The 71,092-nt window shown below is 45.4% G+C and overlaps 2 protein-coding genes and 1 gene segment (V, D, J or C); 2 read left to right on the top strand and 1 right to left on the bottom strand.

Annotated features, from left to right (window-relative positions):
- Positions 1-17,139: 17,139 nt before the first annotated feature.
- On the bottom strand, positions 17,140-32,952 carry SLC2A10 (solute carrier family 2 member 10). 3 transcript variants are annotated; one of them, XM_088674598.1, is made up of 6 exons: positions 31,789-32,952; positions 27,917-28,002; positions 22,126-23,505; positions 19,307-19,429; positions 17,903-18,038; positions 17,140-17,521 (listed from the first exon to the last, which is right to left on the bottom strand). In XM_088674598.1, exons 2-6 carry the CDS (start codon positions 27,963-27,965, stop codon positions 17,422-17,424), a joined length of 1,788 nt encoding a protein of 595 aa, XP_088530724.1. In that variant the 5' UTR covers positions 27,966-28,002; positions 31,789-32,952; the 3' UTR covers positions 17,140-17,421. The 3 variants fall into 3 exon arrangements, with proteins under 3 accessions (XP_088530724.1, XP_034980130.2, XP_088530723.1); XM_035124239.3 differs by lacking the exon at positions 27,917-28,002; XM_088674597.1 differs by lacking the exons at positions 27,917-28,002; positions 31,789-32,952 and adding an exon at positions 24,758-24,884.
- A 13,716-nt stretch (positions 32,953-46,668) lies between these two features.
- Positions 46,669-50,380, top strand: TP53RK (TP53 regulating kinase). The gene is made up of 2 exons (XM_035124329.3): positions 46,669-46,953; positions 49,819-50,380. The coding sequence occupies exons 1-2, from the start codon at positions 46,698-46,700 to the stop codon at positions 50,298-50,300; spliced, it is 738 nt and encodes a 245-aa protein (XP_034980220.2). The 5' UTR covers positions 46,669-46,697; the 3' UTR covers positions 50,301-50,380.
- Positions 50,381-53,714: 3,334 nt separating this feature from the next.
- LOC118089505 (immunoglobulin heavy constant gamma 4-like) lies at positions 53,715-66,041 on the top strand. The segment is given in 7 exon segments: positions 53,715-55,218; positions 56,424-56,768; positions 57,663-57,992; positions 60,109-60,474; positions 61,598-61,906; positions 62,183-62,497; positions 64,119-66,041. Coding segments are annotated over 7 exon segments (1,710 nt in total).
- Positions 66,042-71,092: the final 5,051 nt, after the last annotated feature.

Here is a 71,092-nt window from a genome sequence, read left to right as displayed (position 1 = left end):
CAACTGCCTGGAACCCCTGGAATCTTGCACCGTTTGGAGATTGGGGTGCCATGTGACTTATTAACTTTTCCAAAACCTTAACAAACAAATATAGTGAGGTGTAACTTGGCAGTTGTCCCACTAAGAAAATACCAGAGTCTGTGCCACAATTTCCACACCTATAATGTGAGGGTGTAAAACCACCTACCTCAGAGAACTGCTGAGAGGCCTAAATAAGCTTTTGTGAAATAAGCTTTTCTACCAAGATACAGAAAGGCCAAATACTTTATGTCCAATATTTACTGCTGATATGCTTAAAGGGGGAGAACACTCCCACCCCAGCACTAATAGCCTTAATGGAATAAATGCCCATCTCTTAACATTATATTTAAGGACTCTTCTCGTAAGCATGCAGGAGTGACCATAAAAGTATGTGAGAACCTAGATACTTCTGAAAACAAAATATTTATCCTCCAAAAAGACCTGGCCGCTTATCATGTAACTACATGGTGTACTTAGGGCAGTTTTAATTGAGTATTAAAACTCTTTTTGACACATGCTTTATTCCCTCACAGTAAGCCCTAATAACTCCTCTGGGTCTCCCTTCAACCCTACATGCGAAATAGTGGCGAGGATTGTTTAAAGACAGGAATTTGACCTGAGAGAGTCACGAGTACTTGGGGACTCTTTATTACTCTCTATTACTCAGGGGCTCTTCTGTCAATGGGGCATTTTATTGCTTATTAATGCTCAAGAGGGACGTGATGTTCTCATTACTGCTCATTACTGGCCTGGCCTGGCCTGCTTCGTTGGAAAACACCATCTTGCGGCACGAGCAGATGGATAGGTTGCCAGTCTTTCCAGCCTAACTCGAAACAGCCAAGTTTGGGATTAATGGAGAGCACCAGGTTCTTTACTGGGGTATTTGAATTCTTCTTTCAAAAGCCTCAAGGGTTTTGTAGCTGCGCAGATCAAATATGTTACACATCTGGGGATTTTTTCTTTTCTTTCTGGGGCAGGGCACTTTCTGTTAAAGTCGCTCATAAATACCATACACAGGAGAAAATGGTGACATCACATAAGCGAAAGTTAATTACACCAGTAAGAACAATTTTCTGACATTGCCCTAGTTCAGAGACCATGGAGGAAATGTGGGTGATTGATCACACTTTTGCAGACAATGTACTTTATGAAGGTTTTAGGGCTGCTTCTTTGGCCAGTGACTCCCTTCACATGAACAACATAAGATAATAAGATAAGATAAGATAAGATATCTTTATTGTCATTGTCCCCTTGCGGGAACAACGAAATTATTCGGTTGCTACATCCACTCAGATAAAGCATTCCACATAATCCAAAATTACAAAACCTAATTAAAAACAGTAAATATAATACAAATAACAAGTAAAATAAGATGACTTCAAAGTCCAGGCTTTCCATTTAAGGCCAAAATCGCTCTAGAGAAGAAACTGTTCCTGAGACGGCTCGTTCTTGCCTGCATAGTTCTATATCTCTATCCCGATGGCAGGAGCTCAAAGAAATGGTGACCAGGGTGCGTTGGATCTCTTGATATATCTAGTGCTTTTCCATGGCACCTGGTGGTATAGATTTGTTCTAAGGTGGAGAGTGAGCAGCCAATAATGCTCTCTGCTGTTTTAATAATTCTACACAGCCCTGCTGTACCACACACATAAACCGTACGTGAGCACGCTCTGTATGGCACAGTGATAGAAGGCAAGCAGCAGCTTTTGTGGAAGATGGTTTTTCCTTAAAATTCTCAAAAAATACAGTCTCTGCTGCGCCTTCTTCACAAGCCCCCTTGAATTAACACTCCAGGACAGATCCTCCTGTAACTCAATGCCTAGAAATCTAAACGTTGTTACCCTCTCCACACAAATTCCATTAATCAAAAGTGGCTGGACCTCGTTCTTCTGTCTCCTAAAGTCCACCACAAGCTCCTTTGTTTTCTTTGTATTTATGAGCAAGTTATTAACTCTGCACCACTCTGTCAGCCACTCCACCTCATCTCTATAGTCCGTTTCACCCTCCTTATCAGAGATGAGCCCGATCACGGTTGTGACATCTGCAAATTTGACAACCCTATTTCTAGGGTGGGCAGCGAAACAATCATAGGTATAAAGAGTATAAGATGAAAGCTATGATGTTCACTCGATCTTCTCGGCTTCTGCAACCTAGAAGGGATATTTCAGTGCTTTGTAGTCAATATGGTGGGAATTGCTGAGCTCATGTTACCTTGCTCACGAGAACAGAGACTATACATTTTATTTTTTAAAGGTTATCTAAGTGCTCAGTAAGTCACTCAAGCACCTCCCAAACAAGAGGTGGAGCCAATGACAGATAGAGCCAGCTGATTCTAGCTTTGTTCCCATCCACCTCTCTGCTGAGTTCTACAAGAGCAGCATTGAAAATAAGAAAGGAAGAAGAAGAAAGCTAACAGCCAGGGGCACCTCCTGCTTGGAACAGATGAGAGAGAGTAAGAAGACAAACAGATGGGGGGCTAACAGACTGAGATGGGTGGTAGCGCCCCATTTGCTCCACCTTTGCTTCTGACTGCAAATGTACAGAGTGTTTCTTTCCTTTTTTGTAGCTGGGTTATCAAATTGTTTTTCTGCCTTACAGCAAAAACCAAACATATCAGGAATGTTGGAACAGTTTAATAATAGTAGTAATAGTAGTAGTAGTAATGATGATGATGATGATGATGATGATGATGATACAGGTAGGTAGCCGTGTTGGTCTGACGCAGTCAAAACAAAATAAAAAAATCCTTCCAGTAGCACCTTAGAGACCAACTAAGCTCATACCTATGACAAACTTAGTTGGTCTCTAAGGTGCTACTGGAAGGAATTTTTTTTTTATGATGATGATGATGATGATGATGATGATGATGATGATGATAATTTATTTATACCCTGCCCATCTGGGCGGCTTCCAACAAAATATTAAAAATACAATAAAACATCAAACATTAAAAACTTCCCTAAACAGTGCTGCCTTCAGATGTCTTCTAAAAGTCAGATAGTTGCTTATTTCCTTGACATCTGGTGGGAGGGCGGGTGCAACTATCAAGAAGGCCCTCTGCCTGGTTCCCTGTAACTTCGCTTCTCACAGTGAAGGAACCCCCAGAAGGCCCTTGGAGCTGGACCTAAAGTATGGAAGGACAGTTGCAATGAAGATAAATGTCACGGTAATTGTGTTCTCCACAACTCCACATAGACATCTAAATGGAAGCCTCCCTAAGCTCTGAGGTCTAAACTCACCTCATTCCACCACTGTTTGTTTTTGTGCCAAGCGCTCCTCAGTTTTGCAGTGTGCCTAAAGTATTCCCAGACTCTTGAGACCGAAGTGAATCATTTCCCCCTCGCTTCAAGGACAGATCTTTCTCTAGAGCTGGAACAGAGTGTGAGGATACCAAGGATCAGGAGAGAGTGAGAGTGAGAGAGAGAGAATAACTCATGGAATAGGGCTGATGTGTCCTTTTGTATTTTCCATCCAGATTTTGCCACAGGGAACCACAGGAGGAATGACAACATTCAGTATGGAAAACAAAATAGACAAGTCTCAAAAGACATGGGGATAAAAGATTCCAAATGCTGGAAAGGAAAGGAGTAGAAGAAGAAGTGCATGGAAATCTTAGGAGACTCTGCGGAAGAAATGGTTCCACTCTTATCTTTTTCATTTATATATGGCAGTTGGGTTAGCAAGGGGCCTTTGTCTTCCTTCAAAAGCATAGACACATAGAATTGTAGAGTCGGAAGGGACCATAAGAGTCGTCTAGCCCAATCCCCTTGAGACTTTGGGGAAGGAGTGTTGCTTGTTTGAATAAGCACTTATGGGAAAAGGGGGAAAAGAAAAGGGGGGGAAAGGATCACTGTTCACAGAAATTGACATGGCATGGCAATTTAGCCCTTTTCCTGATGTGCTAGTTTTCTGCATGCATGCAACACTGAAGTGTTGCAGTCCATGAAGAGCTTTATTTCTAGATACCACTGACCATATCTACTCTTAAGAATTTAGCATCCAGCAGCGACCACATTCCCTTTTGACCAGTAGGTGGCAAGGCAGAGGCTTCGGTTTAACAGCTCCACAAGCATAACAGTAAACAGCCATGAAATGTAATGTGTAAACACCTAGAGAAAATCTCAGTGATCTCCATTACAATCTTAACATGTGACAAAGGCCAGAGACAGAGGGGCAACATTTAATTTTTAGACTTGGCTTTCAAAGAGTGCTGGAGCTCCCCCTAATGGCACCATGAAAGTAGTTGAGCTCACACATTAATAAATAAACGAAATGAATTCTGTATTATTTAATGTGGTTGCTTGCTTTCACTTTGAGCTCTTATCCTGATTACATATTTTATTACAATGATTATGATCATTAACAACAACTATTACAATTATTTTGTTTCAGTTTTTGTTTGCATGTACTATAATACTATTGTCTTTCATCTTTCGTCCCTTCGTGTACTGCTGTGCTTGACATGCAGTTTCTTTTTTACACCATCTGCACAGTATAAATGGGTTGTCTCTCCAGATATACATACCTGTCACACTCCAAGGCCAATTAAATAATGTTTAACTGATTACTCAACTGCCATTTAGTTGCATAACTAGTAGATTTAGTAGATTAACAACACCCTGCCATTGAATGTTCCATTACCCAAAACTTGGGACTAAGCTGAGCTGAAACTTATGTCTGTTCCATTGATTTTCTTCAGCAATGTCTTTAAAAATGTTGACATATTATATATATTGTCTGCTTCTGCTCTCTCTCTCTCTCGTTTGGCTTAGCCTCAGTTATGTAATCAAATCTGTCTAGCTATGCAGCATGATATCAATCATCACATTCAATGCACCATCCATGATTTGGCGAAACCGTCTCTGTGGCTGCTTCAGGAAACCTTCCCCTTACTCCTGATTGACTTCATTTGCCCCCAATGACACATGGAATCACAGAGCCAGCCAAGAGAGGTGGACAGTTTTTCTAGGCAGTCGGAATCTGCACGTTCAAGCACACACCAGCCAGATCACTGGGCTTGTCTTGGACTTCCTCAAGTGGGAATGGACCTCCTGTAGTTTATAGAGCGGGGCATGGACAAGTTGCTGATCAACGGTGCCTGGGTGGGCTACCTGGAGTACAAATATATATCATATACTATTACTTTTGATGTAATTGGGATGTTTAGCTTTTTTTTTAGTGCTGTTTGTTAGCAGTGTTTCATAGATTGGAATTGTTTTACTCAGTGCTATTTTTCTAGAAAATGGGACCCAGGTGGCGCTGTGGTTAAACCACTGAGCCTAGGGCTTGCTGATCAGAAGGTTGGCGGTTCGAATCCCTGTGACGGGGTGAGCTCCCGTTGCTTGGTCCCAGCTCCTGCCAACCTAGCAGTTCGAAAGCACGTCAAAATGCAAGTAGATAAATAGGAAGCGGGAAGGTAAATGGTGTTTCTGTGTGCTGCTCTGGTTTGCCAGAAGCGGCTTTGTCATGACCTGGAAGCTATACGCCGGCTCCCTCGGCCAATAATGCGAGATGAGCGCCGTAACCCCAGAGTCGGTCACGACTGGACCTAATGGTCAGGGGTCCCTTTACCTTTACCTATTTTTCTAGAAAAAGAGGTGCTGTAACTCACCATGAATACCTCCTTTGTTCTCATATAATGGGAATGATACCCACCTGAGAGGTGCCAGAAATGAGTTCCGGTGAGTTCCGGCTGAAAAAAGCCCTGTTTTTACTGTTTTTTTGTTAATTATCTTATATGATTTATGCTGTAAAATGGTGTTCTATTATGCTCTACTGTGTTATTGTTTGTAAGCTGCTTTGAGATGGCACAGAAATACAACCAACCAATCAATCAATCAATCAAGAACTGCTACTTAAAGAACTTGTACCTGAGCTTGCTTTCCCCTCATCTCTCCCATTCCTTTTTTCCTTGTGTGTCATGTCTTTTTAGATTGCGAGCCTGAGGGCAGTGGCCTTCTTAGTACTGATCTTTGGTAAACCGCTCTGAGTGCCTTTTTGGCTAAAGGATGGGGGTACAGCTGTCTTTTTTAAAAAAAACAAAGGAGAAGGCAAAACAAACAAACATATTATTTCTACCTCCGACGAGTTAAAAGTGGAGACCTATTCAATACAGCCATACAAAAACTTCCGTACAGATACCTGCCTGGGTGTTCCAAATTAAAGGCGTATTTAGGCATGCCTCCAGATGTAATGAACAATTACGTAAGATGAAAAGCAAAGCTCACCACCCCCACACGTTGGCAGTTTATGCACTGAGGGGCATATCTGTAGAAGGGAGCATGTTCTGTCCACATCACGCATAACAGTGTTTTATGTCGGTGTATGTGTGTGTGTGCATGCGCAGAAGTCTCTCCTCAGACGTTCCCTCCAAATGCATGGTGGGGGTTGCAGTCGCTGTCTCCCTCAAGCATTTGTTCACTACATGCCCAATGGCAACTTTAACTGGATATTTAATTTAAGAAGCCTCCACCCATTATTAGAAGGAAAGGGTCACATTGAAAGCAACATCTCCTCCTGGGACACATAATTATGCTTTGTAGGGGTGGACTGGTTCAGCTCTTAACTCTGAGTTCAGGGGATCTCTTGCTCCCACACATCTGGACGGACACCAAGATTGTTTCAGCAGTTTTAGACCATGTCGGAAGATCTGTCTCATGCCTGGAATTACACACCTCATTGTAATACTCGTAATAGAGCTAGCCCAAGGTCTAAGCCTTCGTGGACCGATGTGTGTTATATCCTGTCTCCATAATGTGCAAAATAGCATACTTGGAGGCAGTGGGAGAAAAGAGGGGAGGTAGGAATGTCTGTTTGAAGTCGGGGGGTGGATGAATGGCTAGCGCTTCATATATTGTTCCCTGGTGAGAATTTGGACCTGACATCAAACCCCCATTACTGCAGCCCCCTGATACGGACAGATGTTGAACTGCAGCTCAAAGGAAGTCCAAAATCCTTCCTTAGGAAATATTTGGCTGGGAAACTAAAGAAAACATTGTGGAAGAAAAGGAAATAAAAAGTCCACTAAAGAAGATTTATCTGTATTGCAAAACGCTCGTGTAGCCCACCCCCTTCCTAGCTTCCCAACCCAACTGTAATAAGGTCTTTGCCATAGCAGAGAGAACAAGAACAACCCATGCCTGTGTTAATTGGCAGTAAAGTGGAAGCCGTTTTCCTGGTTAGATTATGCAGGGATCTAATTTGGCATAAAAATATATAAAGGACACACACACACAAAAATCCTGCTGAATCAAACTAATGGTTCATTTTGTCCATCTTCCCACTTGGCTAAGCACATGCCGCTGGAAAGCCCACAAAAAGGACAGAAATCCCTTATAGGAACCCAAATTTCATAGAATCATAGAATCATAGAGTTGGAAGAGACCACAAGGGCCATCCAGTCCAACCCCCTGCCAAGCAGGAAACACCATCAAAGGATTCTTGACATATGCCTGTCATGCCTCTGCTTAAAGACCTCCAAAGAAGGAGACTCCACCACACTCCTTGGTAGCAAATTCCACTGCCAAACAGCTCTTACTGTCAGGAAGTTATTCCTAATGTTTAGGTGGAATCTTCTTTCTTGTAGTTTGAATCCATTGCTCAGTGTCCGCTTCTCTGGAGCAGCAGAAAACAACCTTTCTCCCTCCTCCATATGACATCCTTTCATATATTTGAACATGGCTATCATATCACCCCTTAACCTTCTCTTCTCCAGGCTAAACATACCCAGCTCCCTAAGCCGTTCCTCATAAGGCATCGTTTCCAGGCCTTTGACCATTTTGGTTGCCCTCTTCTGGACACGTTCCAGCTTGTCAGTATCCTTCTTGAACTGTGGTGCCCAGAACTGGACACAGTACTCCAGGTGAGGTCTGACCAGAGCAGAATACAGTGGTACTATTACTTCCCTAGATCTAGATGCTATACTCCTATTATCTTCTCAACAACACTGTGACATGTCCCACAAGCATCCCAGAAAAAACAGACATCCCATTTTCTTGTGTGAGAGCACAGCGCCATTTTGGGTGCCATGATCTCGGAGAATTTCGCATCATGATCTCACCCCAGGAAACCCCCCCCCCAAAAAAGAGCACTTTTCTTGGGGTCGTGATCTCATGAGAGAACACAGGTGGGAAGGCGTGCATCCCAGTTTGGGGACTCAACATGTTGGAGGGTATGCTGTGAAGTAGGTTAGGTTGAGAGTTGACTGAATCAAGGTTATCTAGTGAGCTACATAGCTGAGTGGAGATAAAACAAGTCTTTCCAGTCCATTACTCTAACCACTATACCACAACTGGCAACAGGCCTCCTTCACTGATCAAGAGTTAGGAGTAAGTCATGTGGTGGTCAAAACTGCTGATGATATGAAATATGTTCTGGGTTGTTAGAATGAAATGTGATTGCAAAGAAATCCGAAAGGACTTCTTCAACTTGAGTGAAGTTGGACGGTAAAACAGCAAATGCAATTCAACATAAACAGGTGTAAAGTGTTGCATGTCGGTGCAAAAAAATAAAAAAAATTCCCATGTATGCCCAAAGATTCTGGACTGGTGGCGACTTACCAGGAGCGAGACTTTGAGGTCATAGTAGATAACTTGATTAAGATGTCAACCTGGTGGTGTATGGCAGCTGTGAAAAAGGTAAATTCCATGCGAGGGATCCTTAGGAAGAGAACTGGGGGGGGGGACACCTGCTGAATGTTGGAAAATTAAGGACAGAAAAAGGAAAGCAATTATTCGAGCAGCACATCATTAAACTATGGAATTCTCTCCCCAGTTCCTGGAGGAGAAGGCTACACTATTGTGCCACAGTTGGGAACAGCAATGCTTCCGAAGACCAGTTGCTGCCAACTGCAGGGGTTGAGGATGCTCTTGTGCTAGGGACCTGCTTACAGCTTTCCCACAAATATCTGGTTGAGCATTGTGTAGACAGGATGCTGACTAGATGGGCCATTGGCTTGATCCAGGAAGCTCTTCTAATATTCACTGTTGCCACCCAACAACTAATATTCAGTGGCCTACCGGTATCTAGTGAAGCTGAATGCTGGAGGAATCGGGACAGAAAGGAAAGTGCGCTGTTGCTGGCATCTGTCTGTCTCAGGGGACAATGGAGTGCACCTCTGGGGGTGAGGTCAAATTCCTAATGCCATGGGAGACGCTCAGGTCCTGCTTGGGAGCTTATGGACGTCTGGTTGGCCGCTGTGAGAACATGATGCTGGACTAAATGGGCACTGCCCTGATCGAGCAGGTCTCTTCTTAAGTTCTTATGGTGCCGAAAAGAAGCAACAAGAAACAATGATGCTCTGTTCCTGTTGATGTCCTATGGTGTTATACCGGGCTAGTTTGCACGGTGTGGGTGGTGCTGTGGTCTAAACCACTGAGCCTCGTGGGTTTGCTGATCAGAAGGTCAGTGGTTCAAATCCCTGTGACGGGATGAGCTCCCGTTGCTCTGTTCCAGCTCCTGCCAATCTAGCAATTCAAAAGCATGCCAGTGCAAGTAGATAAATAGGTACCGCTGTGGCGGGAAGGTAAATGGCATTTCCGTGCGCTCTGATTTCCGTCACAGTGTTCCGTTGTGCCAGAAGCGGTTTAGTCATGCTGGCCACATGACCAAGAAAGCTGTCTGTGGACAAACACCGGCTCCCTCGGCCTGAAAGCGAGATGAGCGCTGCAACCCCATAGCCCCTTTGACTGGACTTAACAGTCCAGGGGTCCTTTACCTTTACCACTTTTTTTACACTCTGTCCTATGGTGCTATACACTTCAGAACTAGCTTCTAACAAATTCCTTTGTCCATTTTACAATAGCAGAGTCAGGCAGCAGAGAGACATACAACTTCAATTTGTCCATTGAACAACAATATTGCAGGACTCTAAGCCAAATTAAGAAACCCTAAAGCTGAATTTCACACCTTTTGCACAGTGTCTGCCTTGGCTATAGTGAATGTCAGACATAAAGTCTGAATCCAGTCAGACTTTTTTATTTTTTTGCTAATGCTTGTCTGTTTATAACATAAAGGAAAATATAATTCAAAGTGGATCGTTCCTTAAACAAAAACTGGAGTCTTTAAGGGTCTTGTCCCAAGTGGTCAATAACTTGTTTTTATTTAAAAAATCATTGCAACAAGTCTTTCAACAAAAATAAGTCAGACAGTTGGAACAGTGCAAGCTTCGCCAGGGTTCGTTAATGAAACTGGTGTAGAATATAGTTCATAATTGCCATGTAATGCTATTTCTTTCATTTTTGGACAGTATTTCATAGGTAACATGCAATAGTTTTAAACTGATAGTGAACAACTTTTGTATTTGATGCCTACCAAAATCAGAACTATCAACTGGTGTCAACAGAGCTAAAGCATTTTAATTCAAATATCAAGGCTAACACTCTTGAATCAGAAATGCAAGCTCTAACTTTACATTGAAAGTTTCTCATTCAGAACTTGCATATTCCATATATTTGTGAATATTCATTTCGATTCTAGTTACATGAATTAGAGATAGGCCCAGCAACTCATGTTTGCAATTGTTCTAAATTAGGCATCCCCAAACTTCGGCCCTCCAGATGTTTTGGCCTACAACTCCCATGATCCCTAGCTAACAGGACCAGCGGTCAGGGATGATGGGAATTGTAGTCCAAAATATCTGGAGGGCCGAAGTTTGGGGATGCCTGTTCTAAATGCTCCCTCCAGCCATTAAAGTGGTGTGAAGCCCAATTCACATGGTTGCTCCCATACTGCTTGTGTAACATTTGAAGGAAGTGGAGTGTGTGTGTGTGTGTGTGTGTGTGTCTGTGTCTGTAAGTTCAGTTAGCTCTCTGTGGACGAACAATGCTGTCACGTATTTATTTCAACACATTTTTACCTCACTCTTCAGCAAAGGAAGAGTCCAAGTAGCTTATATGAGATCTAAGAAGCAAGGTTGTCCCTTCCTGGAGGCTGAGTCCTTTAGACATGATACAAAAGGGGGAAGAGAAAAACAAGCAAATTCAGGCACCAATTCCTAAAGTTACATAGTAGTTCTCATGGCCAGCCATGGCAAGTAACCGGCTTGGCTTCCTCACTCACATGATCCACTTCATTTAAACATCACTGGAGTGATGTTCACGGCAACAGCGATGCTGGCAGCAGCTCCCATGTTGTGTAACCGAAACCTCCCATTGCACTTCCTGTCCGTCACCAGGGGGCATGACAATATTCTGCACTGTGGCATTTACATCACCTCTTTATAGCCCAATGGGCTTGCCTTTCATTTACCAACCAATCTGGGTCTCGGGCACAACAGCACAGGGAATTTTTCGCTGGGCTTTCTTACTTAGGCAAACAGATGTCTGGTGAGAATTTATATTTTCTTGCATCAGAGTTTATGGTTTTCCTGCCCCAAAGGGTCTCCATGGACCCCAATGTGAAAACCACTTTCGGAGGGAGCGGAAACTGGAGGAAAACTCAGCCAGAGTTATTACTTACCTCTGCCTATTATTAAATTACCACTTTTGCTTACTGTTAGGAAACTGCTGGCTTGGATCCAAAGAATCATGTAGTTGGCCCAAGGGAGCCGTGGGCTTGTTTTTCTCACACAGCAGCAGCCCTGCTCTGCACCCATCTGCACAGCAAAATGGTTTCTGAAACATATCGCAAAAACAGCTTTTGGTATGCCAGGAAGGTCAGCCATCGAAAAAAGGCTCAAGTATCTTGACTGGGGATTGCTCAGCCTTGGCTCTATGGATGTTATGCAGTGGGGTGTTTATGCATCGCCCCAAAAGAGGACCCCAATTTGCATTATATTTGCATGTGCTAATTGATTTGCATAGTTGCAAGTTTGGAAATAGCTATTGCGGAAATAAAATATATGGTACCTCACCATAGCGCACAGGAACATCGGAAGCTGACATGTTTGCAAGCCACTTTGAGATTCATTTGAATGAAAAGCAGCATAGAAATCTATTCAAACAATCCACTGAGTCAGACCATTGCTCCATCTAGCTCAGTATTGCCTACACTGACTGGCAGAGGCTCCCCATGGTTTCAGGAAGGGGTCCCTCTCAGCTCTATCTGCAGCAGCAAGTCCCTTTCTGTTGGTCTGCCACTGCCACCAAGCCAAATGACAGTGACTTATCTCACAGGGCTGTTGCAAGTATTACAGCTAGATCATGCTCATAAACCACTCTGAACATTTGAAATTGTCATAGGCTACTGCTATAAAGAAGGCTGGACCATAAAGAAGGCTGATCGCCGAAGAATTGATGCTTTTGAATTATGGTGCTGGAGGAGACTCTTGAGAGTCCCATGGACTGCAAGAAGATCAAACCTATCCATTCTTAAGGAAATCAGCCCTGAGTGCTCCCTGGAAGGACAGATCGTGAAGCTGAGGCTCCAATACTTTGGCCACCTCATGAGAAGAGAAGAATCCTTGGAAAAGACCCTGATGTTGGGAAAGATTGAGGGCACTAGGAGAAGGGGACGACAGAGGACAAGATGGTTGGACAGTGTTCTCGAAGCTACGAACATGAGTTTGACCAAACTGCGGGAGGCAGTGCAAGACAGGAGTGCCTGGCGTGCTATGGTCCATGGGGTCACGAAGAGTCGGACACGACTAAACGACTAAACAACAACACTGCTACTATTGCTGCCCATTGTTTTGTTTTTTGTTCGCAAAGAAAGGTAGGATGTAAATATAACTACTAACTAAAATAAAGTGGTTTTTTCACCATTTATATCTGAATGCATGCAAAAGCAACCCCTACCCCAACACAGCCCAGCCCCAAATATCTTGCCTTCCCTGCTGACATATGAAAGGAGACAGTTGACAGCCTGATGGAACAATCAGCACTTGCTTTTCTAAGCCTTAGGAACCCCTGAGAAGCCAGCTACTCAAAATTTGGAGAGACACAATGCTCACTCCCTGCTAGATGACTCCGCACTGCTGCTAACTAAACTGACAAAGCAAGCCTGTCTGTAAAGGTGACCAGCAAAAGGCCCAATTCTTTAATCCCAAAGAGCCACCTAGTGGCAGAATTTAAAATGATGTGTCTTGCTTGTCCTGAAGAGCTGACCAGTTGAGTGCTGTCAAGTTTTCAGAACGATAGGCTATGTTAAACAATGGTGCTGCAAATGGAAACCACCCACTTAAACCCCACCCACAATGTTTAATGTCCATAATACTTGGGACTAAGAGGAGTTGTAGACAAAACACCTGCAGGGTGGACAAAACTTGGTGTAGGAACTGTGATTGCAGGAGGTCCCTGTGTAACCATTATCTGGCAACCTGCTTGCAGCAACTGGGGGGGGGAATCAGAGCTAAATTTTCATTAGTTGGGAGTTTCTCACTCTGGGGTGACTTAGGGTGCCTTTCTGTTCTTTTAATAAAGTATTGTATACAGGCTGGGTTTTCCTTAAAATCCTATCTGTATGCACACTCCCAACCCAAAACTTACCTACTCAATGCAGTTATTGACAAACAGGAACTCCTGTTACTGCCTGGACCAATAAAAGTGACTTCAGCCCCTCCAAGTGTCCCTGTTTTCAAGGGACAGTCCCTGATTTAGAGAATAGAATAGAATAGTAATTTATTCGCCAAGTACTTACATACTTGGAATTTGCTTTGGCTAATTTTACAATGTAAACGTACTTTATACAAAATATCTTCTTCTGTTTGTCCCCGTGTCAGTTTCAGCTTACTGGTTAGTTTTTCTAGTAGGGCCGTTTCCCGTACAACTTGATACCATTGGTCCATGCTTACCCCTGACAGGTCCCTCCAGTGCCTGGCTACGATGTTTCTTGTTGCTGACAATAGGTGCTGACAATAGGTGTTGCTGTTAAATATCTCTGTGAGGATCAGAGTGTGCAAAACACTATTTCAAGCAAAGAGGAGCCATTCTGACTGCGCCTGGAGCTTTTGCCTTCTGTCCCTGTAGTGACTTCAGAACAGGTTGAGGTGGTTGTTGGTGCCTCTGGCGCCGAGTGAATTGCTCTAGTTGATAATGCTTGACTTTGCTATAAAACTGATTCAGGTCGTTTGCCAATTTTTGACTACGGAGCAGAAGAAAATGTTCTCTTATATTCAGTAAAAGATGTTCTCTTATATTCAGAAATGTTCTGTAAATTCTTCCAAAGAGTAGCCGAGAGATGTTTGAGAATTGAGTCCGAGAAGATGTCTCAGTTCCTGATTTGATCCCAGAATGTCCTGCTTTTCCTTAGGACACCCCTATTTTCATTGGAGAAATGTTGGAGGTTATGGAGTTATCCGACCCCCGACCAGTCTGAAGGCAGTCCTGTATAGGGAAGGGTTTTTAATGTTTTATTATGTATTTATATATGTTGGAAGCCACCCAGAGTGGCTGGGGCAACCCAGTAAGATGTGTGGGGTATATTATCATTCTGGAAGAGGACAGCCCTATTTTCATTGGAGAATTGTTGGAGGGCGTGTGACTTTGAACAACACAAAAATTAAAAGCACGGATTCTGAGACATTCTTGTAAAAAGTAGCTAATTTGCAGCCCCTTTGTCAGTAATTGTCCTCAATTGCACCTTCAGTATGGTAAATTCTATCTTGTTAAATTAAAAATCCATTATGAAATACATAGCTGCCAAGTTTTCCCTTTTCTTGCGAGGAAGCCTATTCAGCATAATGGAAAATCCCTGAAAAAAAGGGATAATTTGGCAGCTATGATGAAATATATTATAAGACAGTTTGTGGATCACCCTTTAAAAAACACATTTACATGGAAGCAACCCTGGTCAGATTCAGAGAGTACAAAGAAGTCTCTGTCTGAATGCCCTTGCAAATAAGCCACAGATTTAACCATCAGGTGCTCCTTTTGCAGATTGCTTGTTGTTAACTCAAAACCAAAAGTTAAGCACTTATAATCAACTGGTAAGAGACCAAATGAATGCAGGAACCAGCCCTTGGTTTCTTTTTTTCTTTAAGGAAGTCCACATCTAGTTAGGCTACTGAGCAGCAAGATACTGAGATGGTAGAGCAAGAAGCAAGTTAGGGGATGAAAACAAAATTGTGACATATTATAGGTGATCTATAGACCATCAAATAAGATCACCTATGTTGTTGTTTAGTCGTTTAGTTGTGTCCGACTCATGGGGTCACAAAGAGTCGGACACGACTAAACGACTAAACAACAACATAGGTGATCTTCTTTGATGGTCTACTCAGCTGTATGCTGTAAGATTTACTCAGGGACCTGCATTACACAGAGTTTGTGTCACAAGGTGAACAAGGGCCAGAGCTCCATGTTTGCCTCTCTTATTATGCCATTCCACCCTGGAAGCAGGGGGTAAGGAACCTTTGGCCCAGTGAATTTGGCCCAAATTCAGGCCTCTCCATTTGACCCTCAGGACCCTCTCCAGGACACAAAAAGTCACATAGGTCACACCTTCCATGAGTGCTTATGCCTGGATGGAATGAGAATGCATCTTGCTTGCCTGGAAGGACCAATAGAGAGATGTGATATGTTTGAAACTTGATTTTTCACATGACTGGTATGTAGCCTACTGTACAATGATTACAAGCAGGGCTTTTTTAAAATAAAAATAAAAAAGCTGGAACTCAGTTGGATACCATTGCCATTATAAGAGAACAAGGGAGGGGTTCATGGCAAGTTGTGGCACCTCTTTTTCTAGAAGCCACATCCACTTTTGCGTCTGGCACCACCAAACACTACTACTACTACTACTACTAATAATAATAATAATAATAATAATTTATTATTTATTCCCCTACTCATCTGGCTGGGTTTCCCCAGTCACTCTGGGCAGCTTCCAATAGAATATTAAAATACAATAAACTATTAAACATTTATAGCTTCCCTAAACAGGGCTGCCTTCAGATGTCTTCTAAAAGTCTGGTAGTTGTTTTTCTTTGACATCGGGTGGGAGGGCGTTCCACAGGGCGGGTGCCACTACCGATAAGGCCCTCTGCCTGGTTCCCTGTAACTTGGCTTCTCGCAACAAGGGAACCACCAGAAGGCCCTTGGCGCTGGACCTCAGTGTCCGAGCAGAACGATGGGGGTCTCCTGAGAATGTGGAATGTGCTTATTCAGGCTGAACATTTTTACTTTTCCCTGTCTTAAAGAACCAGGCCTCTTTCTCAGACTTGGATGGGGTGAGCAGCTATCAAGCACCTGCAATTCAATGTGGTCTCAGTCAAAGGACACTCCGTTCCGACCCTATTCAAGTGTTCAGTTCCTGCAGTACTGCACCCATGAAGGGTTTCAGAGAACACACCTGGCTATATTTATTCATTTACTTTATTAATTGCTTCAGGGTGTTTCATGGGAAACAATTTGCTGGGGGGGGGAATCAACACAACACAAAAACATGCTTTCTAGTCCAAATGCAGAAAAAACCTGAGACAAACAAAAAAATCCACTTGAAGCTGGAAGAGGAAGGTCTTCAACAGGCTCTGCAAAGATGATAAAGACTGCATTTGTCTCATATGTGATGAGAGGAAGCTCCACAAAGAAGGTGCACCACTGTGATAAAGGTTTGGTTCCTACATACTCTGGAATGAAATGGTGTTTGTAGAAAGCCCTTGCCCACAGTGTGTGTGTGTGTGTGTGTGTGTGTGTGTGTGTGTGTGTGTGTGTGTACACATAGCCAGTATGCACGGCACCAACAACCCCCCATGGCCATCTGAGTATGTGTGTATGAAGGGCTCCCTCTGCAAGGACACAAACCCTGATTGACACCTGGACCTGCTTAATGCCAATCACATGTTTTGCAAGGAGGTGTTCCCGGAACACCTGCTGAATCAAGAAGGGAGGTTTCAGTGGGCATGTTCTTGGGTACAGAGTGCCTGACTAGGGCTTTGCTAGAGGATGAGTAGACATAAGCATGCTTCAACATCAATAACCTTACAAGGTCTTTGCAACAGCTCCCATCTAAATCGTAAATTGTAAAGGCTGGAGAAAAATTTAAATTCTCTCTCTCTCTCTCTCTCCCTCTCTCTCTCTCTCTCTCTCTCTCTCTCTCTCTCTCTCTCTCTCTCTCTCTCTCTCTCTCTCTTACAAAGGCACTAGAAGTCAAATTGGTGTTAATTTCTATCAAGGCTAAATACAAACCCACATATTTCAGTATAAATGCATCAGTCATTCCACAGTGAGACACAGCAAGAGCCCTGTTATCCCAATTTATGCTTTATTTATCAGTGTTTTAAAAAAAAAGTATTTTCAAACTGCTGGGGGAACATCAGCTATGGTTCCTCCAGGATACCAAGGGATGAACATTTCTAGGTTCTATGCACAACAAAGCACACAAAACAGCAGCCCTGTGCTGTCACCCAAATGAATCGCAGAACCTTCAAGGAATGATCCAGGACCCTTGGCCTTTGGGCAAGTCCTCATAACACTTCCAACAGTGTAGAAAGTTGCACAAGTGGCAACATGCCTGGCTTGTCTCTCAAGAGGCGCTAGGATGGTCCACTCTTTGGTAATGAGCACGCAGTCGGATTTCTCCTCTGTTCCACATTTTTTGCCCAAATGTGCCCCTTTGCAGGAACCTGCAAAACAACGAGAGAGATCAGTGCAGATGCTTCATGTGCGTATCCCCCAGATGTCCCCAGCAACACGATTCCAAAGAGTCTTGCAATGATTGTAAGAGCATAAGGGCCCAATGGCACATTTAGTTCAGCACTTGGGTTTTCAAAATGCTCAACCAGATGCCCACAAGCAGGACCTCACTGCAACTGGACTCTTCCCACTCATGGTGCCCAGCAAATGGGATCCAAACAGCCTCCATCAATGGAGTTAGAACACGGCCATCAAGACTAGAAGCCACAACCACTGATAGCCTAGTCTTGCATACATATGTCTAAACGAGTGTTGGCATTGACTGCTATTGTGGACCAAGCTGTGCAACAAGCAAACACACCAGGACTTACCGTTTCTTTGAGAACTGCTGGTCTATCTCTTCTAGAGTCTGTCCTTTGGTTTCGGGCACAAAAAGGTAAACAAACAGAACAGCCACTGCTCCCACCAGTCCATAGAGAAGGAACATCCATGATAAGCCTATGGCATCTGCAAGCAGTAGAAAAACACGATTAACATGTGGCAAGACAGAACTTTTGCTTGGATATAATGAAGGGTGGTATGTTCTCAGAACAGTGGTGTGCATGGCCTTATTAATATGCAGTTGGGCCAAGACAAAGCACAGTGACGTAGGCAGGAATTTGGTCCAGTAGGTAAATAATGTTCATCTTTCACAGCATTCGGCAGGGATTGCCGGTGCAGTGCCTGTGGGCCCAATGGTGTTCCCACGGTGCCCATGAAATCTTTGAGCCCATTCACTGCCCCCTTGGCTGTGCGGCAAAATGGGTAGTTACTTTTAATCTTCCTTGAAAAGTACTTAAGAGCTGAAGCAGGAAGTTCGAAGACTGAAACTCTTTCCCGCTTCCTCTTTCAGCTCTAAGTGCTTCTCAGTGCTCAGATTAACTCCACCAGATCCAACTTTTACCTACGTATCTTGGAAAAGGGAACTGATTGTGTATGCTATGCATTTTCCCTCTTGCTGTCTCTCTGTGTGGGGAGCAATGGGGGAGACAAGTGACCTGGAGGGGTAGTGCCCACAGCATTTGCTCATAAATCCCATGGGCCTACAAAGGTTGGCAACTCTTGGCATAGATGTTTTGGTCATTCAGAATTGCAAGCTGGCTGTAAAGTTAGACAGTCCCTGTCAGATAGGGGTGCTGCTAGGCCACTCGCTGCCACCAAGGCCACTTAGGCCTCAAGCAACAATACTGGATCCAAAAGTACCCTCGAGCTATGTATCTGCTCCTTCAGGGAGTGTGTGACCTCATCCAGAGCAGGCCGCATCCCATCCACCTGGTTCAAAATTCAAGGTGGGTTCTCTCCCTTCACAGCAGTTCAGCAGACAGAAAGTTGCCATTGTTACAGTGGAACCTCAGAACTCGAACATAATCCGTTCCGGAAGACCATTCGACTTCCAAAACGTTCGAGTTCCAAGACGCGGCTTCCGACTGGCCGACATTCGTGTTCCGGGGACTGTTTGAAAACTGGAGCACTTACTTCTGGGTTTTTGGTGTTTGGGAGCCGAAACGTTTGAGAACAGAGTCATTCTAGTTCAGAGGTTCTGCTGTATTATTATAGTTTCTTTTATATTTAGCTTCGCTCCCTCCAAGGAGCATATGGTTCCTTCCCCCTAGTAATGTATTCTGGAGAAACTGAGGGTGGAGCTGGATACAAGCCTAACTACATACCTGTAATCAGCCCTGCTCTGAAGCAAATTGCTGTGGAGAATATCAAACACAAGCAATGGCCATACATACCAATGAGGTCAAGGAATGTGAGACTGATCAGCAGATTGGCAGCCCAGTTGAAACTGTTGCAGAAGGCAAAGGCTCTCCCTCGTATGTTGCAAGGGTAGATCTCACTGAGAACAAGCCACGTCACTGTGGCAGGAGAAAGGAAAGCAGAGGAACACGGTGAGGATGGAGGGAAACCAAAGAGAAAATGCCAAGCCATGGTTTTGTACAAATGGAGCAGAGAACTAACTTGGGAAAAGCTTTGGATATAGATATAAAGTTAGGATTTGCTGGGCTGGGCGGCAAAGACACACAGGAGATTCAAACGAACCATAATGAAGACAATGACTACGTTTAAATGTCACAAGAAACTGTGGTTAAAATTAATTTTGGTCTGAGTTTGGGTTGTTTCATATAAACCAGTTAAAATTAACCATGGTTTGTCGGGTTCAGATGATACACTAAACTTGGCTAAGTGAAATCTTAAGTGAAAGCTTCTGATGTCTTCCTCACAGCTCTCCCCCTAGGGAGAGGGGACATCACATAAGGCCAAAGCTCATTGTGGTTCATTCTCAACATACTAAGCATTAACAGGAGACATATGGTGGTTCCACGCAGTTTGAAAGAGGGATTGTTGCTTTGGGGACATACAGCCAGTGCTTTTTTTTCAAGGGGTACTCAGGGTTACGCAGTACTGGCACCTGTTTTTCATTGTTGTTAAAAAAATGTGGCACTTCCTGGAACAACTTCATGGCAAGTACTGGCACCTATTTTTCTAGGGGGGGAAAGCACTGAGAAATCCATTTTTTAACAAGACAAAGAAAAGTATGTATATACACCACACAAAAGGAAGTCATACTTCTTCCAAACCACTTTCTGACCTTACTAGGTTTCCTGAAGTTTCATATGTCTAAATCAGATTGGTCCACTATTAGGCAAGTTCGTGATTAGTGGGAAAAATAAACAAATCAGTCCGTTAAACAAATGTGGAATTGGAGGACAAAGACGAATTCCAATCCAGTCTCTGGGTTGTATCTAGTTTTGCCCCTCATGTCTTATATTGGGGCAGGCTACGAAAAAGCATATGGATTGCATAAGCACCTGTAGTAGTAGTAGTAATTCTATTATTTGTACCCTGCCCATCTGACTGGGTTGCCCCAATGGTGTATTTCTAGATCCAAATAATGAAAAACAGCCAATCTCAACTTCCACCTTTCTTGAAATAACTCTTTTATATACAGTGATAAATGAAAACCATGTCAATTTAGATCCACCTTTTCTAGGGCTGCTAAATGACCAACATGGGTACCAGTTTGTTGAAGATATGGTGAATGTGCTTGGAGCAACCACACAAAATGCATTCAGGTCACCTTGCGAGTTACAGCAGCCTACCACCACTGAAAACTGCCTAAAGCTTTACTTGCTAACGTGTGCATTATAATCAACGCCTGCCAAACTCTTGCATATATATTTGGAAGGATTATTTCCAGGTGTTTGCCTAACTAGGTATGTAAATAAGATTCTACAGGAACTGCTACTTCCTGGAACGTCATAGGTGAAGGAAATATTTCAGAAACAAGGGGGAGAAGTCCTAGGTACCACAACCGTTGTAGGAAACAAATGGCTCCATATATCAAATGTAGAGCATGTACTCTGGATGCAGAAGATTCAGAGTTCAATCCCCAGCTGCTCCAGTTGAAAGATCTGCCCAAGATACTCCATGTAAAGCAGGGAATGTCATCTGCCCAAGGTCTAGGAGTAGACAATGCAGGCTAAATGGAACCATGGTCCAAGGGAGCGTCACATGCTCAAAAGGAGCAATGGACATCTCCAATGACCACCCATAGAGGGGCTAGATGTAAGTTCTACTATTTTCCCTGAGCCACTTCTAGTATTTATCCCTCAAGACTGCAGCAAGCTGCCAGGGGTAACCTTTTTGTTTAAATTCCCTCTTCCTGGACTGCCCTTCATCCTGGGAGTGAGAATGGGAGGACACCACTAAAATTACACACAGCGTGGCGTTTGATTACATTAGTTTCCACCTACAACAGTCTTGTCTTTAACCATTTTCCTGGTTGCCATTGGTACCCAGGGATTTCACACAGGTGAGTGCAGCATGAAATTCCCTCTAAGGGAGCTACTGGGATTCATGAAACAGGGACTGAGCACTCTGCTTTGCCAGGCCAATCGACTTCTATACTAGCCAGAGAGGAACTTAAGCCACTTACTCCACAGCTAGCCAGGAGGCTGACTGAGCTGTCAAAGAAGGGACAAAGTTCTCCACTTCGCCAGCCCAACAGCCAATCAGATTGCAGAGTGCTCTATACCTGCTTCACCTGATCAGCTTCCATGAAGTGCCTCATGAACCAGCTCTAGCCATGTTTGGCATCTTTCAGCTTTACCTATGTGGGTAAATGAAGATGAGGAGTAATGGTTAGAGTCAGCTTAGGTGTTCATTCCCAGTCAAACATTCCCAGCTGGCAAATGTTTTTAAAAGCAGAGGAGGAAGAAGACCTAGTAAGAGTACGGGAGATGGGCAATGGAGTGACGAGGGTAGCAGGGGAGAAGAAAGCAGAAGGAAGAAGGAAAAGCTTCTAGCTTGCAATTTTTTTCTCCCTAGTTTGCTGTTAACTCATAGGAGGGAGTCCTCTTATGAGCAAATATCAGGAGGCAAGTAAAAAAATCAGGGGGTGCTTAGTAACAAGACATTTTTATGGGAGCCTTATATTTTATTTCTACCGTACTCATTCAGTTTTGGTGCCCACAGCTGCTTGGCGAACAGGTCCATGCAGACGGGTGGGCAGAATTAGGTAGGAATGTGAAAGCAGAGGAAATTCACTTACTTGGTCCAAATCCAATGGAGAATGCACTCACAAAAGCCATCAAACTTAGCAGTGTGATCCAGTTTAGAAGTAGGTGCTCCTTGGAAGGAGCATCGCCCAAAGATGAGCTGGTATCTTGTCCCTTTCCTTTATCGGACTGATTGAGAAAATGGGTCTGTCCGGTGTGTGGAGTGTTTGTCATCCTCTCCCCTTTTCTGTCGGTGGCAAGTGTCCTGGCCAAGCCCACAGGCCTCGTGATGACTGAAGTAGATTCCATTTGCATTTCACTGCCACCAGATGCCAGCAGGGAGTAAGACCCAGCTGGATGGGAGGACAATGACTTTCCAGGGAGATGAGCCGAGCTGAACGAAGTGGCATTTGAACCTGGGAGCGTTTCGCAGTCTTTGGCCATCTCTAATGAAACAGAGCAGCTGGTCAGGCCAATAGCAGTCACCGAAAAGGCCATCACTATGCAGCCAGCCATCAGCAGCACTCTTCTGCCAGCCTTATCTGCAAACGCCATTGCAAAAACAGTCGCAATGACCTTCATCACCCCCAGGCCGATGGAAGCCAGGACAGCAGAGGAATCGCTCTGAAAGCCCACCGAGCGGAAGATGGTGGAAGCGTAGCCAAGGATGTTGGGCTGCCCTGTGAACTGCTGAAAGAGCACCAATCCTAGGCCAACCAGAGTTCGGCTTCTCATGTTATCCTTTGAGCGGAAAAGGTCCATGAAAGAATAACTCTTCTCCCTAGGGCCTGGTGGCAGCATTACATCTTCATTCTTTTGCTGCTGAATGAGGCTTTTGCTAGTCTCGCTGTAGCAAACGTTTAACTTCACAGAGTTCTTTGGGAGAAACAGGATAGTGAGGAACTGAATGACTGCTGGGCCAATGGCCAAGCCAAACATGTATCGCCAGCCCTCGGCAGTGTCCGCAAAGATGTAATTCAGTGCATAGGAAAGTAAGATGCCCACGGTGATGCCAACTTCGTAGAGGGAAACCAGCACCCCTCGTTGATGGGCAGCCACCATTTCCGAGACATATATGCAGCATGCCATAGAGGACAAAGAGATGGCGAAGCCTACGGTCATGCGTCCACACACCAGCCAAACAAGCGACCCGGAGAGCGTAAGGATGAGACTGCTGCACAACAGAAGGGCATTGCTGACCAGTATTGCTTTGCGTCTTCCCTGGTGGTCAATGAAGATCCCGCCAACTAGAGAAGCCAAGAGAGCCCCAATGAGCAAGGAACTCACAAGGACTTCCTGTTCGAAACAGCTAAGATGGAACTCCACTTGTAGCTGCAGCAAGGCCCCTGAGATAATTCCAAGTTCATAACCAAAAATCAGCCCACCAAGGAGTGAGACAGTTGAGGATAACAGGAGAACCAGCAGTGCATGTCCTGCAAAGATAGAAGAGCACTCATGAGGTTTTAGGGCATTTCTCATCCACCTTTACAGGAAATAGGAATCTCTCTCTCTTTTAAGATCTGCATGTGCAAACAAATGTGCGGACCTGTTCCTTAAGCAAACAATATGCTAAAGCCTAGCAATATATAGCTTCAGTGACTCTCTGCACAAATAAAATTAGTATCTCAAGCACTTTATGAGCGTGTGCCCTGTTCTTTTAGCAAACAAGATGCTATCTTCCTTAATAACTCAACAGAGTGATTGTTTAGTCACAGTTAGTCCGTTTGAACTTGTAATCTGTAACTAGCAGCATGCTTTGCTGACCCGTGGAAGGATATTTTTTCTGCTTTTAAAATTAGCACAGCACCAATAAAGCCATCACATTAAAAATGGAATATTGGTCCAATTGTTTTTCATAAAAGTAAACATGGGATTCCCAGGCATCAATCCACACCAGTCCCATTGTTTCCAATCAAGTCGTAGTAAACTTTAGCTGGATTGGGACCAGCTAAGAAAATGAAACTGAATATTGAACTTCAACACACAGTAATTGTATTACTAATTTAACACAAATCTAATTTGGCTAACTAATCCAGACAGAAGCATCCTTGCCCAAAGCAGGTGCAGGAGGCAGGAATCTCTTAATAGGGAAAAATTCAGTACACATCAGAGGTAGCATAGACAGATATAGCTGTAAATCAGGAAGTCCAGATTCAAATATTTTCTCTGCCACTGATTGGTCTAAGCTGAGCTCCCTCCTTTCAGCCCACATATGACATATGGACTTCCTCGCAGGGTTATTGTAGGAGTTGCAGAGATTAACTTACACAAAGTGCTATGTAAATGCAATGTCATTATCTAAAGCACTACAGAAATGCTAAGCATTAGCATTCCTAAATACTATTATTAGCACCAACAAGCTTTTAAAATAATAAGACTACGGGTGTCACATATTAGGAACATCTTGTCTGAAAAGCCCCCGCCATACAGTGAACAGCCTTTCCCTCTTTCCTAAAAGCCTGAATTCATAAAATGAGTGATGTGCGGAAGCCACCTTGGGCTTGCTGTCTGTGGATTCTGCCTCCATGTAGCAAACTGTGGGTGTTCAGCAGCTCACCGCATGGACTGGGAGAAAATCCCTAGAACACACAGCGGGACACCCAATGAATGTTTAACATGTGGCGATGTGGCTGCGCAGGGAGACATTTTGAAGTCATCTCCATGTGGCAAGTGTTTCTGACTCACCCAAATGACTCTCCGAGCCATGGAGTCTTTCTCTTCTTCCCTGCCACAAACTTGCACAGTACTTAAGAAATGCTGGGAATAACATGAGACTATTTTTGCAAATGCAAAACCTTCTGGGTGACAGTGATGAAGGGCAGACCAGCCAGTCCTATTCCCCTGTAGGGTGTTTCAGTTCTGCTGCCTCACTTTCAGCTGTCAACAGCTTGCCAGCCAGGAGAGTCCTAAATATGTCTTCGTGGGTATGTGTTACCATTACAGCTTTCAGTACTGTACACAGAACAGCAAACATCTGTGTCACTTCCTCCTACCTGCTAGGAATTGTTTTCAGGTAAACAAAATGACTGGTGCTTTGTCTAATACATGGGTAGGCAAACTAAGGCCCGGGGGCCGGATCCGGCCCATTCGTCTTCTAAATCCGGCACAAGGACGGTCTGGGAATCAGCGTGTTTTTACATGAGTAGAATGTGTCCTTTTATTTAAAATGCATCTCTGGGTTATTTGTGGGGCATAGGAATTCATTCATCCCCCCCCAAAAAAAATATAGTTCAGCCCCCCCCCCCCCCAAGGTCTGAGGGACAGTGAACCAGCCCCCTGCTGAAAAAATTTGCCATGTTTTCTCTCATGGCACTTTGCCATGTTTTCTCTCCTGCATCAACTCATCTCATTGCCAGGCTTTGTTCCAGCACACAGTGTCAATTCTATGATCCCATGTCTAATCCTGCCCAAATGCACAGGAGCCTCATTAATGGCTACGTTTCATTAGGGACATTTCAAAACGTTTTCCCTGACGAAAAGACAAGAGTCCTGCTCACCACAGGCCTCTGTTTGGAGAAGGGCTATAGCCAGCGGCACGCAGTAGGTTTTTTTTGTATGGGAACAGTGAGGGCCGTTGCTTGCGAAGGGGGCAATGGGGATGGGGAGGGGCTGACATTGCGAGCATGAGCATCATGGCTCCCTCCCTAAGCTGGGCAAAAGCTTCCTGGGCTTTGGAAAGGAGGTACCAGGTCTTATTACTTCAATACTCTAATTTATCAGGAACATTTAGGGGACTAGCCTAGTCCCACTAGTCCACTGACCACAAGCCACTGGCTGTAGCATCTGATTGGCATGCAGAAGGTCCCAGGCAGAGCTGGCAAAGACTCTTGAGCTTGCTGATCGGAAGGTCACCGGTTCGAATCCCCACGACAGAGTGAGCTCCCGTTGTTCTGGCCCAGCTCCTGCCAACCTAGCAGTTTAAAAGCACGCCAGCATGGTCTTACGACAGCATGCAGAATGCACCCCTATACCACACTATATATATATAGCAGCAGCTTATGTCAAGGTGGGCTACACTGCCAACCGTTACCTGCGCCATTAAAAGAGATTATTACTGCACCATCACTGATGACACTATAATGGCTGAAGCACTTTTGGCACATTGCTCCAACCAAGTAATTGCCAGCGTTATGTGGACCGCTGTGCACTTTTGAGACAGCAGGTATACCACAGTACCTGGTGCCAGCTCTTTTGTTTGTTGAGCTACTACTCTTGAGCAGTATCCAACAGTGTCAGTCTGCTGGTGTCCTCTAACCCTCTGGAGCAGATGGGGGCATTCAGGAGAATGCAGAACAAAGGGTGAATCACCAAATATTGCCTCCTTCTCCTATTCCATGGTAGGATTCCTTTCTTCAGCAGATGCACACCATCAGATACCACTCTTTGAAAGAAGCTACAATTTCAGTGCAACATCTCAGCTGTTCGTTGGTTCCGAAGTTGCCACATGAGAAAAGTGGTGAGTGGACCAGTAACCTATATTTTAAACCTTTGAAGGTAGAATCTGTGAAACGAAGCTTTTTCTCTTTTTATGCACAACACTTAAAAGCTATGTTGTTACCTATTTGCTGATAAGTTCGTCCCATGGAACCCAGAAGGGTTCTGGTACACTGGACGGCAGGCTTACTCTCTGACGGAATGGGTTTGGGTGTTCTGAAGGAACCAGGGGTGCTCCTAGATCAGGGGTCAGCAAACTTTTCCAGCAGGGCGCCGGTCCACTGTCCCTCAGACCTTGTGGGCAACCGGACTATAGTTTGAAGGGGGGGGGGAATGGAACGAATTCCTATGCCCCACAAATAACCCAGAGATGCATTTTTAAAAAGCACACATTCTACTCATGTAAAAACACGCTGATTCCGGACTGTCTGCGGGCTGGATTTAGAAGGCGATTAGCCTTAGTTTACCTACCCATGTCCTAGCTCCATTTTTGTCACCTGAGACACAGGTAGTCGTAGTGGCTAGGACTGCCTTTTACCAGCTTCAGTTGGAAAGACAGCTATGGTCATTCCTGGGCCAAGGTAGCTTGTCCACTGTGATCTTGGCATTGGTAATCTCAAACCTGGATTACTGCAACACACTCCATGTTGGGCTTCTCTTGGGCTTAACCTGCAATCTGCAGCTGGGGTGGAATGTTGCAGCTAGATTGCTGCCTGGAATACCCTGTGGACACCATAGAAGATCTCTGCTAAAAGAGCTGCACAGGCTGCCAATATGTTACTGGGGCAGTTCAATGTTCTGCATTTAGTATTTAAAGACCTAAACCATTTAGGACTATCCCAGGATAACTAAGGGACTGCCTCATCCTCCTCAGAAGAGGCATTGCTGAGAATATCATATGCCACATACCAGGTGCACTAGAAAGTAGGCTTTTAGTGTTGCAGTTCCAGCCCTCTGGAGTTAATCACCAGGTGAAATCAGACAGGTGCCCAGCGTGATGGTGTTTAGGTGTCTACTGTAGACATATTTGTTTAGGAAGGCTTTCCCTGACATGTGACTCTGTCATTCATCTGATGAAATTGATGAGTGTTTGTGGACGGTTTTATTGTTTCAGAGCTTGTCTGAGTATCTTTACAGTTCTTAGAGCTTGTGTTTCATTCTGTGTTCACCCTTTCAATGGCTTTAGGCTGTGAAGTTTTTTTTAAATCTCTTTAAGAACAATAATACCCTTTCTCTTCAATATGCTGTCCAAGAGAGTGCAAACATTTTGGAAATAATATCGAAAACATTTCTCATGGTGGAACAATATTTACAGTCTTGAATACATTTGGCACAGTCTGTTATCTCATGTTATTTTGTTGTTGTTAAATAAGTAGATTTGCATTTATGAAGCCATTTTTAGTGCCTTACCTCTATTTGTTATTCCCCTCCTCATATAACGCTGCAAAAATTCTGCCATCTGTACAGCTGCCTATGCTGCCGCAAACATTTCTTGTCTATAGGTAGCCAATTAGAAGCAATATTCATTCAGGGAGAGTAAAAGAGCTTTGCAGAAAACTGGGACGGTTTATTAGTTCCTACCTGCAAACTGTATTAGGCACATATGGCGCTGCTGCAAATGCCGTGACTGATTCAATTAGATCCTCCTCTAATTCCCATTGCTTTCCTGGCTGCTAATGTTTGGTGAGCTTTGATTAACATGCAGCCTGTTACTCATAAGTCAGTCATTGTATTAAGAGGAAAGTGGGAGAAAGAGAAATTGGGGAGATAATTGGCGAAGCTATAGTGATGATCCCCATGAAGTCTGTGGCAGGAGTCCATAAAAACGTCAGGATCAAACCAAAGTCCTATCCAGGGGCCAGGCAGATGCCTATGGGGAAGCCCACAAACAGTGGCGAACTTTGGCCTTTAAAATTTCAGTGGTGCCCTGTGTGATGCCAAAATCCAGCACCCCCTGCTTCTCACCTTCTGTTGTTCATCATTGTTGCAGCACCCCCTACAACGCCCTCTTGACTCAGCGCCCAGTGCTGGTGCCAGGAGCGAGCCAGCAGCAAATCACATGGAGCAGGTGAAGTTAATTCTTTATTAGAAAAACAGGATTGGCTCAGGAGTGTCAGGCCGAATGAATGCAGTAGGTCTTGCCCCTATGAGGCAGTTGTGGAGACTGAGGGTCCCCACTTTCCCATAACTGCTGAAGTCTCCTCCTCTCCCAGGTCGTTCCCAAGCAATCTGAGACTGTGTCTGCATGTCTGCCTTTGCTCCTCCCACTTCATGTCTCTTCTGGTTCTGGGAGATGGGGGGGGGGATAAAAGCTTGTTGCAGCAGAAGTGTCACGGTCCGGTCGGCGGGCGTCAGGACCAGAGGCAAGATGGTGGTGAAGAAGCAGGGTCGAAGGCAGAGGTGAAGGTCCACGGGGCACGAAGCAAGGCGAAGGCAAAGCGAGGGTCCAGGAACAAGAAGCAAGGCGAAGGTCCACGGGGCAAGAGCAAGGCGAAGGCGAAGCAAGGGTCCAAGGAGCAAGGAGCAAGGCGAAGGATCCAGGAACAAGAAGCAAGGCGAAGGTCCATGGGGCAGGAGCAAGGCGAAGGCGAGGCGGGGGTCCAAGAAGCACGGCAGCAACAAGGCAAGGGTCCAAGGAACAGGAGGCCAGATGCAACCAGGCAAGGATAGCGTTGCTGTGGCAAAGAGCTGAAGGGAAATGCTGGGCTTTTATCCCTCCCAGCTCCTGCCACCAGGTGCAGTGAGATCTCAAGTGGCCTCACCTGGGTGATTACTCCTTGCTTCTCCAGCACAAGCTGAGGACTTCACCTGTGTGGCCACGCCTTGCTTCTCCAGCACAAGTTGAGGCATGCCCCAGTCCTGCAAAGCACTACAGGCCCCAGAGCCTGACTCCTGCCCATACTCCTGACAAGAAGGCTGAGATACTTGTACTTCTTCACCAACCTGGCTCCTCTCTGCCTCTTAGTTTCCTTCCTCTCTTGCTTCTGGACTTCCCTTTGACACAGACTTTTCCTGCTCACTGAGCCCTGTTGCCTCTTCAGCTTCTGACCCCTGCACCTCCTCTTCCCAGTCTTCTCCCTCTGACCACACACTGTTGTCCCACCACCAACCCCCTGGCTCTGAGAATTCTTTCCTTGGTGGTTCCCCAGCTGGTTCCATGACAGTGGGCAAACCAGCTGTGCTTCCCTAAACCTGCCTCTGCGGTAGGGTGCTGGCCTTGCTTTTCCTGGACTATAAACAGGCACATGCTTGTTTCAGAAGTTTCCATCTATTTTGGCATTTCAGAGTTGTTCTAAGGTAGTGATGGCCAAACTCGGCCCTCCAGCTGTTTTGGGACTACAATTCCCATCATCCCTGATCCTGTTGACTAGGGATGGTGGGAGCTGTAGTCCAAAACCAGCTGGAGGGCCGAGTTTGGCAATCACTGTTCTAAGGACTACTGAGATTTACAGCCAACCTACCCATAAAGCTTGGAGCGAGTGGCATGCACTTTCTCCCTCCCTGCAGAACAGAATGAAATGTTCAGAATAAAATCTCCACACAATTTCTTGATTTAGCTCTAACCTCCTAAGTCCAACCCCAATATTGCAATACTTCTGAAAGGATGTAACCCTATGCACATTCCTATTACTAAAGTATGGCAGAACAAACCAAACTCCCTTTATGCTGGGCTTGGGGTGTATGTGTGGATTGGGCAGAAGTACATCCATCCAACAGCTCTACTGACCTATGTTAGCTTTCCACATCACTGCTAGCAAGCAGCTCCTCCTCCTTCCTGCTTACGGAATGTGTGAGTGGGTGGATGTGCTGCATAAGGTAGGATCCTTATTGCTGGCAGACAGCAAAAAAAAGTCTTGAAAAAGCTGCCCTGGGATTCATTGACCCTTTAAAAGCATCGGGGGTCCAGGTAGGTGCAGCGATCTGCCTCCTCAGACCTGGCCACCAACAGCTCCCTAAGTCCCATTGAATTTTGTGAGCCTTACTTCTGAATAAACATGTTTAGGATTGCACCGTAAATTGGGAGTGAAGTATGTAACGTGCTTTGAATATTTCCTCTCCCCACTCCCCCTGAAAACAGGTGTGGATGCAGCTGGGTTTTGTTTTGGGTTTTTCCCCCACTTGAAATGCAGAATGCTGTCCTGAACATGCACACACATCTCTTTCCACCCTTCCAGTCTTCCAGAAAGACATCGCATGCCATTTTGAATTTTCCTCCCGCTATAAAAAGTAGTCATGGAGAGGGGATTCAAACTGATGTACAAACTTGAAAATAAGACTGACGCCATCAGTGCATGCACCAGAATTCATTCTGGTTTCAATGTTCCAAGGAGTTGTTGGGGTCCGCCTGTCTCAAGAGACAATGGAGTGCACTTCCAGGAGTCAAACCGCAGCACCAAAGCGCCTCCCCAGAGTAAGTCCTTGGCTGCCCAGATAACAAGACCTGCTGATGTGGTCCAAAGGAAAGCAGAGCAATACAGTTTGACACCAACTTGGCTGCAGGATTTGCCAGAAGGAGGCAGGCAAGGCACTATTCAACCTTCTTAGGGACTCCATTGCTAAACCAACATGCAAACTGAATGCTAAGTACAACAGAGGCCTCACTTGGCTTGGGCAAGTATCAGAGAGTTGTTTAATTCTGCAAAGAATGTACCATTAAATTGGCTTTCTCCTGCTTGTTCATATTTACTTGGAAGTAAATGACCTTCAGCAGGACATCTTTTCAAGTAAAAATGTTCAGGACTGCAAGCTTACTCAGAGGTTCTTCTGAATTTAACAGGGCACACTCCCAAATAAATATACATAGGTCAAACAGCTCTACTTACTCTGAAAACCCACGACTTTCAGAGCAAAGGACTACAGCCTAACTAGGAAAACTATGTCTGCTTTTTCTTTGAGCTGTGGAATTCTTGGCTACTTTCTAGCCCCTTTCACCCCTAAACCTGAAAGTCGAAGGAGGAGCACCGTTATTATTATTCAATCCTCTGCCTAGAGCATCTTTCTTTAAAGCGTTCTTGCAAACCCACTTACATACACATTGTATAGAGAGTATTAATCCACCAGGGGGGTGGAGTCGGGAGAAGATAGAACGGAAAATGAGAAGATGCTTAAGGGAGACAGCTAACTGCTAGGCCTGTTATATATCTATATTAAATTAAGCGTTCGAGTGGGAAAAGTTTGCTGTGTTCCCCCCTCCTCCATCCACGAAGCATGCTAGGAAAAAACAAAACAGTCTCCTTTGCCCTCTACTGTGTGTCCCCTTGCAGGGAGGATCCTGCACTTACCCATGGCGATGGGAGAGAGTTCAGCTCGAAAGTTTGCTTCCCGGCCTGACCAAGCAGGCGAAAAAGAAATCCCGGAGCGAAGCCCGGAGACGCGCAGCAGTTTAGCGCTTCGCTGCAGTCGGTCGCAGCCTGGAAAGGAGGCGCATTCCGCGTTCCGGCGCCAGAGGCTCCTCCGCCGGCGAGGCGGCTCTGTCGCGCTTGCAAGGAGTTGCCGGATCGGGAGCTGGCGGGTCGGACACCGGGGCAGCGACGGAAATGCCGCCCGCCGAAAAATCGCAGCTCCGGGAAGAGGGGAAGATGCAGGATCGGATCATCGGGGCTGAAGAAGCTGAAGTTCCCCTACGGGGTCTCCGGGACTCCGAAGTTTTGTTTCCCTCTCCCTCCCCGCACCTCGCTTCGCTAGTGGACGGGGCCGAACAGCGCCACGTTGCTCCAGCCCTGCCCACTGCAGCCGGGAGGGGGAACCTCTCGAGCAAACGGGGGTTTGTCCTGCAAGTGGCGAGGCTCGTCGGGGAAGGAAGCGCTCCCTCTGCCCTGTTGCTCCAGGGTCCGCCTGCAAAGAGCTTCGTCCTCTCCCACTCTCACGGCTCTTTCACGCCTAAGGAGTTTTGCATACATGTGTGAATGGGCCAAACGCATGTTAGGTTTTCAGAGAAAGCCGGTCCTTGCAGGAGTGGGAAATGCGCCATTGTGGCTTATGATGTTGCCTTACACTACTGGTGTCGTGGCTGGGGGAACCAGCTGGGGAACCAGCTAGAGAAGGAAGTGGTGGTGAGACAAGGGAGAAAACAGAGGTGTCGGAAACTGAAGAGGTAACAGGGGGTGGGGGTGGGGAGAATCTGTGAGGCAGAGATGAGTCCTGCTGGTCAAGAGTCATTGATGTCTCCCCCTCCTACTGCAACAAGTTTCCCTTCCCCTTGCACTCCCATAACCAGAAGAGGCATGCAAAGTGCAGAGTAGAGGTTGGCTTCATGCAGACAGAGTCTCAGGTTGCTTGGGAAAAGCACTGGAAAGGAGGGGACTTAAGACAGCTGTGGGGAGGTGGGGATTTTTCAGTCTCTGCAACTGATCCATGAGGCAACACCTACTGAAGAATTATTGTGCTCTTTAGGCCTGACATTCCGCCAAGACTGTGCAGATTGTGTTTTTGTTAATAAAGAGTTAGCTACAACTTGAATGGTGTGATTGATTGATTGCCAGCTCACTCCTGACAACTGGCCTGTCATGATTGGTGGTGTCTACTCACTACACTGGACAGAAGCAGTTATCCAGGATTTCTGGATTGAACCTGAGACCTTCCACATACCAAAACCATGTGCTCTTACCACTGAACCAGACAGCCCTCCACTGCATATAATTGAAACCGCGTGTATCTACACAGCTGGCTGGTTTGTGGATATGTTTATTTGCACAAGCATTAAGTTGGGACTAATCAGGTGTGTTGGGGGGGGGGTGGGGCATGCCCTGTGAACCAGCCCTTAGTTAGGTTAGTAAAGAAAGTTTCTGAGCATGGAGAAGAAGATCATTTCCCCCTTTGGGCAAAATGCAAAACCTGTTAGGTAACAGAGAAAATAAAATCCATCCCATCAGCATACAAGTAAGCAAGTGTTGCAAATCACTGTCCATTAAATCAAGTCAAGTGATGTGACACTATTGCAACAACTGGATTAAATGTATTGAACAGAAGCAAACAAGCATTGTGGTTTTGCACTGTTCTTTTGTCAGCCTTGCCGTAAGCCAAAGCAAAACACGGATACCGTTGACAGCGCATTTGGAGCACCATCAATAGCAGCAAATGAACATGTTTCAATCAGTGTGCATCTTAAAGTTCTTTTTTCACTTTTTACGGCTGGGGTGTACTTTGTATTGTCCAACTCAGGCACCAAAATGTATTGAGCCAGCCCTAGAAATGAGAAAGCCTGGCAAAGGACCTGAAAAACTGGAAACAAAACCCAGGAGCTTTTTCTATATTTCTATTTCACCTGCCCCACTTCAAACTTCAGAAGCAAATTGGGGGGAAATGGGGGTTGGGAAATGGGGTTGTCCCCATTTTATTGCCCCCCTCCACATCTCTAGACTGCCCTCTTAAAACAACAAACTACTTCTTGTGCCAATGGTCCTATTATTGCATCTCCCTTGACACTTTTTTTTAAAAAATCTGAAGTGCAGTCTGCCATGGCTCAACAGACAGCAGCAGCAAATAAAAGCTCAAAAATCTGGCACAACAACATCAAAAAATTGAAGGCCCATAACTCCATGGCCGAGCATCTGCTTTGCATGCAGAAGGTCCCAGGCATTTCTAAGTAAGGTTGGGAAAGACTCTCTGTCTGAAACTCTGGAGAGCTATTGCGCGGATGGGTCTAAACCACTGAGCCTCTTGAACTTGCCGATCAGAAGGTCAGCAGTTCGAATTCCTGTGACGGGGAGAGCTCCCGTTGCTCTGTCCCAGCTCCTGCCAACCTAGCTGTTCAAAAGCATGCCAGTGCAAGTAGATAAACAGTTACTGCTGCAGCGGGAAGGTAAATGGTGTTTCCGTGCGTTCTGGTTTCCATCACGGTGTTCTGTTGTGCCATAAGCTGTTTAGTCATGCTGGCCACATGACCCGGAAAGCTGTCTGCAGACAAACACCAGCTCCCTCAGCCTGAAAGCAAGATGTGCACCGTAACCCCAAAGTCGCCTTTGACTGGAGTTACTTAACCGTCCAGGGTTCCTTTACCTATTTACCTTAGATAGACCAATGGTGTGACCCTGTTTAAGGCAACTTCCTAGGTTCCTATTAGATATGAGTGGCACACAGGATGATGGGGGGGGGGGGGAGGTCGGCACGCATGCATCCTTAAATAGCTGTGTGGGAAAGGATTAATATTAACCAGCATGACTGAAAGAGCTGAAATTCCTTCTTCTACATCTTTTGTTAAAGACGTAGGAGCGCTGCCCTTTCTTTTTCACCTGGCCACCAGAATTGTGAGAGAGACAGTAGCTCAGTGGTACTGCATCTGTCTTGGATGCAAAAGGTCCCAGCTTCAATCCCAGGCATCTCCGGGTAGGGCTGTGAACCCTGGAGTTGCTGCCACAATTTTCATTTGAGTAATATTCTATTTTAAAAAATAAAAAATTCTGAAGCTCTCCTGTACTTTAGCCCTATAGTTTTATGTGTGCAAAATGGGACTAACCCAAGACATGAGGTTCAGAGGTGGAAACCCAAATGATCTGGCATTCACAATACTGTTGCATGCCGCCTCAATTCCTGAGCAGTGCAAGATTCCATGAATTCCAGGCACTTACCTGTTTCCTTTGAACGAGGGGCAGCAGAGACTCTGGTGTTCTTAGGATATACAGTGGTACCTCGGTTTAAGAACAGTCCTGTTTAAGAACGATTCATGTTACAGGTAGGTAGCCGTGTTGGTCTGCCGTAGTCAAAACAAAATAAAAAAATTCCTTCCAGTAGCACCTTAGAGACCAACTAAGTTTGTCATTGGTATGAGCTTTCGTATGAAGTGTGCTAGCACACGAAAGCTCATACCAATGACAAACTTATTTTTTAAAAAAGAATAATTTTTATTAATTTTACATATTAAGAAAAAAACACAAAGTATACATAACATCCCCCTTCTTCCAACCCCCCTCCACGGGCTCCCTCCTGCCACGAGAGAGTCCCATGAAAGTAGACGGTCAAAGGTGGTCCATTTTATAATTGGGTTTGTCCCCTCCCCCCTCTCCCCCATCCCAGAGCCCCCTCCTGCCACCAGGGAGCTCCAGAAAAACAAGGAAGAAAGAAGGAGGGTGTCCACCCAACTATTTATCCAAATACACTTTTAAGTCATTGAACTTAAAAAGAATAGGGGGAAAAAGACAAAAGAGAAAAAAGGAAAACCCACCCAACCCCCCAAAAAAAGAAAAAAAGAAAAAAGACAACTAATATAGCTGTTCATTTAAAAAAAAAAAACATTGTGAGGGCTTCCCCAACCTCCCCCCTACCCCGATTATCATTTCCCATTCTCTTTTAACAGATTTCTTATCATTATTCCCATTCTATTTGCCAATTTTTTACCTTCTATTATATAAATTATCTCTTTTTAAATCCTCTTATCACATTCTAAATTTAATATTCTCATTTCCAAATCCTAACATAATTCCATCTAATCAATCTTTCTTTTCTTCCCTTACCTAATTTTTATCCTCCAAGGACCTCTATTCCTTTTGAGCCATTTTTAATCATTCCAAATTTTAATTTGCTACATATCTATTTGCTAATATACCTATTCTTCCCCTGGCCCCAGCCAACCCCCTTCAGTCCAACAAGTTCCATAGTCAGCAGTCCAGTTTTCAGTCCTTTTAATCCATCCTTATAAAGAATTGTCCATTCTTCCTTCATCCCACCCCCTTTTTCCAATGTTTTACAATCCAACCTTCCTTGTAACCCCCCTGGATTTTCCCACTTCTTTGCACATCCATTTTTTTGTGGGTATTCTGAACTCCAAAAATTTCCATCACTTTGGTCAGTCCGAGAACTTCTTATCCTTCCCCCATCATTGGAGGAGTAAGTTCCAAACCTTTCCCCATCATTGGAGGAGTAAAATCCAAACCTCCTTGTTGAGCAGATTCCTCCTTTCCTTCCTCTTTCCCTTCCTGTTGAACTTCATCTTGTTTTGCAATATCACTGTCATTTGATACATTATATATTTCCTCTGCTGTTGCAGTATTGGTGTCTTCCGACTGTAAAAGTTCTCTCCATTCTCGCAATTGTACTTCCTCATGATACATTCCAAGTCTCAGTTCCCACAGGCTTTTCAAAACATTTTGCTGGAACCCAGGCGAATATCCTTTTGTTGACATTCTCAGACCCTTTCAAGGTCACTTATCTTGAGAGTCAGGCAATAGTTACTCCTTTGTTTCACCAACCACATTTTACAAAACTGGCTGCCATATTTGTCACAGTTCTATTGCCTTAAATTCTATAAAAATGTTTAACGTATAGTGTCCAAAAATCCATGCGCTCTTTTCCTTCTTTTTATTTTTAAAGATACTGTCAGCTCGCTGGTCTGACAGGGCTGCTAGCTCCAAGGAAAGAACAGACCTTTCCCAATCTAAATCTCTCACATTGCAGGGAATTTTAATCACGACTGTCCATCTCCCCTCTTACCCTGCTTCGAGGGGAGAATCTTTTTTCCAAAGTTTTTGGAGTTATCTTTTGTATAAAACAAACTTCTTGTCCCGGTTTCGGGTTCTTTAATTAACTGTTTCTTAAGTTAATCAGTGGGAGGAGATGGCTTCCGTATTTTCTCTCTCTCTCCCGTTTCCGAATTGTAATCCAATAAATCAATTTTAAATCCTACTCACTGTCCTTTTCCGAATTGTTCTTTGGAAGTATCCAGCGCTCTCTGCCTCCGGTTACGGAGCTTCTCTCCGCGAGGGTAACGATGCCGCTCAAAGGTGGCCCCCGCGACTTCTACCCTTCTCGCTCCGGCGCTCTTTCCGAGGCAGCCGGAGAGTTGGGGAGTCCGAAATGGGGGACTGCCGAGCTATCTTCATCCCCGGGACGCTCGACCCGGGGCTCTTTGGGGCTCAGCGTCGCTCTCGCTGCCCTCCCCTTCCCTCGCGAAGACGGGTTGCCTCGGAGCTCGAGGCTAACCCCACCGGACGGCGCTGGCGCTGGACCGGAAGCCATACCAATGACAAACTTAGTTCATCTCTAAGATGCTACTGGAAGGAATTTTTTTATTTTGTTTCAAGAACGATTCAGTTTACGAAGTCCGCAAAACCGGAAGTAGTGTCCCGGTTTGCGAACTTTACCTCGGTCTAAGAACAGAATTCGAACAGTGGAAGGGCACCAGCAGCAGGAGGCCTCATTAGGGAAAGCGTGCCTCGGTTTAAGAATGCTTTTGGTTTCAGAACGGACTTCTGGAACAGATTAAGTTGTAAACCGAGGTACTACTGTATTGTTTATTTACACATATACACAATCTGTGCATAAGATGGAGGGTTTCACAGGATTTACTCCCCAGAAATCTTCAGTATTTGAGCACGGAGATATATTTACCATTTACTTTTTTTCTTACCTATCTCTTAGCACTTCGATGCAGTCAAGATGCAGGCTTACTAACAGAGGGAGAACTCAGGTAGAGATGAGGAACTCCTCCAGAAATTGCTGACCATTGGCCAGTGCTGGCAGGGGCTGATGGGAGTTGGAGTCCAACAAAATCTAGAGGGCCAAAAGTTCCCCATCTGTGAACGAGGACAAACCTCAACTTGTTTCAGAAGAGTTCTCTCTCTTTCTGTCTCTCTCTTCTCAAAACGTTTGTCCTCCCGCACATTCTGTATCTCTATATCTCTCTATATGAAGTATGGGGGGATTATATGGTTACTTATGATTTATTCTCAATCTGCAATAAATTATTTGTAATCTGAACATATGTAGCTGTTTATAAAGAGCAATTATGTTTTAGGCCTTGCTCGAACTCACTTTGCAACATTATGCAACCTTTCTACATACAGTGGAACCTCGGTTTACAACTACCTCTGTTTATGAAAGCCTCTGTTTATGAATGCCGTGAACCCGGAAGTGTTTACACATCCGGGTTCCGCGGCATTGGATGTGCAGATCGGCGCTTCACGCAAAAGCGTGCCTCCGTTTACGAATGCTTCCGTGGAACAGATTGCGTTCGTAAACCGAGATTCCACTGCACATATATCCTATATCGGCTGTTTTAAGTGGAAGTTGCTAAATTGTACAGTATACTGTACTGTAAATGGGCCAGGGACCTGTGGCTCTCCAAATTCTGCAAGACTCCCAATTCCCTGTTAGTTTGCCTTTCTTAGTGCAGAAAGCATTGAGCTGATGTGTAGAGATCTTTCCTATTCTAATTAATTCAGGAGGGTTCTGGAAGCTTTTCTGTGTGAAAGAAACAAACAGAAGGTTCATGATGTTTGGGTTATTCCTTCAGAGAAGATGAATACAGCTGGCTTAAACTGGTTCTGTTATCTCTTTCTGTCAAGGTCATCATGCTGACTATACTAATAAGGCCAGAAGGAGCCTGGGCTTCACTTTCTATCTCTCTTTCCTTCCGGTGTGGTGTTCTGTACATAGTATGCTTAGTGTTAAGGTTTAGAGACTTATTATACAGCAAGTTACTGTAAGTTAAAGTTAAGTCTGCTGCAACTGGATTTCTTATGGACAGTGCCAATCCTGAATGTATTGGATTTGTGACCATTATGCTCATTTGCCTTCAGTAACAGTAAAGCTCTGCTGGATGAAATACAATTGCCTCTGGTCTATTTTTGGGGATCCTGCAACGTGTTTAAGTTGTTACTCTGCTAACTATACATTGGAATCTACTCTGGATCAATATTGAGTAGAATTCCATGACACTCCCATCATCCCCCAACCAGTGGCCATGTTGGCTAGGGATGACGGGTGTCAGAAACCAGCAAAAAATCTGGGGTATCACAAGACTCCTCAACCCTGTCACACATGTAACATTTGATAACATTTTGCAGTGTAATGAACAACTCTTCTGAAAAAATCCTTATGGTTCTTTCTTTCTGCTTGTGCCAAAACAAATTGTTTGCCCATAGGGCACTATCTATCTTAAGGGATAAACGAGAATTGGATTCCCCTTGTAATGGTTTTGGTAGCGGTTGGAGGATGGATGGTGACTAACAGATTGAGGTTGAATCCTGACAAGACAGAAGTACTGTTTTGGGGGGACAGGGGGCAGGCGGGTGTGTGGGACTCCCTGGTCCTGAATGGGATAACTGTGCCCTTGAAGGACCAGGTGTGCAGCCTGGGAGTCATTTTGGACTCACAGCTGTCCATGGAGGCACAGGTTAATTCTGTGTCCAGGGCGGCTGTCTACCAGCTCCATCTGGTATGCAGGTTGAGACCCTATCTGCCCGCAGACTGTCTCACCAGAGTGGTGCATGCTCTAGTTATCTCCCGCTTGGACTACTGCAATGCGCTCTACGTGGGGCTACCTTTGAAGGTGACCTGGAAACTGCAATTAATCCATAATGTTTCAGCTAGACTGGTGACTGGGAGCGGCCGCCGAGACCACATAACACCGGTCCTAAGAGACCTACATTGGCTCCCAGTACGTTTCCGAGCACAGTTCAAAGTGTTGCTGCTGACCTTTAAAGCCCTAAACAGTCTCAGTCCTCTATACCTGAAGGAGCGCATCCACTCGCATTGTTCTGCCCGGACACTGAGATCCATCACCGAGGGCCTTCTGGCGGTTCCCTCACTGCGAGAAGCAAAGCTACAGGGGACCAGGCAGAAGGCCTTTTCGGTAGTGGCGCCCGTCCTGTGGAACGCCCTCCCATCAGAGGGCAAGGAAATAAACAACTACCTGACATTTAGAAAACACCTAAAGGCAGCCCTGTTTAGGGAAGTTTTTAATCTGTGATATTTTAATGTATTTTGGTATTTGTTGGAAGCCGCCCAGAGTGGCGGGGGAAACCCAAACAGATGGGCGGGGTATAAATAAATAAATAAATAAATAAATAAAGGTATGCTGTTTGCTATGTATAGTGATTACTGAGGAAGCACACACAAATCCACGGAAATGTGAATAAACAAATGGGAGATTAAATATATATAGATACATCCATATACACAGAAGATTGGCAAAATAATTCTACCTCCTCTGTAGTTTCCAGGCCTGTTTTTCAAGTGTGTTTGGAATCAAAGTATTAGTCTAATAATGATGTACAAACATCCAATTATGTATCTGAAATATTAGCTTTCCTATCTCCCATTTTCTGATGTTTAGAGATAATTTTGAAGTCCGGGGGGTTTATCTTATGGTTTTTAAACACCTGAAGTTGCTGGTAAAAATAATTTTATTTTCTTTGAGCATGTTTGGAAATATGATTGAAACCTCTCTCTTTTGATCTGAAATGTCAAAAGACATGGGCTCCTTTTGTTCTCTTCAGAATAATATTATCCAAAATATATTTGAAAGTGTTAGAAGCTATCCAGATGTTTTTGCAAAATGAAGATTAGCTTCCCATTCAACTCCTCTAGTTTCAATTTCAAAAGAACCATATAGTATCGTTTTGCATCCTGAGTATATTTAGAGAGGGTCAGGGATCTTCTGAATGGTCCAAAATGACTTCATACATTGAAGATGACCAATAAGATTGAAGGGAGTGGTTTTTCAAAGGGATTCAGAAACCGGACTGGAAGGGTTTGGTAACCATAGCAACTACTTCAGTGATGTTAATAATTATGCTAATAGTGAATGGCACTTAGGGGTTTGACCATAGGTTCTGTGCACTTTCCAGTAGCTTTAATTCTGCTGAAGTTTGATTCTGTGAAGATGACACCAAAAAATCTTAAAATAATTTGAAGGAATTCGTAAAAGAAATCAGGAAATGCAAATTATGCATGGTCTTTGGGATGCTAGGAGTTTTAGTTCAGCAATGTCTGAAGGGTCAAAGTTTCTTCACATCTGGGTTAAATGATACATCTCTAGGTGTATTTGCAGACCAGCATCCTTCAACCTGGTGCCTTCCAGATGTTTTGAACCACAAATACTATCAGCTCCAGCTCTCATGGCCAATGATCAGGGATGATGTACCAAGGAACATCTAGGGGGCACCAGGTTGGGAGAGGCTGGCCTAGGGACTCTTGCTTTCAGAGCAGAAGGACATAAGGAGGTCCTGTAGAGGCAGAAAGAGCTCATGACTTACACCCTTATGTCTTTTGTGTCACATCACTCCTTTTGATCCTCTTCGAAACCTCTTTTGTTATTGTAAGTTTGTGGTTTTTTGACGTTGTTCCATTTGCCTCAACTCTGGCTTGACCGCTTGATGCTTAACTCCCACCAGAGTCAGCCAGCACATCAGTCCAAAACAGTTGGAAGGCACCAAGTTGGTGAAACCTGGGGAAATGGCAAGGGACAGGATCCTTGTAGCTTTCCCATATGTGTAGAACAGGGAATTTTTGGAGTGGTGCAGCTTTTTTCATCTCAGTATTTCAGACTCCCTCTCCCACAAGTCCTCCTTTTGCACAGCTTTTAAAATCACCAGAGCCCTATTCTCCTTTGTACATCATGACCCTATCTAACCATGGGCCTCAAATGATCAAAGTCCACCTTTCAAAATCAACAAAATCATTAGGGTTTCAGCCAGCCTCTTTCATTCTCCTTCTAACAGTAGGCATTAGCCAGTTATTGTGTTTATCTTTAAGCTTCAAAAAAGCTGAATTTTCTTATTCTTACAGGTGCAGCCCTTGTTACAGGCACAAGAGTTGGTCAGCTGGCGACCCTACAAAAGCATAAGGGCGAATTGATCACCCTACTTGGAAGCCCTATACCTAGCACACCTGCTTGATTTGTGAATCTTATTTAGGAAATGAACCAATGCCACTATCATCAGAGGTTCTTGACAGGAAAGCTTAGATTCAGTTTTGAGGGAAGGTAGAGAATAGGTGAAAATCATTTCAATACATGTATAGGAGGAACAAAAGGACAAAGGGTCTAGAAGTCACAGCATTGGGCAACTTACAATTCTTTAAACAAATATAAAATTGAGGGATAGCTCAGTTGGTAGAGCATGAGACTCTTAATCTCAGGGTTGTGGGTTTGAGCCCCATGTTGGGTGAAAGATTCCTGCATTGCAGGGGGCTGGACTAGATGACCCTCACGGTCCCATCCAACTCTATGATTCTGTTTCCTTTATTTGTCACAACTGGATTTTAATAACCTTGTTTTCAATTACTTCTTATAAATGTTTTAATCTATTGTGTCCTCCCTAGAGTCGCTGGGATGACAAACTGATAAATGAGGCAGCACAGAAACAGAGAGGCATGGGACTGATTTTCAGGTCTGCTTTCTTCCACTAAGGAGTTGTTATTGTAGTACCTTGCAATGATAAAATTCAGGGTCAAATCATTGTTATACCACAGGCAAGGGCGTAGCCAGGATCAAAACTAGGGGGGGGGGGGGCAAGCCATGATCATTCAGGGGCGGGGCCACAAAGTGGGAACGTGGGCGGGGCTACAGGGCCAGCTGGCCTAACGACATCGTGGTGGCAGCAGCGGCGGCAGCGGCCACCTTGTGCTTCTGGGGCTGGCAACGGCAGCGGCTACCCTGCTTGGCTGGAGAGGACGGGAGGGTCGGGCAGGCAAGAGGGGGTGACAGGGTGGGCGAGGACAAGGCAAGGCACGGCCGCAGTCACGACAGCTCCGAGGCGTTGCTGCATATCAGCATAATATTTCAACCATGTTGTGGGTTCAAGCCCCACCTTAGGAAAAAATTCCTGCATTGCAGGGGGTTGGACTAGATGACCCTTGTGGTCCCTTCCGACTACAATTCTATGATTCTATTGATATATTACCATAGCATATGCATCATTCTGCTTTCTTGAATTGTCCTACTCCTAGGCATAGCAGCCAACTCCTAGAGGCCTAGGTGCCTCCCCCCCCCAATTACTAGTAAATACCATATGTGAAAGAGTCATCCCCCCCATGTTGATGGGCTTTCTATGTGGGGCTTATCTGCCCCCCCCCCGTATTTTATTAAGAATGGAAGAGGGAGGGAAGGAAGGAAGAAATAGAGAGAGGGATAACTCATATTTGTGGGTGCCTCTGGGTGACGCTGTGAAGCTGGAACTCTGCAGCAAGAGGACGGGAGGGTCGGGCAGGGGAGAGGGGGTGGCAGGGCGGGTGAGGGCGAGGGAAGGCACGGCCGCAGTCACGACAGCTCCGAGGCGTTGCTGCATATCAGCATAATATTTCAACCATGTTGTGGGTTCAAGCCCCACCTTGGGGGGAAAATCCTGCATTGCAGGGGGTTGGACTAGATGACCCTTGTGGTCCCTTCCGACTACAATTCTATGATTCCATTGATATATTACCATAGCATATGCATCATTCTGCTTTCTTGAATTGTCCTACTCCTAGGCATAGCAGCCAAATCCTAGAGGCCTAGGTGCCTCTCCCCCCCCCCAATTACTGGTAAATACCATATTTGAAAGAGTCACCCCCCCATTTTGATGGGCTTTCTATGTGGGGCTTATCTGCCCCCCCCCCCCAGTATTTTATTAAGGATGGAAGAGGGAGGGAAGGAAGGAATAATAGAGAGAGGGATACCTCATATTTGTGGGTGCCTCTGGGTGATGCTGTGAAGCTGGAACTCTGCAGCAAGAGGATGGGAGGGTCGGGCAGGGGAGAGGGGGTGGCAGGGCGGGCGAGGGCGAGGCAAGACAGGGCCGCAGTCTCGATGGCTCCGAGGCGTTGCTGCATATCAGCATAATATTTCAACAATGTTGTGGGTTCAAGCCCCACATTGGGGAAAAATTCCTGCATTGCAGGGGGTTGGACTAGATGACCCTTGTGGTCCCTTCCGACTACAATTCCATGATTCTATTGATATATTACCATAGCATATGCATGATTCTGCTTTCTTGAATTGTCCTAGGCATAGCAGCCAACTCCTAGAGGCCTAGGTGCCTCCCCCCCAAAAGAAATTACTGGTAAATACTGTATTTTAAAGAGTCATGTTGATGGGCTTTCTATGTGGGGCTTATCTGCCCCTCCCCCAGTATTTTATTGAGGATGGAAGAGGGAGGAAAGGAAGGAAGAAATAGAGAGAGGGATAACTCACATTTGTGGGTGCCTCTGGGTGACGCTGTGATGCTAGAACTCTGCAGCAAGAGGAAGATACCGGTACACCTATGCAGGAGCCTTGTAAGCAGCTTTCTCTCTGCTTGATTTACAGCAGGCACGTCCAACAGGTAGATTGTGATCTACCAGTAGATCACTGGATGTCTGTGGTAGATCACTGCTAGATCACTGGCACCCCTAAAAAAGCTCACCCAAATTTTTCCTCCTCCCTAAAAAAAGCTGAACTATGACCTGAAGCCCTAAACAAAAATGGGCCTCCCTCCCTCCTAAAAGAAGCTCAACAAGTTTGACCTAAACCCCCCAAAACAGGGCTTCCCTTCCTTAAAAAAACTCAACAGCTTTGACCTGAACCCCCCAAAAGGGGGTAGATCACTCCCAGTTTTTAACTCTGTGAGTAGATCAGAGTCTCTTGGGAGGTGGCCACCCCTGATTTACAGTATACAGATGCAGGAGGAGGGGCAGACTGGAACACCAATGCTTTTTATAAACATCACTGTGTCTATCAAAGCTACAGCCCCCCCCCTTCTTATTCACTTCCTTTTAGCCTTGCAGGGCCACCTTAGTCAAATTGAATCCTCTGCACCCTCATTAAATCGCCAATAGAACTGTTAATGAGATCCCTGAATGCCCATTAACAACTCCCACTGAATAACAATAGGGTGGACCTTGCCTGAAGGGATATTCTGCTCCATTGTCTTAACTGCTTAAGTACTGGTAGCCACTTTGCTTTATTTATTTGATGTGTTTTTGTTACAGCTGTGTTCCCGCCCCCAGCAAGTGGAGAGCTGCTCTTGCTAAAGCAAAGCCCTTTCCACTTCAGTTTTTGGAGGGGCAAAGTATTGGTTATGGTCTGTAAAATACAATAATTTTTTGCTTCTAGGGGGGGCAGCTGCCCCCTCCTGCCCCCCCCTGTCTACACCCATGACCACAGGGGTGTCAGTCTGAAATTTATAAAAATCATGTAAATTGTGCACCAGAGGAAACAGTAAGCACGTCGTGTGCAAAGTCAGAATTGTCAAAGGATCTGTTCATTTTCCACAGTTCTTCGCAGATACAGTTCCATGCAGAATCTGTCATCAGGCGAATAATATAGACTCTTATAACAATGTCCCAATTCAATTTGTGATGTTCCCTTAGCTACTGTTTTAGAAAGCTCCGGAGCACTCGTGATTTAGCTAAATAAGGTGGTGCTGTGGCACCCAGGTGGTGCTGTGGGTTAAACCACAGAGCCTAGGGCTTGCTGATCAGAAGGTCGGCTGTCCAAATCCCCGCGACGGGGTAAGCTCCCGTTGCTTGGTCCCAGCTCCTGCCAACCTAGCAGTTCGAAAGCACGTCAAAGTGCAAGTAGATAAATAGGTACCGCTCTGGCGGGAAGGTAAACGGTGTTTCCATGTGCTGCTCTGGTTCGCCAGAAGCAGCTTAGTCATGCTGGCCACATGACCCGCAAGCTGTACACTGGCTCCCTCGGCCAATAGCGAGATGAGCGCCGCAATCCCAGAGTCGGTCACTAATGGAACTAATGGTCAGGAGTCTCTTTACCTTTACCTCCACGATCCTTCCATCATGATCTAGATCTCTCGGCCATCAAAATATCAGTCCAGGTTTTTCTCCATTTAATACAGATTTATCCTTTTCAGAAAAGTAAAAACAAACAAACAAACAAAAATCCCGTTACCAACAACAACCCATTTCCCATATCTCAGCAAACCCGTTTGCAAATTACACTTCTCCTGTTCTCGGAAGCACTCTTAATTCAGAAACTGGTCTGCAGAGGGTGCCATACCCTCACGTCAGTATACTGAATCCGTTATTTTCATGGTTAAGAAATTGTAATGAGCCACTTTGCTTGGAGGAAATGTTGGCTGGAACTACCGGGTCAGGTAATAATAGATATTCCCCCAGCTCCGCTAATTTGAGTGGAAGAAAACCGCTTCTCATTCCCCTCGTCTAAATTAGAGACATAGATAAACAAGGAGATTTTTTTATTTAGTATGGCATGCCTTTATAGATAGATGGTCAGACTAATGGTCAGACTCGGTGTAAGGCTGATCCAAAGTATGCTTGCCCAGAAGTCCCACTGAGGGATACACATGCAGTGAAGCAAACGGACTGCAAAGTCTGCTAGGTTCAGATTCCAGGCTCGACTGTTTCCGGCAAGTGCAGATTCCGGACTCGGCTGTTTCCGCCGGCCCAACTCGCCGATCCTGCGCCGTACGCAAGAAGTCTCGAGGAACGGCGCACGCGCATTCCACCTTGGAGGTAAAGAGAGCGGCTGTTGGCGTCCATGATGGCGGCGGCGCTCGCTGAGAGGAGCGCGGCCGGTGCCGAGCCCGAGGCAGCGGCTGTTCCGCCCATGGCGGGGCTGCAGATGATCCAGCAGGGAGCCGAAGCCCGGGTCTACCGGGGCCTCTTCCTAGGCCGGCCAACTGTGGCGAAGCACCGCTTCCAGAAGCGTTACCGACACCCGCTGTTGGAGGAGCGTCTGAGCCGCAGGCGGACGGCGCAGGAGGCCCGCTCGCTGCTGCGCTGTCGGCGGGCAGGTGAGACTCCTCGAGGCTGGACTGCACGGGGAGAGAGGGCGCGCGGGCTGGGATCCCGGGTCCTTTAAATTGCATGACCGGCCCACATCTTTGCAAAGAGTGCGCGGTTGGGAATTGCAAGCAAAGCAGGCACGCAGCTCGATTCCAGTCGTACGTTTTTACTGACCGAAACTAATCCCGCCCCCCTGCTATAGGCAAGGAAGCTGAAGGCGGTGAGCTAAGCCACAGGTGTTTTGGACAGGCGCCCCAGCAGACAGGGTCGCCGTTGTTTTCGTCCCTTCCAAAGTTCGTAAGGCTGCTCACTTTCGTTGGAGGATATAAATATATTTAAGTCTGCTCGGTAGATCTAAAAAGTGCCCTGGTAGTGTTGGGGAAGGGGAAAGAATACCCCACCCCCAAGATTAACAGATCCCCCCCCCCCGTGGGCTTATTTTTTTTTAAAAGTCACCATTCTCTGTTCCCTATTTTTGTATGGGGGTGGTGGTGTGAGAGTTGTAGTTCAGTGAAACGCACCCTTTACTGTACACTTGTTCCAGACCACTCACAGGTAGCCCAAACTCTTGATTTGGCACACATGAGAAACAGGAAGCATCCAATGGATGACAAAAAAGGAGAAACGGTTTTAAAGATGCATTAATTTTTTTTAAAAAAAATATTACTCATGTCTTGAACTTGAGGTAAAGGTAAAGGGACCCCTGACCATTACCGTGTTTCCCACATTTTAAGACACCGTCTTATATTAATTTTACTCAAGAAAATAAGCCTATGGCTTATTTTCGGGGGGTGTCTAAAAATGTTTATTACCATAAGTACCACATGGTTCTGGGCACCTGCCTCCTCCTGCTGCATTGCTGCTGCTGGCTCCCGGAGGCTCGGGGCGCTCTGCGCAGCGCTGTTGGGCACCTCCGGGAGGAGGAGGAGGCGGCCTGCCAGGTCGGCGCCCAGCAGCCCCGAGCCACGTGGCGTTTTCAACCGTAAGCAACAAAGCAAGGCGCAAGGGTAACTGAAAGGAAACACATTTTTAAAATGGCAAAGGGGGCAAGCCGCTTGTGCACTCGGCGGTGGCAGCGAAGCCCAGAAGCCTATTTGACTATGAGGAGCGGGAGAGGAAGCGGCGGGAGCGATAACAAAACCCCACTTCTCGCCCCTTTTCCTCAAGTCGCCTGAGAGAACCAAGAGAAAAGCACGGCGTTTGTTGTTAGTTGCCTTGGCAACCCGAAACGGGACGGCAAGTGGGGAGGGACACAAGAGCGAACCATTAGTGGATCTGTCGGCCGATCGCTCTTGCGCTCGCGGCATGGCCAGAGAAGGAGGTGGTGGCGAGACCAAGCCTTTTGGCCGAAGCAGGGAGCCAGCGCTCCTGTTGTTTCTAGTCAGGGCCCATTGACTTGGGACTCTGCGGGGCGGAGCGGGAGCCGGCAGCCGCCTCAGGGGCTCGCGGAGCGCCCTGAGCCTCCAGGAGCAACGCTCGGGGCGCTCTGTGCAGCGCTGCTGGGCGCCGACCTGACAGGCTGCTTCCTCCTGCTGCTGCCGCCGCCGGCGTTGTTGCCGCACTGAATCCACGAAAACCGAAGCGGCTGGGGTCAGGAGCACCCGAGCCAGCGGCCTCGTCTCTTCCTGGCCCTGCCAAGGAGGCCTGCTGCCCCGCCGCCCGGAGCTGCTGGGCGCTCCATCCGCGCTGCTGAGTGCTCTGCGCTGCAGCAGCCGGTTCCGGGTGAAATCACTTCAAACCTCAGCGCTGAAGTTCCTCCTAGGCGCGCGCTACAGCTGAGCCAGGAACAGCTGATTCCCGTGCTACAGCTGATCTGCACCTCCCCGCTCTGCTTCCTTGCTTCGCCGGTGCCTGGGTGCTCCGTGCTGCAGTAGCCGGTTCCAGGCCCCGAGCTGGCAGGCATGTCTTATTTTCAGGGTATGTCTTACATTTCTCAAATGCTTAAAATTGCTGCCCTGGCTTACTTTATGACTACGTCTTAAAAAGGGGGAAACACGGTAGGTCCAGTTGTGAATGACTCTGGGGTTGCAGCGCTCATCTCACGTTATTGGCCGAGGGAGCCGGCGTATAGCTTCTAGGTCATGTGGCCAGCATGACTAAACCGCTTCTGGCGAACCAGAGCAGCACACGGAAATGCTGCTTACCTTCCCACTGTAGCGGTACCTATTTGTCTACTTGCACTTGGACGTGCTTTCGAACTGCCAGGTTGGCAGGAGCTGGGACTGAGCAACGGGAGCTCACCCCGTCGCGGGGATTCGAACTGCGGACCTTCTGATCGGCAAGCCCTAGGCTCTGTGGTTTAACCCACAGCTCCACCCGCATCTTTGTTAGGGCAGTACTCATTCACATGTTGGGCCCTGGACCCACCTTTAACCCAACACACATTATAGACCCTCTTTTTTGCCATATATTTGCATGGCGGTGGTACGGCTGCTGTTGGTCCTGACCCACTAGTTGAAAACCAATGTTGCAGGGAGTACTGCGGTCTTGGACTAGGAATGTACAAGGAAAGTTCCTGTTACCATTTTCTAAAAGCTGTGTTTTAATCTTCAAAGTTTTGCTAGGTCTGTTGGGGAAGTTCAGAATCTGAAATGACAGAAGTGTGCATAGCTAGGGTGAGAGAACTGTGTTGTTGTTAATGGAGTGGTGGCTCCATTCGTTTTAAAGCCTCTCACATGTGCTGCACACTCTTAGCTCCTTTCCCCCACTACACACCGCCCTCTTCCTAGATCCCTTGGATTCTGTGACAGAAAATAAGTTTAAGATGCGTAGTGTATTCACTGCAAAAAAGCTTTACTTGCTCTGAAGACTTGTCTGTATTTGAGGCTAATTATGATGTATAATTTTTTGTTTTTGGTTGTCTTCTATTTTAGGGATCTCTGCACCTGTTGTATACTTTGTGGACTATGTTTCAAATTGTATATATCTTGAAGATATTGTGGGATCAACTACAGTGCGGGACTATATTATGTCTGAACAGCAATCTAGAAATGATTCCAGCAACCTTATTTTGCTAGCAGAGAAGATTGGTGAGATTCTGGCACATATGCATGATGAAGATATTGTGCACGGGGATCTCACAACTTCTAACATGCTGCTCAGACCACCACCAGCAAAAAAGATGGAGCTGGTGTTAATAGATTTTGGACTGAGTTTTATTTCTGCCCTACCTGAGGACAAGGGTGTTGATTTGTATGTCTTGGAAAAAGCCTTTCTGAGCACCCACCCGAACACAGAGGCTCTGTTCAAAGCACTCTTGAAGAAGTACTCGGCTGTATCTAAAAAATCGGCTCCAGTGATTAAAAAACTGGATGAAGTGCGGCTCAGAGGAAGAAAGAGATCCATGGTTGGATAAAAGAAAACAGTGTGCACTGCAAAGAGTATTTAAATATCTTCAGTTATGTTACATTATGAAATAAATTTTAGCCTTTTTCATTGCTTTGTATTTATACAGCAACTATGTTGGGGTTTTGGGACTTGATGACAGTATTTTGAGGTTGGTAGAGCACTCTACAATTCCACTTGCATCTGCTTACAGTATTTTCTTGAAGCAAACAGTTCCATACCGGCAACTGAAAAAATTTGTATTGAAAAAGAATATGAAAATGAAATAAATGCCAGACATTATTTCTTAGGTTGGGTTTATGTAGTCCAGTTATGTAGTCCTCCCAGTTTAGGCCAGTGCAAGATGGTCAGACTCCTTGTTCATCTCACAGTTTCCATCACAGCCTCTTGTGCCAAATGTAAATTACCTTTAAAGGAAGTATCTGTAGCAGCCAGATTCAGTTTGGCACTTTTAAGCCTGCTGCAGTCAATGAGTTTAGTCAGATTCACTGTATAGGAGTAGGCTGTTGTGTTGCAACCCTGTCTACACATGTGAGTGTAAGCCTCATTGAGTCCACTGGGCATTGCTTACAAGTCATAGCTGCCAAGTTTTCCCTTTTCTCGCGAGGAAGCCTATTCAGCATAATGGAAAATCCCTTAAAAAAAGGGATAACTTGGCAGCTATGTACAAGTAAACATGTAGAGGAATGTGCCATATGACAGCAATGCTAGGATTGAACAGTAAGTATACTAAGAGTAAAGAGAGGGGGGATGTGAAATGGTGGTTTCTCATATTATCTATCTTTTGCTTTGATGGCGGATGCTCTTTGATGAAGACAACCTGCTTTGATGGCAGGTGCAACCCCAGCAAATTATTCATTTCATTTATATACATATACATATACATATATATATATATAATCTCAAAGAGGTTTAAAACCTACATTAAAACATCAAATAAAGCAACCCAAACAAAACGTTACAGAAGAAAGTCAAGTTTACATTCAAAGCAGCATAATTAAAAGCAAACTAAAATATTTTAAAGATTTCAAAATTAATGATTACAAAACAGGTCAACTACAGAACGCACACTTAATGCAGCAAAGTTAACAAAAACATTTTAAAAAAACATTTCAAAATAAAACATTACTAAAGGAAGTCAAATATAAAATGCACACTTAAAGCAGCATAAATAAATTGGCCAGTAGCACCAACATGGCTACCTACCTGAATCTTACAGTAGCATAATTAGCAAGAGGAAAAAAATACTATCATAAGTATAGAACATATCTGCTGTTATTGCTGCAAATCCTGCTAATGATGGTTCATGGTGGGCAGTGGCTGTGGAAGCTCAATGACCTGGGTCTGCACTTGGAGACACCTGAGTTAGTCTCTGGGCTCCAGTCTCAGTTTTTGTAGCTGGAGTGAACCAGGGCCCCACCCTCCCAGGCTAGTGGAAAATGGTCTGCAAGGCAGGGAGCAGGTCTTCCAGGACTCGCAGAAAATGAGGGGGAAGCAAGCAGGACAACCGAGTTCACTGTAGAAAAGCTTCCTTCCCTCAGTAATTCCTCCCACGGGCTGCACCTGACATCAAAGCAGCAGATTGATGAAGAAAAGGAGCATCTGATCAAAGATCTGAGGCAGATGTATACATATACATATGGAGTAAATCACTAGGTGCAAGTACAGGTAGGTGTATTTAGGAGTGGCCTGTAGCTATGTGGAAGGTTGAGGGTTAAAGCTTGCAATTCAAAGTACGCTTAGCCTTAGCTTGACAGCTAGATTGTATGAAATTGTGATTATGTTCATATTTCACTATATTAAGATCAGAAAGGGAAGAAATAAAATGCCCCAAATGAGCAAAATAGAAGTAGGTAAGCGTATCAACATACCATTTGTCTTTTTTGATCAGCCGCTAGGGTTCCAACTACTGAAACATTTCAGAAAAGCATTACAGAACCCAGCCTCTGTATTTTGGAGGCAACACGATGCAGCTGATAGAAATGTTTCTGTCTGCTGTTGGCATTGGCAGAAGTGCTGGCAGAGGCTGGAAGCATCTCACATGTACGGTACTACCTATCAATGTAAATGTGATGAAGACTGCATTCTATCATATTATCTGGGAAGGAAGCACCATTGAACTCAGTGGGACTTACACCTCAAGATTACACTGATGGCTCCATATGTACATTTGCTTGGAAGTACTGTAATTATCGAATGCAGTGAGTCTTTGTCAATGTGCATAGGAGCGAGCTGTATGGTTCCCTCTCATTAAACAGCTCTAAGCGGAGGTTACAGAATTTGCCAACGTTTTTATTTTATTTATTAAATTTGTATAGCACCCTTCATTCATAGATCTCGGGGTGATTCACAAAAAAAAAATCATGTTTCTGTTTCAATTTTTCTAGACTTAAGCAAACATGTTTCTTAAGTGCTTCCTTTTGGTTTGACTAGCAGAAACTAAACAATATGCTGCTTTCACCCCCCCCCCCCATCTATCTGCAACAACTTTAAAATGAAGATGCATCGACCCCCTCGGTCCTACCGTGCAGTTTGGAGAGTGGCGGCTGCATATCTACTTGGAAGTAAATCCCACCGAGTTAATGCACAGGGGCAAGTGCTCAGAGGACTGCAGCCTCAACTTTGCATTCCTGAGCACTCTTACCTGAGAGCAAACCCAGCGGTGTGACGCAGAGGGGTCGCTGGACCCGCTCACGGGCATACTAGGAACAGAAAAATCGAGCGCAATGGAGAGACGCGCGACCGGAGCTCGCGTAGCGTCACGCCATTCGGGCAGAGAAAGGACAAAGCATTCCTCACGCTCCCCTGAAGAGGGCGTGGAGTAACTTCCGAAATAGCACAGCGGCAGCGCGCGAAGCCTTGAGAACTAGCAAACCGCGAGGGCGGTGAGTTCGAGGCGGCTGTGCGCTGCTATTCCCCGTGCAAGCGTCCTAGCGCCCCGGGCTGCTCGTGTCCGAGGCGTATTCACTTACTTGCGAGAGAAAAACGGCTCCCGGCCAAGTGCCCGCTTCCCCGGCTGTGGGTCCCGGGTTCCACCGGCCAGGGCATAGTTTTAGCACGCCATCGGCGCCCTGCTTCCTGGTCTGAATAGTTCCCCAGATGGTAGCGAGCAAGCGCCCTTCCAGCCTAGCCAGTCAAAATAATCAAATGTGCATGTCTGATGAATTCAAGTTAGGGTTGCTCCGAAATAAATGAACGTCTCGGAATGGCACCTTAAACTCATTTCTGGCCCCGATATTAATGCAATCTCGCAACACGTTACATTACGTCTTCTTCTTTTTCATTTTTCTTTATTTAGAAATGAATAAAGGGGTCCCAGGGCGGTTCACAGAATAAAATCAATATATGCAACCACAAAATACCTAATAAAAATAAAAAAGCCAATAGCCCACCCCCCTCACATTTTTAAAGGGCATAGGATGTAAATTGGATCGACCTGGTTAAAAAGGATTGTTTTTGCCTGGCGCCTAAAGGTGTATAATGAAGGCAGGCCCGGCTCTAGGGGTAGGCTGGGTGGCGCGGGGCACCAGGGCACCGGGCCGGCAGGTGGGCGCTGCATGCCGTGCCCGGCCACCTGCCGGGGCAGGGCAGAAGCACCAGAGCGATCTCCGCACCACGGCGCCAGGGCGCCCGACATGCTTGAGACGGTCATGAATGAAGGCGGCAGGCGAACTTCCCTGGGGAGAGCATTCCACAGACGGGGAGCCACTGCAAAGAAGGCCCATTCTTCTGTTTCCACCCTCTGAACCTCTCGAGGAGGAGGCACACGAAGGAGGGCCTCAGAAGATCCTTGAAGTATTGTGGTCCTGAGCCGTTTAAGGCTTTATAGGTCAAAACCAGCACTTTGAATTGGGCTCGGAAACTAATTGGCAGCCAGTGCAGTGGGACCAGGATCAGTGTAATAGGCTCAAACAGTCTTGCTCCAGTGAGCAACCTGGCTGCTGAATTTTGCACCAGCTGAAGTTTCCAACTGTCTTCAGAGGCAGCCCTGCATATAACTCATTGGAGTAATCTAACCTTGAGGTTTCCAGAGCATAAAGGTAAAGGGACCCCTGACTGTTAAGTCCAGTCGCAGATGACTCTGGGGTTGCGGCACTCATCTCGCTTTACAGGCCAAGGGAGCTGGTGTTTGTCCGCTTCCGCAGACAGTTTTTCCGGTTCATGTGGCCAGCATGACAAAGCTGCTTCTGGTGAACCAGAGCAGCTCACGGAAACGCCATTTACCTTCCCGCTGGAAGGTATTTATCTACTTGCACTTTGACATGCTTTCGAACTGCTAGGTGGGCAGGAGCTGGGACTGAGCAAGGGGAGTTCACCCTGTCACGGGGATTCAAACCGCCAACCTTCTGATCGGAAAGCCCTAGGCTCAGTGGTTTAGGCCACAGCGCCACCCGTGTCCAGAGCATAGACAACAGCAATTAGGCTATCCCTGTCCAGATAGGGGCATAGCTGGGCCACTAGCCGAAGCTGACAGAAGGCACTCTGGGCCACTGAGGCCACCTGGGCCTCGAGCGACAGCAAAGGATCCAAGAGTACCCCCACCCCAAACTACGAACCTGCTCCTTCAGGGGAAGTGTAACCCCGTCAAGAGCAGACAACCTCCCTGTAGTTCATGAACTACCGTCTACTGAGATGGATGAAATGTTACCATATATGCACGTGGGGGGGGTGTTCAGGGGATTGCAAAAGCTGAGTTCATAGGGAAATGAAATGTCCATGGGGTAATGAAATGCGGAAAAGCGCCGTGACAATTAGCTGCTGTTTGCAAAGCCTCTCCTGGGCGAGGCTAAGCGTCTTAGGCACCTCCTGGCAACGTTCCTTTGCGTACTACTTTTAACCTTTGAAGGTGTGGCGCAAAGTCCACCTGTTTTGTTTCCTTAACCTTGCAATGGAACTGCCACTCTTCTTCTCCTACCTTATGGCTGCAGGTAGGGACCCTTCCTCCTTTACTTGGTGGAGCCGCTGCTTGTATACTGGAAGCAGGGTCAGAGGAATGGGGCAGGGGACAAAGCGGGGTGAGTGGGGACAATTGCCCTCACATGAACCACAGCCCACAAATTCCCAGCTTTCTTCCTCTTCTCCCACCTCTTCCTCTTCTTTTTAAAAAAGAGTTAAGTTTCTAGCATTTGCAGAACCTAAGATATGAGACGAAATGTACAGGCACTAGGCTTCCCCCTCCCACCCACCCCCCCAACAAAATCTTGGTTTCAATCATTTTGTGTATGAGAAATTAGCCTACTCCCCCCCCCGCCCCCGAACTTCTAGTATTTTACTTTGATAGCCCCACCTTTTTACAAAGGGCATTTGGAAGAGGTTTTTAAAGAAATCTCAGCAGCCCGGGGGAGGGAGAAATCCCCCAACACCTGGCTCTATCAAATCTCTTTACAGGGGGAAATTGGGACATTTTACATACAAACTTGGTAGGCCATCTATTGATAGCGGCAGGAATCTCAGTGGCAAGATTTTGGAAAACCTAAGGTTTAAACATAGTCAAATAGTTAAAAAAAAATATGGGGAGGGTTTGTTCTTGTTTGTTTTCTGGGTATGTATTTTGTGTTCTTATTTTATCATTTTTTGTTGTAAACTGCCCTGTTCTCTTCTGATGAAAGGCAATATACAAATTTAATAAATAATTTAAATTAAAAACAAAACAAAACACAAGAAGCCTTGGGAAATCAAGTTAACTGAGAAATTGACAAAAAGTTTGTTTTGCCAGTGGTTAAAAAAGTGACACACATTCTTGGCATATTGCTGACCTTGTATTACATACACTGATTAAAAAAAAGATACTGTTAAAACCTTGCCATTGCGTAGAAGCAACAACATCTGTATTGTGTAATTTAAAATTTTACTCTCAGTAAAAAGAACTATGCAGACTGTGGCTATGTATGCGTGTGTAGGGGCCAAAGAGAGTGAGTCTATTGGTCATCGATTAATTTTTATATTACTGTATTTTGTACTCTTTGCAACATGTTTGGCTTTATGTTTGGGGTATGTGTGTCAGAACCAAGCTACCTGTGATCCAATGGGTCAGTTAGTCAAGGGGGCAGCTGCCCCCTGGCTACGCCCGTCTGTGTGTGTGTGTGTGTGTGTGTATCTTCACACCCACCCACCCCTTCTGTTTTGTTTCCAGCTGCTTTGGAGGTGAAGACTAGTCCTTCTTCTGTAATAGGCCTGGTACACAACCCAGTTGTGCTGCATTGTAACTTTACAGTTCAGGAGAGCGTCAGAAAAGAAGACGTAGCTCTGAAATGGGCGGTGAAGACTGTATCTGGAGAAGAGAGGGCAGTGTTTTTGTTTGATGGGAACCACACAGCAGGTTACCGGCACGGGCTCTTAGTGAATGTTGAGTTACTACCCCATGGCATTGCATCACTCACCTTGTCGGATGTGACATTAAGGGACGAAGGGATTTACACGTGCACTGTGCTGGTAACTCCGCAGTATGGAAATGGAAAGATCCAGCTTAAAGTCAGAGGTACCAATTGCTTTTTGAAGTTATCCGTCCAACACAAAATGAAGAATCTTTGAGATCAATAAAGTGCTCCAGTAGAGTGGGCTATTTCCATGTGGCACCTGCCACAAAACATTGCACTGCTGTTATTCAATGTTCCACATAGCTAGCCACGCATTCTTCTTAGACAGCCCATGTCATTCCCTCTCCTGGTTTACTGTCCCCCGCAACATTATTTTGTGCCACTGAGCAGGCTAAGCCTTCATGGGTCTGTCTCGGGAGTTTTCTGCCTTCCTTCCCTTCTTAAGTTTCTAATCCCCAACCCCAAATATCTATTGTGCTTCTGAAAACCTTCACCCATTTGTGCAAAGGATGCTCTTTTGATTGCGAAAGGATTGACACTCAACCCCCCCCCCAAAAAATTGCTAATACTGTAGAAGGAACAAGTACTTCTAAAGCTGTGACAAACCTCACCCCGCCCCGCAAGGAAATCAGGGAATGGGAGGTGGGGGAAAGAAACAGCACCAAAAAGTAAAGAGGGGAGGAGTGACTGCCATCCTTGTTGGCACGAACACGAAGAGGAGAAGAGCTTGGGGGTGGGGGGAGGAAAGCAACAGTAGAGGCCATACAGTGGGTGCTAAACCACTCTGTAAATTGTGGCTCTGTGAGGGGAATAGGGGTCTCCTAGCAAATCTCAGCACCTTGAACAAACTACGCTTCCAAAGATGCTTTGGGAGAAGAAGCCATGACTGTTTAAAGTAGTAGGAGACTGCTTTAAATGTACAGTGCGTAACACATTTTATTAGAGCAAAAGCTTCCATGGAGTAGATTCCATTTAAACAGATAGGTGGAAGGTATTCCTCAGTTGTGGATACGGGTGATATTCCTCTCTGATAATAATCTGCTTTCCCACCCTAGCTCAGCCTGCTGTGCTGCTGCCGCCCCAAAGTCTCCTAGCTGCTGCAGAAGGAGAGAAGACATTTTCTTGCAATGTTCATGACTTCTACCCCCAAGCAATTAACATCTCTTGGCTGGTCAGGAAACAAGGCAGCGTACGCGAAACACCACTATCCTCAGATATATGCACAGGGGCGCCATCTTCTCGAGGCCGTGATGGTTTGTTTGCTGTGCTGAGTCGTGTCACCCAAATGGTGTCTGAGGCTGATAATGGTTCCTTATATATCTGTGAAGTCCAGCACGAGTCCCTGGGAAAGCCGCTACGTAGAAATACAACTTTGTTGGTCACAAGTAAGTGTCCACAAATCTGTTTATTATCATTTGTTACATTTATATTCCACCTTTCCTCCAAGGAGCTCAAGGTGGCATACATAGTTCTCCTTATCCTCACAACAACCCTGTGAGGTATGTTAGGCTGAAAGAGAGAGAGAGAGACTGGCCCACTACTGCACTTCATAGCTGAGTGGGGGGTTGAGGTCTGGTCTCCAAGGAGCATAGCTGCCAAGTTTCCCGTATTCCCCGGGAAACCCCCGTTTTTCCAGCCGTTTTCTGCTGGCAGTCCAGATTAAAAAAAAAAACGTAAATCCCCTGGATTCTTACCGGCCCGGGGAGGCTCCTTCTGCGCATGTCTGGAGTCTCTGGACATGCGCAGAAGCAACTTCTGACGCTGCTGCCATATTGGAAATGGGCAGAGCATGCGTAGAAGCAACTTCAGGTGCTGCTCTGCCCAGTTCCAAAATGGCCGCAGTGCGACTTTCGGCGCTACACCTCTGCCAATCCCGGATTTTTCAATCTGGAAGTTGTCACCTATGCCAAGGAGCCTCACAGGCAACTAGCCACACACTCTCCTGGTGGCTCTGATGTTCCTGCCCTGCTCACCATCTCCTCTACTTCTATGGTCCTGCGATAATTGGAGGGGTGGGGAATCTGGAGGCACCTGCACCACTCAGGAAGCTTGTGTCGTGTGGGGACCTTCAGTCCTGGGACAGAGATGTCCAGATCCTCAGGCTCATTGGCAGTGTGGATCTGCTGGAAGGTCCAGCTTCCTTTCCTCCTCGTCCAAGGAGACCTCAAGCTCTAGGCCTGAATCCAGACAATGGCTTTTTATTCATGTACCAAAAGCAAATCCTTCAGGACCACAGTCCATTACACTTATTTAAATCCACCGTTCTGTTGTCAGGGATAACAACAGGTCAGGCTAAGTAAAAAATAAATCATCTTCAAGCAGGGGAGTCCCAGCAAACAGTCTTGGAGGCCAAAGCCAAAGAAGCGACAAAGCATATGTCAAAAAATAAAAAAAGAACTGCTATTGGTTTTAATAAATACATTTGTATTCTAGTACCAAAATCCTATCATCGGGACACAGAATTTATTGCCGGGGTGGCCGCCTCTTGCATCATAGTTACAGGCTTATGCAGCATATTTTTAACCATCTTTTATCAAGCACGGCTTGCAAAAGGTAAATTTTAAAGAATCCTAAAACATTTCAGGGTGGAAGTCATTCATTTTAGCCCAGTTCATGATCTGCATGAAATGACCCATGAAAGATTGCACATGTATTTGTCGCTATTCCTTGTCTCTTCCAAAAATGGAAACTTTCTGCTCCCAACACATGTTTTTACTTATTTATCTGATGTATTTATTTGCTGCCTAATAAAAATATTCTAGTTACTACTAAGTTACTACTGCTATGTCTAGGGGGCTTGACTTTTCATGGGGCTCTCTGGTCTCTCCATTTTGTGCTAAGATCACAAGAAGAGCTCAGCTGGATTGGACCAAGGCCCAGCTAGTCCAGCATCCTGTTCGCACAGTGGCCAACCAAGCACCTATAGGAACTCTGAAAGCAATAGCTCTCTTCCCACCTGAGATTCCCATCAGCTGTTATTCAAAGGCACACTGTCTCTAGATATGGATAGCTCAGTCGGTAGAGCATGAGACTCTTAATTCCAGGGTCGTGGGTTCGAGACCCACATTGGGGGAAAGATTCCTGCCTTGCAGAGGGTTGGACTAGATGAGACCCTCATGGCCTCTTCCAACTATACAATTCTCTGATTTTACCAGTGAAGTTACAAAAAAGCCATTGTAGCTAGTAGTAATTGATAACCTTGGCCTCCACCGCAGAGAATTGAGAAACTGCAGAGAATTGAGAAACTGCAGAGCAGTTTCTCATTTAACATTGAAATGTGTTTTATGTTTCCTGCACAGATGGGGCACCTGTGGCTTTCTAGGTGTTCTTGGGCTCTAGCTAGCATGGCCAATGGCTGGGAATGATGGGAGTTGTAGTCCTGCAACATCTGGAGGGCCAAGAGTTCCCTATCTCTGGTTTCTTGGGAAGACGGCTGCACTATGTTCAAGGGACCTTTTGCTAAGTGCATTGCACCCTAACTGCCTTTGCTTTTTTTTATAGCAGAGCCCCAGGTCTCCTCAATCATCCAGCCTGACCTGATCCCGATTAATGAAAAGATCAGGCTGATGTGCAATATAAATGGATTTAGACCCAAAACAATCCAGGTGAAATGGTACCGGAGAAACCCACACAGGATGGTGTCGGCAGCAGACCATGAAAAGGAAGATGCAGCCCTTTGTGAGGCTGGAGAAGATGTTACCAGTATGGCTAAGCAGCCTCTGGAAGCCAATGGCAGATTCTACAGCATCTCCTCCTGCCTGAGCTACATGCCTACAATAAAGGACGATAGGGTGGAATTTGAATGCAACATCCAGCACAGCACACTCAAGAATCCAATACGGAGGACCACAATTATTCATGTTACTGGTAAGATTAATAGCAGTTTTCAAAGGAAGCAGCAGAGAGGCTATGTATTCCAATAGTGCAGGGCGGGGGGGGGGAAGCCTCTTCTGCCAGGCTGGCCACATCCTTATCTCCAAAAATTGACAGGTGGGTGGGGATATCTGCCTGTCAATCAACTGACCTCATGCTTTGAATTCCCTATTGATTGTTGTTGTTGTTTAGTCGTTTCCGACTCTTCGTGACCCCATGGACCAGAGCACGCCAGGCACTCCTGTCTTCCACTGCCTCCCGCAGTTTGGTCAGACTCATGCTGGTAGCTTCGAGAACACTGTCCAGCCATCTCGTCCTCTGTTGTCTCCTTGTGCCCTCCATCTTTCCCAACATCAGGGTCTTTTCCAGGGAGTCTTCTCTTCTCATGAATGAGGTGGCCAAAGTATTGGAGCCTCAGCTTCATGATCTGTCCTTCCAGTGAGCACTCAGGGCTGATTTCCTTAAGAATGGATAGGTTTGATCTTCTTGCAGTCCATGGGACTCTCAGGAGTCTCCTCCAGCACCATAATTCAAAGGCATCAATTCTTTGGCAATCAGCCTTCTATATAGTCCAGCTTAGTGACTTGAAATTCAGCAAGATTGTTTCCTCCTGCTGGGTTTCAAGTTACATCCTTTCAGACCAGAGAGGGAGCAGGGATGTCTTAATCCAATGGCCATTACCTGATTTGTCCCCCCCCCCAAACCAAACTTCAATTCTCTGAAGCTGTCATCTGCCCATGCACAACCACAACTTCCATTTTCGAGTTGGGTGGAGGCTGGTTTGAGGGGAAAATACAACAATCAGAAAGCCATCATATACCTACAGAGTTCAGGTAACATCATGTGTACTTGGCTTCAAATGCCAGCAGTGGGACTGAGCTGGAGGTGGAGCAAGTGGTAAAATTTGCACAGCCTCAGATTGTGTTACCTGAAGTTGACTTGGAACCATAGAGGCAAGGCACATCATTCACCACAAAAACAAGAGAAGCCCGCAGTGGTTATTTTGTTCTGCCACTTTTCCCGTAGAGCTAGTGTAATGTCTGAAAGCTGTGTATGGAATATCTTTCCCCTCCACACACACACAAACACACACAGACTTTTGATCTCTACTTCGCAGCTCGACCAGCAAGTCATTACATCTTCAGCTCACCCCAGGTTCCCATACAGGGGGATAAGCTTATTCTGATCTGTGTTGTGGAGAAATTTTATCCAAAGGACATCACTCTGGATTGGTTTCGAAATGGGCAGCCAATTGAAGAAGTGACACAGTTTGGGCCTTTCCCTTGTGAAAGTGATTTTTACAGTATATGGAGCCAGACTGAGTTTATCCTGACCAGAGATGAGGAAGGAGCAATTTATACCTGTCGGATCAAGCACAGCAGCTTTGGAAATGTCGAAGAACTCTCCTATGAAATAAATTTGCAAGGTACGATGCCTCTGTGGTTGGAACAGATTTGATTTCTCATTTATGATTGCCTTTGGCCTGAATGCATATATTCTAGGGACACACGCTTTCAACATTTTTTTCTACAGCAACGAGGACTAGAAAGTTACATTTAATTAAAACCAACCAACCAAACAGCAATTTTAACTGAGATGCATCACATCTCTTCCTCCCAAATGGCCTTGGCAGAACAAGGTGCATCGCTTGCCACTATATCTTAAGGGGAGCAACTCACTTTGTTATTTCATGTCCCTACAGGAACCCCCCCAGAAGTCCTCTGGATCACTCCAGACCCTCCAGTTCCTGTTGCAGGAGAGGAGCTGAGGCTAAGCTGCCGAATCAATAACTTCTCCCCTAGCGTGATCAGGGTGAATTGGTTCCAAGATTGGAAGCCGCTGCATGTGGGAATCTGCCACTCAGTCTCCGTAGTTGGCGCCAATGGCTTGCACTCCATGTGGAGCCTTCTGAGAGTGACACCTGCGCAGGGGGCGGGGAAAACTGTGTTTACGTGCAAGGTGGAACACGACGCACTGAGTGGATGTGTCGAAAGAGCATACATTTTGCAGATGCCTGGTGAGTCCTGAGTTGATAAGATCCTTGAACAAACATCAAGGAAGCCGGAATAACGCACAGAGGGAGTCTGGAAGAGAGCTTTGGGGAAGCGATGTGAATAGAAAGTCGCGAGGTAGGAGCTGAAATGAGAGCCGACCTGCAATTCCAACATCCTCTCCCCGCAAGATGAAAGGCAGCGTGCTTTGGCTGTTGGCCTGAGGTCGTCATCTGTAAAAATACCCCATAGGGTGGCAGAGGGATTAAATTTTGCTTACAGAGGGCTTTGAAGATGTTCACTTCTAATTATTAATATTATTGCGAAGCTATTACAATGTAGCCTTTGGCTGCTCCCTGCAAGTAGCCAGGTGCAGTTTTTGAGGGATTAGGCAGGGACCCCACCACAAAACCCCCACTTTTCTTAGCAGATGCTTACTAGATTTGTTCCTATGGTTGATTTGTAGTTGCTGGCAGGAGAGGTATTATGCAATTATTTTCATCCACCCTCTATTTCTGCATTGCTAATGCTAACCACTTCGTTCTAGATGCACTTACTTGGTTGAGAGTAAGTCCCATTGCCCTCATTGGGGCCTACTTCTGAGTAGGCATGTGGGGGCTTGCACTGCGAAGCATTCATAGATACTTGGGCTTGGTGACAAACTTGCAGAAGTTTCAGCTGAGGAAATCTGAGTTTTTTTCCCCATGCATTTTTCTTAAGCTCCACTTCAATATCAAGCAGCCCCTTGTAGGGAATTAGTACTTTCTACATCCTTGGAAAAGAAACATTTGAGGAGAAGACTCCAAAATGTTTCCCTTTTAAAAGTTTATGGGTGAAGGAAAAAGGCCGCTAGTTACCCGTATGTACTCACAAGTTCAATCCTAATGGGGAATGATGCAGTTTTATTTTAGTTCTTGGTTGACAAAGCAAACTCAGTGCCAGTGAGTAGTGAAAGGTCGGTTTAGTGCCAATTTCTATTATCAGGAAAACCAAATGTTAAGCATTTTCCACGCTGCAAGCATGTTGTAAACATCATCAAAGTAACTTTGCATGTAGAAAAATAACAAAGTCGGGAAGAAGGTTAAGGTAGAACCTGCTCCCTGAAATATTAGTTTTCTGTGTGCAGGGATGGGCAAAGTTTGGGGTGGGTTTTTTTTGGTCAGGGCAGCTCTTTGTAGCCTAAAGTTGGAAAATCCAGTCAAAGTTTCATTACACGGTTCTGTTTTTTAACCCTTTCACATACTAAGTAGCATTGTTAGATTTGACTGCAAATCTCCCACATTTTGTTAAATGTCGAGATGTGAATAGTGGCAATGTCCTTTGAATATAATTTGGGTCAACAGACACAAGGTTTAGGAGGGAAGCAATGTTTTAAGAGATGGTGGCTAAAGACCCCTTGATGCTAATTTATTGGATGTTGAATTGCCAACTGGCTTGCTCTTGTGCTATTAACAGAAAGCATGATTGGAAAAAAAGAAAGCAAAGCCAGCAGGTAATGTTTTTCAAGCATGGAGAGAATCATTCATTACTATTGGGTGGGCTAATCAAACTGCTGATAAGCAATCTACATTAGTTGGTTCAGAATCCGGCAACCTTAATTGTATGCTAGAATAGTGTAATTCCATTTGCTTTCTTTATTGGATGAAGGTTGAACCGTTTTCATGAAAAAGGGAAAACTGCACCGAAGCAAACCAAAGGGAGATTAACAAAGAAACTATGAGTGGACTGGATTTCAAGGCATGAACAGAAGGATAAAAGCAGAAAAAGGAAATAATATGCTGTCTGCAACCACCAGATGTCGCTTTTCACCATCTCCAACTGTTGGGCGTTCTGAATTTATATTTTGGCCAGATAATTCCAGATATTTGTGGTTTAGTTTATTACATGTGAAGGCTGCATTTTAATGTTGTATTTAATTTTGTTCCTAAGCTGTATTTTTATCAATTGTTTTATATCCGGTGTTAGCTGCCCTGAACCCAGTCTTGGCTGGGGTGGGCAGGGCATAAATAAATTTATCATCATCATCATCATCACCTTTAATTTTTTTATTATGTACCACATTTCTCTTTGCAAGAGAAAAAAACAACCCCACAAGATAGTTCATGGCCAAGATAACTAGCAAACAGCCTTTTAGAAATTATCAGAAAAATATTTCCCCGAGAACATAAGAGAGTGTCCTGTTAGCTCAGTGGTAGTGCCTGTCCATTAGGGTGTGTTGAATTTTTCAAAAAACGAGGGTTGCTAAAAAGTTGTAACATGACTTGGGAATGCAAAAGATATTTTGGTTAAATTAATATAATTTAGTTTTGAATGTAGGACATTTTGTGTGTGTCAAATTGCATAGAAATTATTAAAAAAGGATTGCCAAGTACTTCCAGTTATATTATACATTTTTATTTGTCTGGAAGAGTGTCCCATTGGGAGTCAAACCATCGAAGAGTTACAGTGCCTATTGTAGCTGTAGAGAGCAATACAGGAGAGACTACTTAGCATATTACCTGACATTTTCAGGAGGCAAAATCAAAATCCTTTGGGTTTCTCAAAGCAGCTTATGTACTTTTTCATCAAACGTAGACTTACAAAGCTAAATGTTGTCCAGTCAGAAAAAACAACTGCAGATTTGAATTCCTCACGCCCAAAAATGTTTTTTTTAAAAGATCCCTCACTGAAGAAATTTGCAAAAATTAAGTTTCAGCCCCTAAAATGCCTTGCTGCCCATTCTCACAACCCCAGGAAGCAATATAGTTCTGAACACCATTTGCTGGGAAGCAGCTTCTGCTTGTGGGCTTCTTGTAGACATTGGGTTGGCCACAGTGAAAACAGGAGGCTGGACCAGATGGGCCATTGGCCTGATCCAGCAGAGCTTTTCTTATGTCCTTAATCTTTGATCCCAAGTTCAGTGCCTAGTTATCCTCTTTCAAAAGGACTCAAGACTTGCAACCCTAACCCCACTGGCCTGGGAGTAAGCCCCCTTGAATTAATAGGATTTACTTCTAAGTAGACATGGTTAGGAACATGTTGTTAGGTAGTAAGTCGTGGCAAAGATCTACTGACTGAGATAAGACAACTCATCTAACTTTAACAATTCCTTCAATGCTGTTACTTTCCTCTTCCATTTGTGGTTCCATAAAGAATGGGGTTTTAGCAGGTGACATTTCTCAGACACTTGCAGCCGTGAGTAATATGTCAAGGTGCAAATGCTAAAATTCTCGCCTCGATGCAGTTATTGAAGATATAGAGCCCTACCTCTAAAAGGATATTTGCCCATTCTGCACTGAAGGTCCCAGCCGTGCTGAGAGATAGGTCTGCTTTTATAATGGGCCAACTAAAGATTCCAGTGACTTCAGCTGTCAATCAGCTGATTACAAGTCAGCCTTGTAAGGAATGACAATAAAGCTGTTGCAGGAAGAAATATATTTATGAGCAAGATCGGAATGGCGAAAGCAGTAGGGAGTGAGGGATGTGTGTTGAGGTTGCTGGTTTGAAGTGTGTGTATTTTGGAAGCAGGATTTGCTGTCTCAACTGTGCTGATCTTGTCATAATAATATTAATAAAAACATAGTGGTGAAGGCTTTTTCTTTTGTTTTTAAAACTGGCATTCCAAATGGAAATTTCCATGCAGAAATATGTTTGTTGTGAAAGGGATTATTTACATGCCCTAAAAGAGGAAGAGAAAGAATTAGATACTAGTTTTATGATGTGAAAATCCCTATCAATATTAGTATCATAATTTAAATACCTCTGATGTGCCTCCACCCCCACCCCCCACAAGGAAAAATAATTCACATTTTCCTTTTTTTTAAAAAATTGAATTGACTTATTTTATGTTACTACAAGTTGTAATCGTGAAGCTGAGGCTCCAATACTTTGGCCACCTCATGAGAAGAGAAGACTCCCTGGAAAAGACCCTGATGCTGGGAAAGATTGAGGGTGCAAGGAGAAGGGGACGACAGAGGACGAGATGGTTGGACAGTGTTCTCGAAGCTACGAACATAAGTTTGACCAAACTGCGGGAGGCAGTGCAAGACAGGAGTGCCTGGCGTGCTATGGTCCATGGGGTCACGAAGAGTCAGACACGACTAAACGACTAAACAACAACAAGTTGTTGTTTTAGTCAGCTAGCCTTCATCTGCCCCAGCTGCAACAAAACATGTCTCTCCCTTATAAGTCTTTACAGTCACAGCAGGTGCTGTAATCTTCCAACAGTTTGACCTCAAAGGTGTACTCCTCCATTGTCTCCCAAGACAGACAGATGCCAACCAGCTGGAAGACAAAACAAGGACTGGAGTTGGGGTTGCTTTGCATCTCCCCTCCACCAAATGTCTGAGTCTCCTTCTGTGCCTTTAACAGCAGCTTTATCTGTAAAAATTAGCAGGCAAAGCCTTTCATGGCCAGGAGATGAGAATGACCAACCAACTTCTGAAGATCTGAACCGCTTCAAAAGAATGGCCAAGACTGGCCAGGATAGCAAAATGCTATCAGAGCACAGCTGAAGACACTTATTTATAAAAGTATTTCTGATTCATAGAGCTTTTCTTTTTGGATGAACAATAAGAGCACCTTTAAGAGCTATGGGCTCTTAAAGGTGCTCTTATGGGCTGAATAAGGGCCAAACATACAACATTCCTGATTTCTGTCCACCGTTGTAAGTATTCTATGAGTCATTTCTGATTTGTCAACATCCTTCTTGAAGTCTGGTGAACACACTGGGCTGACTAAATTAGCCCCTTGTCTCCCAGGTTCCATCAAAATCTCAGTAATTCACTGGGCACACCTGCTAGATCACAGCCTCACCCTGTGCACATCCAGTATAATAAGCAATTATGCTTAGGAGGATGCTCTCCAATTTTGGCTCCTCCCCCCCCAACAGAATTGCTTTTAGATCTGATTGCTTTATACTTGAATCTATTAGCTATTCTGCCTGTCCAGTATCTCTCATTCTCTTTATCGGCAATTATCTATGAAGGAGGTCACTTGTTTTCTGTCTAATACAGCTCCCCTGTCTTCCAGGCATGTTGTAGGGTTTATTTCATCAGTGTCTGGAAAGATGTTCTATGATGTGTGGAGGACACTGTGAAATTGAAAGGTGAGATCAGGTTATTTTGTTTTTCTCATTGTTACCCTCACTAACACATAAGCAAAGGCAGAAGGGGAGACTCGGCCGATAATTATCCTCTTCTCTCTCATCTTTCAGCGCTTTGATCTCTTTTTTTTCAAGTTGATTATGAAGAATGGGATGGAAACTGCCTTCTGCCCTTTGCCCAACGTCCCTGCAGTGAGGGATTCTCTTGTTTGTTAGACTCTTAAAAGGAATCGTCTCATCTCTTCATAGTGACAGTTTTCTCTCTATTCAGTGAGAGGGGAAGCAGTGCTGCCTGTGAGTTGCAGGAACCATAGAATCATAGAGTTGGAAGAGACTACAAGGGCCATCTCGTCCAACCCCCTGCCAAGCAGGAAACACCACCATTTGTGAGACTTGCTGATACCAGGAGGTTGCTGAAAGCCGCAACTTCTTTGGCACTCTAATTGTGTTTTGGAGTTATCCGTTTGGATAGCTCCTTTGCGACCCGCTTTTCAAGGACCTTTGTTCAGTGGTAGAGCATCTGCCTTGCAAGTAGGAGGTCCCAGATTCAGTCCCCAGCATCTACAAGTAGGATGGGGAGAATCTCGTCTGAAATCTTAGGCAGACACTGTCACACAGTGTGGGCAATACAGATAGTCCTACCTGGGCAGTTATCTTTCCACAAGGGTAGACCCTGATGCCGAAATCCAGCATCGCCTGAGCTCTGCAAGTGCAGTTTTCTCCTGATCAAAGTGCAGAGTGAGGACCAGGACATTCACAGGGAAACCAAATTGCTTGTTTACAAAGCTACTGTACTACCAATCTTACTGTATGCTTGGGAAATGTGGACCACTTATAAATGCCATCTCCAACTCCTCGGAAAATTCCATCAGTGGTGTCTCCAAAAATGTTAATACATCACTTGGGAAGACAGGCGAACTAATATCAGTGTACTGGAAGAAGCAAAGATCGCCAGTGTCAAAGCAATGATTTTTCAACATCCACTTCGCTGGACTGGTCATGCTGTGCAGATGCCTGATTATTGTCTTCCAAAGCAACTACTCTATTCCAAACTTTAAAATGGTAAGCGTAATGCTGGTGGTCAACAAAAGAGGTTCAAAGACTTTCTCAAGGCAAATCTAAAAAAAAGTGTAATATAAACACCGACAACAGGGAAACACTGGCCTGCGAGTGTTCCAATTGGAGAACAGCTTTTACCAAAGGTGTCATGGATTTTGAAGATGCTTGAACTCAGGACGAAAGGGAGAAATGTGCTAAGAGGAAGGCACGCTTGGCAAATCCTCACCATGATCAACTCCCGCCTGGAAACCAATGCCCCCACTGTGGAAGGACGTGTGGATCCAGAATTGGCCTCCACAGTCATTTACGGACTCATTGTTAAAACCGTGTTTATGGAAGACAATCTTACTCGGCTACTAGTGATTGCCAAAGAAGAAGAAGAAGAAGAAGAAGAAGAAGAAGGATAGTCTGACCGCATTTAAGGCAGCTCCCTATGTTCCTAAAATATCCCTTCAAAACTTTGAACCCTCCTCTAAAACATATTCTACCTAGCAACCCAAGTTTCATTTCTACAACCTCACAGCTACATTCTCCCCATGTCATTGGTGCCAGTGGCTCTGAATCCTCTTTAGCACTATATGCTAGGCTATTTAGGTGACACCCACAACCTTGCATGGGGCAGGCAATTCACCCTGTTCCTTGCCTGCCCATCACATATTCAGCTGCCTAATGATCAAATCGCCCATGACTAGGATCCTTCCACCTGCCTGTTGACTCCACACTGACAAAGGAACAGCAACTTCAACTTTAGCTGAGGGCATCATGGTGGTTTAGGGGTTCCTGACTGATCTGTAACAGAGAATTCCCACGGCTTCGGGGGCAATGGTTGGTGGGAGGTTGGTGCTGCAATTGCCTCCCTCTGCCTAATGGTAGAGCTGGCTCTGGACTCAGGCATGATGCCCTCCCTGTCTCTGGTAACATGTGAGAAATGGGAGAGCCAGCTCAGTATAAAGCAGCACTTTATGTCAAGCCAGACCATTGGTCAATATTCTAGGCAGAACATTTTCTAATTCAACTGGTAAGAGCTTCCCAAGATATCAGAAATACATGTTTCTCAACTCTGCTTCCTGATACTTATTTTTATGTATTTATTTACTTTTCATACATTCTTACCTTTCTTCCACCATGCACATGTGCAGCTTCCAAGTGGTTTCCCATCCAGGGACTGAGCAGTCGTAGTCCTGCTTAGCTTTGGCAAAGTGGTGGCCTCATGTGCCTTCAGACCATAACCTAGAATCTTTAGGTGGAGATGCAAGAGATTGAACCTGGAATATTATGCATGCAGAGCACATGCTCCACCAATGAACTGTGCCCTTATAATACAAGATTCCAGAGTTGTTGGTTTTTTTTGGGGGGGGGAGCTTTGGCTATAGTCAAGTTTGTGCATCTCAGGAGGAAAACATAGCTGTTGCTCCTGCCCTAGAGGCTAGGTTTTGTCCATGGGTCGTGTGTTTGTTTTCCTCCACACCCAAGCCTCTTGCAAGGCCCTTTCCCCAGCGCAAGCATCAAATGCCAATGGCTGGTATATTGCCATGGGGCAGAAAAAGGATTGACGCAGAGCTGCATCAACTCAAGAAGGTGAAGCATCTGCCACCCCCCCACCCCAGCTTGCACCTGGAACAGTCCTATATTCTGCTGCCACTGCTCGGACGCGCATAAGTTAATCAATAGACAAAACCCAAATACCCATTTACCAAATAAATTCTAACCCGGATATTATGTTCAACAGTTCATCCAACCTTTTACCGCAGGAAGCCTGTTTGTAGGTCACCTCTATCAGCGGTTTATGTGTAACTTTGCTTTCAGATGACTCCCCCTTGCCCCTTAAGCCCCTGTTTCTTTCAAAAGCGACCTCCCTTTGTTCTCTTTAAGCCAGGGGTGTCAAACTCAAATTCATCGGGGGCCGCATCAGCAGTTTGGTCACCCTCAAAGGGCCGGTTGTATCCGTAGGACTATGTGTCCACTCTTTATTATCATAAATTATTGTCACTGCATTCAATTATTACTGTTTTTTGTAATAATGTAAGTAATAACTAGCTCTGAAAGCAGAAACATAGTCAGAATAATGGCAAGTAGATAGTTAAATGTACAATTATTGTACAATTTATTGAAAAATGATTTTTGGTAACTGCACTGGGTGGTGGAGGCTCGCTAGGGTTTCATGCAGGACCTTTGCAGAGCTACTAGTACCTGGAGATGCTGGGGTCCTTCTGCATGCAGGACAGATGTTCTGCCAGTGAGCCACCACCCTTCACCAAAGGGACTGGCTGAGGTTGACTCACTGGAGCTGCTCTCCTGGCTCCAGGGTTTAAGGGCCAGAAGTATAAAGCAGCATCCTATGTTTCTGAGGAGAGGGAGAGGGAGGGGAGGGGAGGGAGGGAGGAAGGAAGGAAGGAAGAAAAGAGGGAGTGGGAGGGAGAGGGGAAGGAAGGAAGGAAAGAGGGGAGAGAAAGAAGAGTGGGAAATATGGAAGGGAATA

This window comes from Zootoca vivipara, chromosome 7 (genome assembly GCF_965207765.1).
Source record: "Zootoca vivipara chromosome 7, rZooViv2.hap1.1, whole genome shotgun sequence".
NCBI lineage: Eukaryota > Metazoa > Chordata > Lepidosauria > Squamata > Lacertidae > Zootoca > Zootoca vivipara.
Note: the sequence above shows the minus strand (reverse complement) of the source record. Positions and strands in the feature narration are given on the sequence as shown.

Excerpts from the sequence above, each read along its gene's own strand:
- SLC2A10 (XM_088674597.1), bottom strand. The coding sequence starts at position 24,842 with ATGTTATTCCCAGCATTTCTTAAGTACTGTGCAAGTTTGTGGCAGGGA. Across the intron at positions 18,039-19,306 it reads CACATTCCTTGACCTCATTG|ATGCCATAGGCTTATCATGG; the intron begins GTATGTATGGCC and ends TACTGCTTGCAG. Across the intron at positions 17,522-17,902 it reads CAGCAGTTCTCAAAGAAACG|GTTCCTGCAAAGGGGCACAT; the intron begins GTAAGTCCTGGT and ends GTTGTTTTGCAG.
- TP53RK (XM_035124329.3), top strand. The coding sequence starts at position 46,698 with ATGATGGCGGCGGCGCTCGCTGAGAGGAGCGCGGCCGGTGCCGAGCCC. Across the intron at positions 46,954-49,818 it reads GCTGCGCTGTCGGCGGGCAG|GGATCTCTGCACCTGTTGTA; the intron begins GTGAGACTCCTC and ends CTTCTATTTTAG.